Genomic DNA, 66,797 nt, shown 5'->3' with positions numbered 1-66,797 from the left:
CCACAGGTTTTTATGTTACAAAAAATTGCATATCAGTTTGATATCATTCTAAGAATTAGCATATAAAAAGAAAATCAAATTTATCCCCTGGAAACACAGGCACCTGACGTTACTGTCTTATTGTTCTTTTAATAAAAAAAAATATATACACATACCTAATAATAAACAAGGTATCCATCGAAATCCGCCATCTTGGATTTTCGAAGTAGGTCATCACTTGTATTTTCGTCTGAAACTCCGTCAAATAAATTCCCTGCAACCATATTCTTTCTGTGGCCAGTCTTTCGAGGTCTAAACTTTCGGACACTGCAGCCAGAAAGGCGCATCACACTTGCAAATATTGAAAATCCCTCGTCAAACTCAACCTACTGCTTCAGCATTCCCAGAAATCGCCAAAGGGGGGCCGGAAGTTTACATACGACTTGAAATTCTTAGGGAAAGCCCTTTTTATGATTGGTCAATATATTTGTACGATTTATTTTTAAAAATAACCGGCGAAAGTTAGTACTTATTCCAAAAAACAATAATTCAGACAATAATACAACGTAATATACATGTAAGAACATTCATTTTATTTCTCTCAAAATAATTTCGATATAGCTTGATCAAAGCGATTATATTTTGTAAATGTCGAAGATCGGCCTGATCATGCTAGCTGATCAATAAACATTTTCGAGACAAATTGAGTCGGTTGTAAGTCCCTACTAGCTTACATGCACTAAATATAATTAATAACACTGTCATTATTGATGCCCTGATTGAGCGCTATCCGTGGAGAAGATTGACTTTATTTAAAGTATGTACGCACGTGTGTGAGAAGGGGGGGGGGGGGGTCCACACTAAAATTATCCCAGGGAGTGTTGAGATCTGCAATTTTATTTATTGCAATAAAGTAGTGGCATGACGACATTTTTATTTTTTTCTTGGTGACAGATTACACATAAACATGTTGCATAGGCTTATATTTGATTTCATTACATATCCTTTTATCAGTTGATCCCTCTCCTTTTTCAATTAAGCATATGGTTTGCAGTCTATTGTTTTTTGAAAACGATTCAATTAACTCTAGATGATTTGTTGTTGATTTTTTTTTCAAGCACCCCCCCCCTCCTCTTTTATTCAAGATTGTTTCGAACGCAACGACCTGTATAGATTAATACAGTATATTTTACAGGTATAGTTATAAGAAGTGTTTTATTTTTCCCATTTTGCATTTTTTTCATTTCTATTATCGAAATATTTATTAAAATTTCAAAGTAATTATAACACACCGCTTTAGATCCACCACAAAACTGACAAATACGGAATTCCCATTAGCATATTCCCATACGAAAATGTGTAGTTGACCGTCAACTAGCCGTCAACTAACCGTCAACTAGTCGTCAACTGATAATGCAAAAACAGTTGACCACTCGGAGTTGAATGCTTTTCTGAAAAGCGATCAACTGATTTGCATAAAACGGCCAGCTGACCATTAGTTGAATGCTAATACTTTGAAATTTCATGTAGAACCAGAGTTGACCACTAGTTGAACACTCCGACTTGTTAGAAAATTTTTCCCACGCTACATTTATGTTGGGTTCAAAATTACATTACCATAGATCGGGTTTGTTATACCATAACCAAGATTTGAATCAGTACATGTGTGTTTTCTGTAGAAGATGGGAAATTTGATTTGAAACATTATTGTCTTCGTGATGATTCCGCGTGTGAAATATCTCATGTACTATTGTAAGTATATAAAATTTTAAGATTTGTTTTACTAAGCTTGTTATTTTTAAATAGATAATAGGAATACAAAAAACTCTAGCCAGTATAGGTCCATTAACTCCCTATTTTTGTGTACTTTTTTAAATATTGAAAGAATTCTGAAAACTTGTCATGCATCAAGTGTTTTGTTGTGTTTCTTGTTGTGTTGGTAAAAAATATACCGTTGCTTTAGACTTATTCTATATATTATACATGTAACCTTTTCTGCCCAGAAAATGAAGAAGGCATATGTAACAACTTATGAGAGTGTGCTAGCTCAATTCATTTATAATGCATTTAGATTTACAAGTACATTTATGTCAAATCAGAAACTCTATTGGTTTGACTTTTCATATTTTCAAGAACACTGTTTGTCTTAGATTTCAAATCTCCCTCCATTTTTTTCAAATATTTAATGAAAGCAACCTACGTGCACTGACTAATGGAGTATTCAACTAGCGGTCAACTGCAAAAGAAATAGAGGAGTAATCAACTAGCGGTCAACTGTAAAGGAAATAGTGGAGTATTCAACTAGCGGTCAACTGCAATGGAAATAGAGGAGTAATCAACTAGCGGTCAACTGCAAAGAAAATAGTGGAGTATTCAACTAGCGGTCAACTGTAAAGGAAATAGTGGAGTATTCAACTAACGGTCAACTGCAAAGAATATATAGGAGCATTCAACAGTTGTCCACTCTATGCAAATGAGTTGACCGCTCCCTCATTTGCATGGCAAAAATTCAACTAATGGTCAATTGACGGTCAGTTGACCGTCAACTAGTAGTCAACTGAATACTCCGATTGAATTCTAATAGTATTTTTTCATATATGGGTTGATGTAAACCTCCGGCCCCCCTTTGGCGATTTCTCGGAATGTTGAAGCAGTAGGTCGAGTTTGACGAGGGATTTTCAATATTTGCAAGTGTGATGCGCCTTTCTGGCTGCAGTGTCCGTAAGTTTAGACCTCGAAAGACTGGCCACAGAAAGAATATGGTTGCAGGGAATTTATTTGACGGAGTTTCAGACGAAAATACAAGTGATGACCTACTTCGAAAATCCAAGATGGCGGATTTCGATGGATACCTTGTTTATTATTAGGTATGTGTATATTTTTTTTTTATTAAAAGAAAAATAAGTAACGTCAGGTGCCTGTGCCTGGAAAGTGAAATATTACTGAACTAGTGGTATTGTGAGCAATGAGCTCACTAAATGGTACCCTGCCTCCCATATGAATATAATGGGAGTGTCCATATTTGTTGTGGGAAACGCAAATTATGTGCAAGATCAACACAATGGCAATATGTAATAACGATTCCGTAAAAGTTTCATCAAATTTCATTGAGTGGTGTGAGAGGAGTTGCGGATAACAGATGGGTACCCCGAAACGTAACAGACAGACGGACGGATAGACAGATGGGCGTACAGCTAGATAGACCAACGGACATACCGATTAGGCCAAAAGAAAATATACTCTTGTTTCCTGTCCCCTGACCAAAAAAATTAGGGTAGGTAGGTAGGGAAAACATTTTATTTTGAGAAAAAATTTTATATTGAAAACTCAATGGATGCACAACATATTTCATGTAATAACAAGAAAATGATATGTTTGCAGTTTACAGAGCAAGTTTGGTAATGAAGATTTATAAAGTAAAGGTATCCTGTACACTTGTGATGTATTAGTTCTGTAATAATTGTAAATATTGTTGGTTGACTTTAAAATTTTAGGAAAATAGTCACCCCAAAAATGAAAATGTAATAAAAACTTTTAGGGTCGGAGGGTAAAATGTAGGGTAGGTCGGGTGACAGGAAACAAGAGTATTTTTTATTTTGGTCTTACTACATGTATATACCCTCCCGCTTTTCAAGCGGAGACATAAATATGGAAATATATGAATATTTATACCCCCCGCTTGCAAAGCAGGAGGGTACATAGTAATCGGTATGTCCGTCCGTCCGTCTGTCCGTCAGATAACAGATTCATCACAGTTTGTTATACCATTAATTGGCAGGAAAACATATCCAGGCAGTTACATGTATTTGTGCTTCGAAATGGGGTGAGATTAGATTCTAACACTGCAAGGTATCAATCAATTTTAAAAACAAAATAAGAAACAAGATATACTTGTAAAACACAGATGTCCCCATATAATCCTACATATCACTATGCTTCCATCCTATAATAATTCTACACACCGCTATGATCCTATCCTGATACATGTACTGTAGACGTACATTTTTCCACGGGGTCATAATTTCGCGGAAGCTCAACTTCTGTTAGTTTAATCACGGGTAGAAAATTACACGGATTTTCTAGGTTGTCACTATATGCCTAACATTTATATCAAGTATGCTTGGAAAAATTTCCGCGGATAATTTGTGACTGCGTACATAGTGTAAATTAATACCACTCGGAAAAAGTACTTCAACAGTATTCGTACACAGCACTATGTTTCTAGCCTGCTAATTCTACACATCGCTATGCCTTTATTCAGATAATCATAAACGTCGTATGCTCCTATCGTGATACATGTAACCGTACACATCACTATGCTTCTAAACTGATTATCCTACACATGGCTTTGCTTCTATTCAAATAATCCTACAAATCACCGTTTTTCTATCCTGATACATGTAATTGTACACATCACTATGCTTCTACCCGGATAATCCTACACATCGTTATGCTCCTATCCTGATAAATTAATCCTACACACCTCTATGCTCTTAACCTGATAATGTAATCGTACACATCACTACGCTCCTAACCTCCTAATCCTATCATGATAAATGTTATCGTACACATCGCTCTGCCCCTGCGCTAAAACATGTATTCATAAAACCCCATGCTTCTACCCTGATTAATTTTACACATTACTTTACTGCTATCCAAATAATCCCACACATCACCATGATTCTACTCTAATAATCCTACACATCGCTATGTTTCTACCCTGTAAATCTTACATATCGCTATGCGTTTACCCTGATAATTCTACATATCGCTATGTTTCTACCCTGATAATCCTAAATATTACTATACTTCTATCCTGATAATCCTACATATCGTTATGCTTTTAGCCTGATAATCCTACATATCGCTATGCTCCTACCTTGATAATCCTACATATCACTATGCTTCTACACTGATAATCCTACATATCGCTATGCTTCTACCCTGGTAATCCTACATATCGCTACGCTTCTACCCTGATAATCCTACACATCACTATTCTTCTACCTTGATAATCCTACATATCACTATGCTTCTACACTGATAATCCTACATATCGCTATGCTTCTACCCTGATAATCCTACATATCGCTATGCTTCTACTCTGATAATCCTACATATCACTTTGCTTCTATCCTGATAATCCTACATACCACTATGCTTCTACCCTCATAATCCTACATATCATTTTGCTTCTACCCTGATAATCCTATATATCACTTTGCTCCTACCTTGATAATCCTATACCGGTATATCGCTATGCTTCTACCCTAATAATCCTACATATCACTTTGCTTCTACCCTGATAATCCTACATATCGCTATACTTCTACCCTGATAATCCTACATATCGCTATGCTTCTACTCTGATAATCCTACATATAACTTTGCTTCTATCCTGATAATCCTACATACCACTATGCTTCTACCCTCATAATCCTACATATCATTTTGCTTCTACCCTGATAATCCTATATATCACTTTGCTCCTACCTTGATAATCCTATACCGGTATATCGCTATGCTTCTACCCTAATAATCCTACATATCGCTATACTTCTATCCTGATAATCCTACATATCACTATCATGCTTCTACCCTGATGATCCTACATATCGCTATGCTTCTACCCTGATAATCCTACATATCGCTATGCTTCTACCCTGATAATCCTACATATCACTATGCTTCTACCCTGATAATCCTACATATCGCTATGCTTCTACCCTGATAATCCTACATATTACTATACTTCTATCCTGATAATCCTACATATCACTATGCTTCTACCCTGATAATTGTACATATTACTATACTTCTATCCTGATAATCCTACATATCACTATGCTTCTACCCTGATAATCCTACATATTACTATACTTCTATCCTGATAATCCTACATATCACTATGCTTCTACCCTGATAATCCTACATATCACTATGCTTCTACCCTGATAATCCTACATATCGCTATGCTTCTACCCTGATAATCCTACATATTACTATACTTCTATCCTGATAATCCTACATATCACTATGCTTCTACCCTGATAATCCTACATATTACTATACTTCTATCCTGATAATCCTACATATCGCTATGCTTCTACCCTGATAATCCTACATATTACTATACTTCTATCCTGATAATCCTACATATCGCTATGCTTCTACCCTGATAATCCTACATATTACTATACTTCTATCCTGATAATCCTACATATCACTATGCTTCTACCCTGATAATCCTACATATCGCTATGCTTCTACTCTGATAATCCTACATATCACTTTGCTTCTATCCTGATAATCCTACATACCACTATGCTTCTACCCTCATAATCCTACATATCATTTTGCTTCTACCCTGATAATCCTATATATCACTTTGCTCCTACCTTGATAATCCTATACCGGTATATAGCTATGCTTCTACCCTAATAATCCTACATATCGCTATGCTTCTACCCTGATAATCCTACATATTACTATACTTCTATCCTGATAATCCTACATATCGCTATGCTTCTACCCTGATAATCCTACATATTACTATACTTCTATCCTGATAATCCTACATATCACTATGCTTCTACCCTGATAATCCTACATATCACTATGCTTCTACCCTGATAATCCTACATATCGCTATGCTTCTACCCTGATAATCCTACATATTACTATACTTCTATCCTGATAATCCTACATATCACTATGCTTCTACCCTGATAATCCTACATATTACTATACTTCTATCCTGATAATCCTACATATCGCTATGCTTCTACCCTGATAATCCTACATATTACTATACTTCTATCCTGATAATCCTACATATCGCTATGCTTCTACCCTGATAATCCTACATATTACTATACTTCTATCCTGATAATCCTACATATCGCTATGCTTCTACCCTGATAATCCTACATATTACTATACTTCTATCCTGATAATCCTACATATCACTATTCTTCTACACTGATAATCCTACATATCGCTATGCTTCTACCCTGATAATCCTAAATATCGCTATGCTCCTACCCTGATAATCCTACATATTACTATACTTCTATCCTGATAATCCTACATATTACTATACTTCTATCCTGATAATCCTACATATCGCTATGCTTCTACCCTGATAATCCTACACATCACTATGCTTCCATTCTGATGATACTACACATTACTATTCTTCTATCTTGAGCATATTTATGTCAAAGACTGTTTCATGACATGTTTACACATGTATTTTGTTTAATACATTAAGATATACAAAAAGACTACCTACAAAAAAGGCAGATTTTGCATTTATTTATGGTAGAAAAAATTCGTTTTATATGCAATTACCGATTTACGTATTTGAGATACACATATATTTAGCATTTTGAAGAATTTTGAACATTTGCAAAAATACCACATATTTGTAAACCTTTGCGTTATAGACAATCTACCTCACATTCATCCATAATGCTTCATAGATAACTTGAATGCTGCCACAAAAGAACATTGAAGATAAAAGATCGATATATATGTAGTTATCTCCACTTCACTTTCAATCCCAACATCATTTTCATATGTGTACTTGATTGTTTTTTTTAGTTCAGTTTTTCAGTAGTATTTATCTCGGTTTTATTTCACCATGCGTTACAAATTGCAATTGTATATTGTGTTCTTAATTACGGATAGATAACAAAATAGCATGATTTACGAAAGTAACCTTTTTAAAATTAATCATTATTCATGTTTCATTATAAGAGAATCCTGTAAATGAATTCCTGCAAGGAGTAAATTTTTTCCATCAATTTATTTCGGCATTTTAGTAAGCATTACCATTTTAAAGGAAAATGTTGCTATAGTAATTAGAGATTTAAAGATTTTTATCCAATAAAAATGCATATATAGAAGCAAATTTAATGTATCATACAAATCGTTGATGTCACTGTTTTAAATTGTTTCCCTTTGTGTCAAAAGAAACTTTTTTCCTATTGTTAACCTTTAATTTTACAAGCCGTGTTTCTGTAAATAAAACAACTTTTAACATTAACTATCTTTTATTTGTAATTATGGTGTTATTTTACATTTTTGTAGCAAATTATTATTGTTATCCTGTTAAATTTGCTGTTTACAGGTAAATCTTATTGATTTTTGTTTCCGACTATTTGGTATTGATGCACCTATATAGAGGAGGAGGCAGGGGTGGTTATGGAGTTTCCAGATTTAGTAAGGCAAGTCAAGCAAATCGTTCAAAAGTGGCCCGAATAAAAAAAAAATTTCGTCATTATTGCCATACTAAAACGGAAACTTCATTTTAAACTTATTATCTGCTGTTTTCAATGTTTTTCATATGTAAATATTTTCTTGTTTAAATGTTACATTTCAAAAGCTTATGTACATACATGTACAGTGAAACCTCTCAAAACAAGCTTTCCTCTAATTCGGCTGATTTTTAAGTCTCCAACAGATACCTAAAATTCTTTTACAAATAAATTCTCATTTTAAAGAAAGGCCAACCCTGAAAACTGGTTATTGGCCACTTCTATAATTACTACAAACAGTGAGAAACTTAGGTAATTTTACCAAAGTATATTGACCTCTTTTAATTTATATACAAGTATACTGTAACTAGGAAACACATTATACTGTAGATTCCTAATTATACGCGAGGAATTAATTTCCGCGTAATTTCGCCAGAAACGTCGCTCGCGAAAAAATATTTCTCGCTTTTATTTTTATGGTGCTGAGATCTATGTAAATTCTTTGATCAACCGCCCATTCGCGAATTATAATTCTCGCGATTTGACGTGAAAGACCCAGTTCGCGATAAAAAGTACTCGCGAAAAATAAGGAATTTACAGTACTTTCTTTAGCCAGAGGTATGCTAGGTATTTAACGAATGGTTATAGGGTAAAGTCTCACCCCCTTCCCTCGATTTTTAACTCCGGGGATAGTTGGATGCCCAAATTATATTTATGACACTTTTCTTTTATGTGTAGTATAGGGAAAAAACAGGAATACCCCAAAATAATCGTTCCATGCAAAAAAAAAAAAAAAAAAAAAAAAAAAAAAAAAATTAAGATGAGTATTACTGTGAAGTGACCTTAGACTTGAACATTAAAATATCTTCGCCCCCCCCCCCCCCCCCCAACCCGGTGGAAGATGTATAATATGTCAAAGTACAGTTTGGATACATGTAATTAATTGTACATCGTCGGATAGCCACGAGTGATCTCATCTTTTACTCATCATCCGGGTCATCCACGGGTATCCGACGCATTGTCCTTGGATGGAGGCATTATTTATGCTAGGGATTTGACTCCTAGGGGCAGGGTTGGGCTTCAATGAGAGGTCAAAGTTATACAAGGAATATATAGTAAAAGCTTCTTCTCAAGAAAGTCAATCCATATTTAGTCTTATTAGAACAGATCTATCGAACCATCTTCAAGTGGTGTAGATTCAAATATGTTCCAATCATGACCCCCGGGATAGGGTGAAGCCACAAGACGGGTTCAAAAATTATACAAAGGAAGGGTCCATATACAAATAAAAAATGGGTTAAAATATTTGGACCACCTCAATTCATACATAACTATTTTTTTAAAGATCATATTATTTAGATTAGTTTTAAGATCCTATATTTTCAGCTTTTCTTAGAACTGTACAGAGATCTTATTGGAGCCAGTGGAAAAGCCCAGCAGAAACATGAGAAATACAGTATATCAACAATGTCATGATTCATGAAGGTACATGTACATCTACGTGATCTTAAATTTTTAATGATATTTTATACAGTCGATTAATTATTTTGATTTTTTTTCCTTTTTAGAAGAATGACAATCAAATTAAAAAAATATTGAAAATGATGTTTCCCTCTCACATTTTATAATTTCCCAAGAAAAAAAAAATATTATAATGTTTTAATATGATATTTAATCTACATTTCTTGCTTTATTTTTGAAATGGAAAAAGTGAAGAAAAAAAACTGTAAGACTTAAAGTAACACTGTGTGAAAATAAACTTGTGCTGTAAGAAATATTCTCCAAACTTCTTCATATACAGTACACGTTAAAATGCAATTTAAATTTTTAAAACGAAAAAAATGTTACTGTAAGTGCTGTATAAAAGTATTATAGTGAATTAAAGTTTAGTGGAATAGGGAAACGTAGGGATGATCATTTTTTTAGATCCGTCATTATCACGTCACAATAACGATGGCGTAATAATAGTCATGACGTCACAATAATCTATCCCAAAAATCTCGCTGTTGGAAACAAGAATACACACTGAAAAACATCATGGGTATATTTCAGAGTTGCCTTGGCAAACATAACAGGGTAGGAGTGATGGGGAAGGAAGAAATGAAGGCGTATGAAAAGGTTCGTCAGACAATGATCACGGAGGATTTGACTGAGAGGAAGGGCGGTGTGGCCTTCGATCTAACTTTCCTCACTGCGGAATCAGCACTTAAGCTGCCGACCAGGCCTCCTAGCCGACTGACTACTGACAAAAAAGAGGATTTTGAAAAATGGAGAGGTAAGTTTAATTATTTAAATCCTTGAATAACGCACGGCGCTACATTTTCTACATGTAAATTCGTATTTACAGATTTCATTCTTTAAATTACCTTTTTGTTATTAAACTATAATTATGTGTTTTTTTTATTCATTTTAGAAAACCAAGAAAAGACACAGGTAGAAAAACAAGAGAGGGCCCGGCAGAAAAGAGAAGAGGCCATCGTGCAGAAGAAAATTGAAAGCGCCCACAAGGAAATGGAGCGGCTTGAAAAATACGTCAACATCAGTGATTAATTTTGAAGATGGACTTTCATAAATGAACTGGCATAAAATTTCCTCCAGGCAGAACATTTTATTTATATGGCCTGGCGAAAAATGGACTGGCATAAAATTCATCCAAAACTTATTATTTCTAAATTACAAATCATTTGGACCCAAGGAGGGGACACCCGAGCTCTTTTATCCCGCTGCTCTCTTTGGCTGTAAATTTTATATTTTCGTTTTTTAGACCTATCTTTAAAATTTTCCAGAATGTTGGCCTCATAAACAGACGAGACTAACATGGCTGACAAAATTTTACTATTCTAAATTCATCTTTGGCTTTTCCTTTCTGGTACCGAAGCAAGAGAGATAGATCGTGATGCCGAGTTACCAGACCAAAATTACTTCCAACTATTTCGAACATTTTGGCATTTCAGGGAACTCCGTTTTAACAGGGGTTCCCTGTCAAAACTTTTGAAATTGTAAATGAAACATCCATTTTGAGATGTCTTAAAGCTCCGTTGTCCTCTCCTTTCTGAATTTCTTTTTGGCACGGATAATTGAACTTCTATTAATAAAAATATTATTTGCCGCTGATCGAGTTGTTTTTCTTCATTCTATTAGTACACATTTTTAAACAAGACCCTTGGAATTCTGTACTGTAAAAATAAATTCATATTATTTTTTTTTCAAATTGTGCTGCATAGATATAAAATATATTTGGATAATATTTTTAACATTCATAATATTTTGATGGAAGAATTACACTTGCATTAATGAATTCGACCTTGATGAAATAAAGTCGACTGAATTTTAAAAAACATAAATGAAAGCAACCTCTAGCACATCTTATTATGTTTGTAAAGTTCACTGGTATTCATAGTAACAAATTAAAAAAATACAATATAAGACAAAAACGTACACAATTTCTACATTGAGTATATATTGAGTATATGTAACTATTCAGTGAATGGCAAGTTAGTTTGATCATTAAGTAGCATCTATGATGTTTTCTTGGCAGTCCTATTGTCTCTTTGTCTTAGCGTATATGCTCTGTAGTAAAAATTCCCGAATAGGATTATTAGAGAAATTGCGTAAAGAAAAACAGCAATGTTAAAACTCTGCGGAAAATCACAGTCTGTTATGAGGTTGTATCCAGTATGGACAACAAAGGCGAAAAACTGAATCTGGAAAAGAAAGAATATTGGTTAGAAATAGCGCACTGATTGATTGATTGTATATTGTTTAATGTCCCTCTCGAGAATTTTTCACTTATATGGGGACGCCACTGCTTGCCAGTGGAGAGATGTAAATTTTGCCCTCTACTGCACCTGGTATTTAGGGCCATTGAGCAGGGAGGGATCTTTTTCGTGCTGGTACCTACTGCGACAGGGGACCTCGATTTTACGGTCTCATCCGAAGGACCGGTCTCTACGTCCCACAGTGTGATTTGAACCCACGACATAAAATTCAACTCCGTACTTCGCGACTGTAGAGCAGACGCTTTAACCTCTACACCACGCGGGCATTAAATAACGCATTGAATAAATAAGACAAGAAAAAACGATTCTACAATTTAAGTGGGGGGATCATATGCATCTCTTGAGGGATATGGAGATGATCTATATACACCTACATGCGAGAAATGCTTCATTTAAAATTATAAACTGAGACTTTTAAGTTTTCTATTTCGGTAGATTTTCAGATTTCTCTTTCATACCTAATTCTAAATTTTTGCCAGTTTTGTTCCTTACTCACCAATTGGAGTCTAGTTAGATATCTCTTCCACCAGAGGTACTTCTGAACATTGGGTCCCAGTAGCGAGAGGGCGTAGTACGAATACATGAAGATATGGACGAATGAATTCAACATACCCGTAAAGAATGCTGAAAAATATTTTTTAAAAACATTTATTTAAAAAAAATATATGTACTCGTAACACTTGTTTTTTAAAACGATTTATTGTATTTCATTTAGACAGCAAAATACATGATTAAAAAATGTAATCGTCAAAGTTAAATAAGATGTTCTTTATCTCTTATGAAATATAAACTGCATGAAAAGTTAGATTTTCACATAGATTTAAAAAAATGAATTTGCTACCGTGGAACTCTATATCCAGCCACAATGCAACAAAGATTTTTGTATTTCATCGAATGGATAATAGTTGAAGTTTTGCCGCGAAAGTAAAAAAGAGGCCCAGGGGCCACAGCGCTCACCTGAGCACATCGGGCTTGAATTTACTCCCACCCCCCCTCCAGGCATTCATCATTTGAACAAACTAGAATCTACACTACCTGAGGATGATTCCATATATATATCACTAATCATAGCTTTGAAGTACTTGAAAAGAAGATTTTAAAAGGTTTCCATATATATCCCTATGTAAAACTTGGGTCGGCCATTTTGGCCCCACCCTAGCCCCAGGGGTCATGATTTGAACAAACTTGAATATGCACTACCTGAGGATGATTCCACATGAGTTTCATCTTTCCTGGCCCAGTGGTTCTTGAGAAGGATTTTTAAAGATTTTTTCTATATATTCCTATGTAAAACTTGGGTCGGCCATTTTGGCCCCACCCTTACCCCGGGGGTCATGATTTGAACAAACTTTAATCTACACTACTTGAGGATGATTCCACATGAGTTTCATCTTTCCTGGCCCAGTGGTTCTTAAGAAGAAGATTTTTTAAAGATTTTTCCTAAATATTCCTATATAAAACTTGGGTCGGCCATTTTGGCCCCACCCTTGCCCCGGGGGTCATGATTTGAACAAACTTGAATCTACACTACCTAGGGATGATTCCACATGAGTTTCATCTTTCCTGGCCCAGTGGTTCTGGAGAAGAAGATTTTTAAAGATTTTTCCTATGTATTCCTATGTAAAACTTGGGTCGGCCATTTTGGCCCCACCCTTGCCCCGGGGGTCATGATTTGAACAAACTTGAATCTACACTACCTGAGGATGCTTCCATATGAGTTTCATCTTTCCTGGCTCAGTGGATCTGGAGAAGAAGATTTTTAAAGATTTTTCCTATGTATTCCTATGTAAAACTTGGGTCGGCCATTTTGGCCCCACCCTTGCCCCGGGGGTCATGATTTGAACAAACTTGAATCTACACTACCTGAGGATGCTTCCACATGAGTTTCATCTTTCCTGGCCCAGCGGTTCTGGAGAAGAAGATTTTTTAAAAATGCCATTAATTTTTAACAAATTCATGATTATCTCCCCTTGGAAAAGGGCGTGGCCCTTGATTTGAACAAACTTGAATCCCCTTTACCCAAGGATACTTTGTGCCAAGTTTGGTTGAAATTGGCCCAGTGGTTCTTGAGAAGAAGATGAAAATGTGAAAAGTTTACGCCGACGACGACAACGACGACGACAACGACAACAACAGACGACGGACAAATTTTGATCAGAAAAGCTCACTTGAGCCTTCGGCTCAGGTGAGCTAAAAAGTCAAAATAATGCGTCTCTAAAAGATTACAGACATGTGACTTACATTGACCACCTGCAACGTATTTTACACCAAACCACCAGTTAAATATCATACTGCTGTGATGGTACACGTGCAAAAAGGTCACCTGGTCAAACTTTTTGCGCATTATGAAAAACACCTAAAAAGGAATTCGACATTTCATATTTAATGCATGTATCTTTGATATTTCTTATAAAATACACATTACTAATATATATATTTACATTTCCAATGTCTTTGTCCGAGATAAAATTACCAATTGTAAATGTAATTGATTTCCTCATGAATGTTTTGGCGCGGTTCCAAAAAAACCACGTGCAGGGCGGGACAAAAACCTAGAGAGAAGCAGGCTTGGAGCCCGTGGATTGGCGGAATCAAAGCATGTAAATATAAGGAATACTGCTGTTTTTCGAATTCATGAAGATGATCAAAAATTGGCTTGTGTGATAATTTTATGCATAAACGCCTTCGGCGTTTATGCAAATTATCACACAAGCCAATCCATTGATCACTTCATGAATTCGAAAAATAAGACAGTTATTCCTTAAATCATCTCAGAAAAAAATTGCTCAAAAATTATTTTTTTTCAATTTGCTCTAAATTTTATAATTTCTTTTGGGGGTATTATAAATTATAATAGCTCAAAAAATTATCAGTACTAGTATTTTAAAATTTGCGAACATCTGGATACGAATGAGAAAAAGTAACAAATTATTACATACTGTATCAAGCAATTCAATCACTTTGGAAAAGAAGAACCACCAGCAAACATTGGCCATCTACAAGAATAAAGAATGAATATGTTCATAGTCTAACATTTTATAAAATATTTCACCCATGAAAAAATTGGTGGTAATAATTTTTACCGGGTGTTTTTTTTTTCTTCACTAAAGTTTTTGACTCTTGTGTTACGAGACAATAAATAGACAAATGGACAAACTGATGACACTCTTTGAATAGAACCTTTTTTGTGGTAAGTTAACGGTAAATGTATACCATCAAATTACTTTGATAATTGATTCAATATTTGTAAATGTCTTGCCATAGAAAATATTTTTTTTCTAGAGACCATGTTGTGAAAACTAAGTTGTAGATCATAGCTGTTAATTTTTACGTGTGAAAATATCTTTATGTTTGAAAAATTATAAAATGATGCCAAGGTCTTAAAACTATGTAAACATGTACATACTCTCATAGCTAGAGGACTCTCTGAATAGTCAACAGGCTGACATAAATAACTGTAGTTAGATCTGAGAGAGGTGATCAGAAACTGAAACATAATGAAAAAATTATTTTATTCGAAAATCTTAAATTGCCTTCATTCAAATTGTAAACACCTACTTTCTTAAACAAAAATGACAAAGTTAGCCCCTCTAAATATCGGTCAATATTCTGAATTACCTTTCATTGATTTTCATACTTAAAACAGTTGTAAATACCAAATATAGGCCATTGTATTTTACTTAAAAAAAATAAAATGTTTAAAGTAATCCGTACCTCCTTAAACATGTACACTGATAGAATCACTAGAGCTACATTATAAGGAAACAAGAGGTATTTGATGTTGAAAGGGTTTCTGCCCGCCATGATACGAGGACCAGCTACTACAACCGCAATGTACGCCACAAAAAACATGATGACTGGTATAGGGGTCGCCATTAATACCCAGTTTTCAACTCTCTTATCTGTAAAATCCATGCAAAACAGATCAAGATACATGCATACGTTTTGGAGTGAAATTCAGTGAATTCAAATTTGGAAAGTTCAATTAAAGTACAGTACTACATTATCCAAATTTTTTTTTTAGTAAAATGTAAATGTTAGATATTATACTCTTCTATTAATGTGCATATATAATAGCAACAACATATTTATCGTATATAGATTTTTTTGAAAATTTAAACATTATATACAGTGTATATATTTTCACTCTAAAGACCTACAACTCTTATTTGTTTTAAAAAACAAAATAATTGATTAAAATTTTGTTCTTACCTCCCCTTGACAAGGTGTCATAGTAGAACTCTTTCGCAGAATCAAAATGCCCCATTTTTCACCTGTAAAATTCTATTTAAAAAACAAAACAAAACAAAACATGATGCATTAAACAAAGAAGAAGTTTGATCCGTCGAAGTTTTGTTGATAATTAAAATGGCATGAACTTTAATCCAAAATGTGTTTCCGTACATAGAGCAATTTTACTGTTAAACTGTTCATAATTTTGGTCTGACATTTTTTATATGAAACAAGAAGCTTCACAATTGAGTTTTACAATAGAATTTTAAAAAATATTTTTAAAATCATTTTAAAAGTAATATCCATTACCGGGATTAGAAATTATGAAGAATAAATCGCTACTAACTGAACTTCAGCATCTTTGCATTTACCATGTCGGTTCCGAATTTATAATTGAATCACAAACTCAAACATAGATAATTCTATAACTGATAGCATATTTTCACTGTCAGTATTTATGTTCTTTCATATAAAGTATAACAAGAATAAAGTTTACCTGCAATCACAGTTTTAAATGACCTTTAACCGAATTCAGCATTGCTTTATCTAGTACGGAAAGCTGTAACGATCAAAATTTAAGTAAACATATCTATTTATATCCATGGCCTTTGTTTCGCGAGATAATCGTCTTAAAATTTACTTTTATCAGAAAATCTTTTACCCAGAAAGGTTGAGAGGACAATTTTAATTGTTTACAACATGAAAATGACACTAATCGTAATACTAGTATTCGTGGAAAAGCAAGAATTGTGAACCTGTTTTTACGCACTTTTTTTCCGCGGATGCTGCTTCACGCACTCATGATCCTTTCGTCGCGTGTTCGAATCCCACTGTGGGACGTGGAGACAGGTGCTTCGGATGAGACCGTATAAATCGGGGTCCCGTGTCGCAGTAGGTGCTGGCATGAAAAAGATACCTACCTGCTCAATGGCCGTAAGTGTCGAATACATGACAAAATTTGCAGCTCTCCTCTGGCAAATGGTGGCGTCTCCATTTAAATGAAAAAATCTCAAGAGGGACGTTAAGCAACATTAAATCAATCAATTAAACAATTCACACACTTTGAAGAGTTAATACTTTATGCCTTAAAGCGGTCGCCAGACCCCTACCTCTGAAAAAATAAAATTCACCTGCAATCCGAATTCCTGGACCCATCCTAAACATTTCCACAAAACATCAAATTATCACTAGTTTATCGCAAGGAAAATCAGGACTGGCATTTTTCGATTTTGAGCCCTTGTATACAGTACACAAAGGTTATCTGATCGATAATTTGTCAACACGAGCGTTTGTCATCCGCTTTGTGATAAGGTACCAGGTAATTTTGAAATATTTTTATCACATGTATTGGTGTCTTCGATACAGAAATGACACACCATGAAATGGTGGACATTTATAGCCGTTCTTGCTATAGGTAGGTAAAACTTTGGTTAAAATATCTGGATATATCTGTTTGATATTGATATCCATTATCTAATTCTGTAAAATTTGATTTCGAAAAAAAATCTATCAGAATGTTTTTGCATTCACACGACCCAAAATGTATATGTTTTGAGGATACTGTTTTACATGACTGTACATACGTGTATATAACACTATACAGTGTACATGTAGCTTTCATACGATACGATTTTCCGAAAGCAAATGTTATTTATAATCAGTTCGAATACATTAAAAATGCCTGAATAAACAAAGGTGTTCAGATATAGTTCCGCGTTCATGTATCAAAAAGCATTCTTTAGCAGTGGAAGACAATATATATATAGGGTTTAATACATCTTTTTCAGGATTCAAAAAATTTGTTCTAATATGTTAAACAACCAGGCAATACTTTGTTGAATGATACATGCATGTCATACTCAGCATTTATTGTATGTGCAGCATCTCATAATCATAACAATACAATATGTAAACATCAACCTTATGCACAAAAATTGTATACAAACAAGTGCATGATTGTTATCATTTCTGTGTATCTCCGATAAGATTCACTAATGATTTGTATATGAATATACCTATAAATAATATAAAATTGATGTAAAGGGAACATACATTCATTCACAAAGTAGTTTACTAGCGCAAAGAGCTAGGATATTCCTTGCAATATATGGGTCACTTATATTGACAATATGTACATTGCGTAAATGCATGTTTGTTTTTGTTTTATCTCTTATATGTACAGAACCCTACCAAATAGTTTTCCGGCTTAATTTTTCTTTTGCAGCCAATGCCAGAGGAGGTCGTGGCGGATCTAGAGGGGGGCGTTATGGGGGTGGTTCCTACAGAAGCAGTAGAGGTTATAGATCCGCTTTCAGGGGTAACCGTATCTCCGGCTCCCGTAGTATTCGGACCGCCCTGCTGCTTGGAACTGTGTACGGAGCTGCTCGGTACCGCATGAGAGCCAGTTATACTGAACATGGCACGTGTAAGTGCATTTTGTCTTCTAGAACTTAATTTTGTTTATATGAAGTGATATCAGATAATATTTCCATTGCTATTTGTTTTCTTTGTGATAACCTTGAAAGTTTGGTGAGTTGATTTCTTGATCATTCTACTGGAATGTAAATTTCGCCAATCAATAGGTCAGGAGCTAAGGTGGCTTAATTTGCTTCGTCCTTTATGCAAATTAACCCATGTTTCTCACTATCGCTGATGCACTGGCATACACTACTCACTAGACAGTGATGACAAACCATTTTACATTCATCTGTGTCGACATGGATCGTTGATTTTCTTTAAATTCTAGCTTGTACACTTTCATAGTAATATTCTTGTTTAGCAATTATCCAAGAACTTTAATGTTTTTAAAATTTAAAAAAATCAAAATCTTTTTTTCCTTTAGTTTTTTTTATATTTTACTTTACAGTGCCCAAAGTTTGCTACAACGACAAGTATGACAAGAGCCCTAATGGCAGCGTATCATACAAGGGCCGGTTTTTCTGCCCACTGGACGATACTATGTCTGATGATTACAAATACTGTTGTGGTGAGGAGGGACTTCAATACTGCTGTCCTTTCTGGACTGTGTACGTTTAAAGTCGGACATTGAAAAAATTCAATCAGTTATGTAGCTGCAGATCTGTAGCTCGCTTGCCTGAAAAAAATTGGAGACTATCATGCGGTCTGTCAATATATTTTTAATTTCTCGGAGTGCTACACTCCTGCAGCTAGCAAATAGGATGTTTATGTTCTCAAGAAATGTTTGTTGTAAAAGTTAAGCGTATTGATAAAGTGAATATTAATCTGGATACCAAAAGCAATATTTTCAAGGTTTTGAAACTGATTTTGATCGAGAATCTTATATACATGTATAATGGAAATTATATCACAATTTTTTTTTAAACTTAATATAATTCATTATACTAACAACAGGGGGACAATTGTTGGATTGGTGATTGGGATCATTGTCGCTACTGTGTTGCTGTTTGTTGGCGTATTTTGTGTGGTTAAACGTATAAAGACATCCAGACCAAGGAGGCATACGGCCACAGCAGAGAGGCCAAGTAAGTCAAGATAGACACCTGTAAAGTGCATGTACATATAGATGCATTATTTTATCATATTAATTTTAAACGCATGCCATTGCACAAGTATGCTTTGCAAAGTAACATTTGATAGTGTAACTCAGTTAATTTCTGTTAAGCAATGTAATTTTTTGAATCACTTTCATTAGAAAGAAATTACATGTAGCATTTACCAAAAAGATAATTATAACAATCATTTTATTATAATTTTCATTTTCTTTCTAGAATTTTCAGACATATACACTACTAGCACTCATGATAGTCCTCCACCGTCGTACGAAATGGCAACAGCAGACAAAAAACCGCCATCACCCTTTCTTTCTTGAGAAGTTGATTGCCCTATAGAGAAATCACTCACCCCCATACCGGACCAAGAATTCAGAACTGAATATGCTGGACATGCCGTAATTATATAATATCGTCAGAGTCAAATGAATTTAAAAAGCAATACTACTATTTCAATGACGTCCACTGTTTATCATTCATTAATTATCACATTCTCCCTTCGATGCATTCAAAACGACTTTCTTGGACCTGTATGCCGGTGTTGTTGTTGTTTTCTATGAATGTTTCGAATTAATTAAGTGTAGCATAAAGAAGCAATTCAATTCGACGTCAGGAAAATACTTTTTCTGCCAAAATTATTTGTGAATTGTGTTGTGAAGAACTTTAACATGTGTATTAAATACTAATTAGACCGATTAAGTTATAAGGAATACCTTCTAAAGTTGAGGGTGGTTTACAATAATTATTACATTATGAATGCATTAAAGCAGACATTTTACAGTAGAACTTCGGTATCTCGAAAATCGATATCTCGAACATATTGAATACCGGTATGTCGATATGAGCTAGTAAGCCCTGACATTTTTTTCTAAACCAAATTTAATTTCGATACTAGCTAGTATCCGAATCCTCGGATGGCTCGATTTTTTTTTCTATTCACATCAAGTTTGGCTCAATGTTCATTGATGACGTACTATTTCTTTTATTGCGAGACTGTTTTCTAAGAAAGCTACATGTATTGTAAATTTATATGTAAAGAAAACTTTAAAAGGTAAGATACATGATATATATTATTCTTACCTCGAAGGAAGTTGTTTTGTGTTGATTTGCTTGTTGTTGTAAACTGTATATATGAACAAACGTCTTTAACAAAAGCAACAGTTACTTTCTAGATCTGTTTTAATCATAAGTCACACAAGATCATTGAGATTTTTAATTATTTACTTCAAACTTGTGTTCTCCTCTTTGAAATGCATATATTTCTTATTTAAAATTGTTTTTGAAATACTTCGTGAAAAAATATATGTAAATTTTTTCGGTTCATATTCTTTATACTAGTATTAAAATTTCAAAAAATAAATATACTACACAACTGTTTTTATTTAAGGAGGCTGGGGGTCAACAAATAAACAACCAGATTTAACTTATTTTTTTTAAAATACGTATCTTAAGCTACCAACTATCATTTGGCAAAGAAAAAATTCATACATTTTAGTTTTAAAATTTGACCATTTTTGTATATCTTTATACGGAGCTCTTCTTCTAAAGGAGATCGAAATAGTCTGAAAATGGCTGCAACTCCCAAGCCCCTTTGAATAACACTGTACAAAATAGGTTATAATAGTACGACACTTAACTTGGGACACGACATAGTCCAGAATTTTTACTACCATTTCTAATTATAATATCAAAAATATTTTTATATCACTTGGTGTGATTTCTTAGAAGTATTCCAGGGTCTCCCATGGGGGAATGGTGGGATTTTCAGTCCCACCAACTATCCGACCATTTTCCCATGGGAGAAAAAAAAGTCAGATGGGATATTTTCTCCTAGGGGAATTTATCTCCCAAATATTTATTCAAATGGGATAAATCCCACGGATATTGCCACTGAATTATTTTTTCCAATACATTGTTATATTTGGAACAATTCTATATATAATGATGAGAGATTTGTTACTGTCATAATTTTTGGGGCATATTCCATGTTTCACAATGTTTAGGAGAAATTGTTTGATTGTAAATATCCGTGGGATTTATCCCATTTGAGCAAATTTGTGGGAGAAAAAATCCCCTGGGAGAAAATATCCCATCTGACATTTTTTCTCCCATGGGAGAATGGTGGGATAGTTAGTGGGATTGAAAATCCCACCATTTTCCTCTGGAATTCTGAATTTTAGGACTTCATATCTTTAGAAGTGGATGTGTGTGCGAGTTCAACATAAGACCCTGGAATACTGCTAAGAAATTCCACCATGTGATATAAAAATATTTTGGATATCATAATCAGAAATGGTAGTAAAAAGTCTGGACTATGTCGTGTCCAGAGTTAAATGTCGTACTGTTATTATTTGTAATTTCATTTGGTTATTAGGACGACGAAACGATTGGAAAAATGCATATTACGTCATTTCCACATGTTATATACTGTATAACATTGAAATAAGCGGGTAAAATTCGACACGGACGTCTGAGAAAGACCGAGTGGAAATCACTGTAACCTCAACTTAGACCTGTCAGTACCCTGGCTCTTTAGAAATTGCTCTGATACTCGGAACATACTGTTGAATATTAAATTAGTTAAGGGAATCTGTCGTCACCCACCAAGGATTTGAACTGTAAACGGCCACACAAGCTTCAATAACAAGCAGAAAACCCATTAATTTGCTCACTTTCTGAACTTCTTTACTACAAAGTTACTTTTCCTTTACATTCGGTGTAAAACTAACCCCACTTAGATTCCCGTCGGAATTCCAATAGGTCATGGGATCAAAATATGTCTAAATAAACCTATCCAAACTTAGAATGTTGAATATCTTTTGTGAAAAATGTAAACCTGTGCTCTAGAAATTTTATCAAGAACAAGATCAAGCACAAAAGAAAACACTGTTTTGCCCATCCGACTTTTGCCTTTGTTTTAACAAACCTGTTAGAGAATAAGGAAGTTTTTCTAAAGGTTAACAGAATCATTTTGGGTGGGGGGATTTCAGGGTTAAAATTTGGTATTTCCCCCACTCAGTTTTGTATTTACCTCTACTCTGTGAAAATTATATCTTCAAATTGCGTAATAAATCGAATATTCTCGTTTTTTCTTTCTTTTACGATCCCTGTACTCTCCGCAACAGGAACTAACAGTCTATTTACATGTAAATGACGCCGTCACGGTTGCCTTAACGTTTTTCAAAGTATTGACCAGTCAGGCGGATCCGGGTTAAATAGTAGGGCAGTTGACAGACAACTGCAAGGTAAATAAATGGGTGTGTGAGCGACAGTAGATTAGCTGTGATTTTGAAATAACCAGGATACCTATATCATCAGAGTGTTTGCAATCACAGAAAATACAACATACCAAACATGAAATGGTGGTCTTTTATAATCGTCCTCGCCATAGGTAAGTAGGAATTGTGATTTTATAAGTGAGAAACGATCAGCAGATTTCCAGATTTCCTTTCGTTGCTAACTACATGTAGCTTAACACATGATAAAACAAAACACAGTCTGAGAATGTATATATCCTGTCCAGCAAATGGTGTAGCGAAGAATTTCAAGTATAAGTTCTGTTCAAAATATGTGTGACGAGAAAGAAAATCGCGAATTGATCGATTCTGTTTTACATATGAAAAATTACGCAACGCAGAAAAAGGATTACTAAAGCTTGTTTATCAATGACGAAGATTATTAATTTATTTACTTATAGGCAACTAGGTGCATGAGCATTTCAATTAATACATGTACATAGTAATTTTGTAAAATCTTCAGCATCCTTCGGTTTCTAGCTTTTCAATGAATTTAACATGAGACAACTTACTGCTGAGTTCTTGTCAGAAAAAAAGTAAATTAAATTGATTATTTGCAGTTTTCTCTCCGGTTTACCTGGAATCAATAATATATTCACCGAAGCATGAATTGAGAGATGCTCGGTACTAATCGAACCTGCCAAAGATGAGAACAGGAAGTGAAGGAATTGCTTAATTTTTCTAATACTGTATAGATCAGTGAATGATATACATGTATGTTACAATCATGATTATAGAATAATCATGAATATGCATTTCATCGTAATTTCAATGTGCGAGCAATTAAAAGTTTTCTTAACAATGTATATATATATACACAATCCTGATTCGTGGATAAAATTCATACATACTAATATTCTTGAATTTCTCTCAGTTTTGCCATATACCGAACTTAAAGTGATAGTTAAAATATTTCAGTTTTTCTGGAATCCACACAGTAAAACCCTCTTTTAGATGCAGGAAGTTTCCTGATCACATTAGTGCATGACAAGACCGACGTATCAAAACTTTTAAATGAGTTTCCTGGTCTCAAATAATGCTGCATCTACTTAAAAGCTACAGGTGTCTCTACCTCTTTACAAAAGTAATTCATATAATGGAGATGAAAGAAAAATTGTGCATACATTGTCACATTGTATTTTTGTCCCCCGCTTGAAAAGTGGGGGATATTAATTTGGGTTTGTCCGTCTGTCCGTCCGTCCGTCCGTCTTTCTGTCTGTCTGTAACGCTTTCGTTTCCACACGATATCTCGAGAACCCTTTGAGCTTTTGCAATGAAATTTAGCATAGCAACTCCCTATGGACTAAAGAAGACCCCTATTGATTTTGAGGTCAAAAGGTCAAGGTCATAAATAAGCAAATTCTGTTTGTTAAAACACTTTCGTTTCCACACGATATCTCTAGAACCATTTGTGCTATTGCAATGAAATTTTTGTCCCCCGCTTGAAAAGTGGGGGATATTAATTTGGGTTTGTCCGTCCGTCCGTCCGTCCAACCGTCTGTCCGTCCGTCCGTCCGTCTTTCTGTCTGTCTGTAACGCTTTCGTTTCCACACGATATCTCGAGAACTCTTTGAGCTTTTGCAATGAAATTTAGCATAGCAACTCCCTATGGACTAAAGAAGACCCCTATTGATTTTGAGGTCAAAAGGTCAAAGGCCAAGGTCATAAATAAGCAAATTTTGTCTGTTAAAACACTTTCGTTTCCACACGATATCTCGAGAACCATTTGAGCTATTGCAATGAAATTTTATATAACAACTCCCTGTAGCCTAATGAAGATCCCTATTGATTTTGAGGTCAAAAGGTCAAAGTTCAAGGTCGTAAATTTATACATTCTGTCTGTGTGTAATACTATCATTTCCGGGCGATATTTCAAGAAGATTTTGAGCTTATGCAATGTAATTTTATACCAAAACTCCCTAGGACGTCTCTCGCCCCTCTCAAAGTGCCCCGCCCCGTTTGTTTTATTAGTATTTATAGTATTACATGTCGCTATTTTTAGCGCAGGGGCATGAGGAGAGTTATTACATATAAAACAGGTTCTCGGCGGACTTTATGTTCTTATTACATCTATTAGAACTGTTTAATAAAGGCTAAATAAATCAAACACCATGGATTGTGTAAAATTTTGAGAATACCGAACATGAAAATATGAATATATACATGTATGTGACTTCAATTCTGCATATACTTCACAGCGCTTAAAGCGATTCCGTGGTCTAGTGGATATGTCTCTCGCTTCAAATGTGAGAGGTCACGGGATCGAATCTTGGTCGAACCATTCTTTTTTTTTTTTTTTTTTTTTTTTTTTTTTTTTTTTTTTAAATACTTTTTTTTTTTTTACTAAATGATAGTATTAAGCATGTGAAATGAAAAATTTATGAGGTTATAAAATCATCATTACAGTGTGATAAACATTCCATATAAAAAAATCTTCTATACACATAATAAAGAATATGCATATTGACATACATGTATTTTATTTGCTTCAGTATACAATGAAGCGCATTGAAGTGGTAAAATTTTCTGTTTGGAAGGAACGTTTTGAGCTATCTTTAGACACGCCCATTTCTTTAGAAAAGAAATATCGGTCAAATGATTCAATCGAATACCTGTAGAATAGGTATTTTATAAATATAACATCCAATGAAACTGACGGTTAACATAAACACCGAGTAAGCACGTGTTCGACTGATACATGTGCTATGCTATCTCCAGTAAACATGATAAAATCATAATTATGTACCAATTCGTTTCAATGCGTGTTTTACACAAGTGGGAACTCTATAGATTGCTCTTTCTTGTTTAAAAATCTTCATTTTAAGTTGTTAGTCGCGGGAAGTGTAGTGTCCTAAAAGATTACGACGAATATTCCTTTCTCGTTTCTAAAGAAATGGGCGTGTCGTTATGTTATAACTGACGTTCAAAACATGACTCGGAACGTTTCGTCAAAATGGAAAATTTTACCACTTCAATGCGCTTCATTGTACATGTATACATTTAATAATTCTACAAATTCAGTCAGGGGGAGCCGACTTTTTCCCTAAGCGGGGGACACGAATTCCCTGAATTAACTTGTACATAACAACTCCCTGTGGCCTAATGAAGACCCCTATTGATTTTGAGGTCAAAAGGTCAAAGTTCAAGGTCGTAAATTTATACATTCTGTCTGTGTGTAACACTATCATTTCCGGGCGATATTTCAAGAAGATTTTGAGCTTATGCAATAATGTTATACCAAAACTCCCTAGGACGTCTCTCGCCCCTCTCAAAGTGCCCCGCACCGTTTGTTTTATTAGTATTTATAGTATTACATGTCGCTATTTTTAGCGCAGGGGCATGAGGAGAGTTATTGCGTATAAAACAGGTTCTCGGCGGACTTTATGTTCTTATTACATCTATTAGAACTGTTTAATAAAGGCTAAATAAATCAAACACCATGGATTGTGTAAAATTTTGAGAATACCGAACATGAATATACACATGTGTGTGACTTTAGTTCAGCATATACTTGACACCGGCTAAAGCGACCATGGTCTAGTGGTTATATCACTCGCTTCACATGCGGGAGGTCCCGGGATCGAATCTCGGTCGAATCTGTCTTTTTTTTTCTTTTTTTTTCTTTTAAATACTTTTTTTTTATTAAATGATAGTATTCAGCATGTGAAATGAAAAATTTATGAGGTTATAAAATCATCATTACAGTGTGATAAATATTCCATATAAAAAGAATCTTCTATACACATAATACAGAATAAGCAATCAAATCTTTATATGCATATTGACATACATGTATTTTATTTGCTTCAGTATACATGTATACATTTAATAATTCTACAAATTCAGTCAGGGGGATCCGACTTTTTCCCTAAGCGGGGACTTCCGGTTTGCTTATGGCGAGGTGAGCACGTTTATTTGGATCTTCGAATACATCCATAGTGTTTACTGTATGAGGTGAACCAGGGAAATATTTATGCTTCCAGTGGAAGACTATTTGTATATACTTTGACTTTGTTTGCTGTTTGTATATATTTTTGAATTATCAAAAGGTGTAAATAACGTTCAAAAAGTAGGGATGGCTGCCACGTCAAGTGGTCGCCATCTTGGCGGATCTACAAATTTGTTTTCAGGCAGAAAATACTGCCGAGAGAATACATTGTTTGTAAATGTGAAGGACAACTCTTCAGTTAAACCCGAAGAAATTATCAAGTACATTCATTCTCATTGTGGAGTAGGTAGTTTGTTGGCTTGTGTGCCAAAATCAGGAAATTTATACGAAATAACATTGGATGGGAAAGCCCCCTTGCAGTACCTCTTAGAGGGGATAAAAATAGGACAAAATACGTTCGATTGTCACGAGGTAGTTCCTAGTTCACTGGTTGTAAGTTTCATGCACTTGCCGGCTTATATCGATGACAGTGAAATTGAAATGACACTACGATCATTGGGAGTTGAACTTTTATCCCCAATTAACAGAAGGTTTTATCCTGGAACAACAATAGCTGACGGCACAAGATATGCAAAAGTGAAATTGCCTGAAAACATGAGCTCACTTCCATATACAATGAAATTTCAGAAAGACTATTATAGATGCTTACATAACGGACAAATCAAAGTGTGCTCTTTATGTTTTTCAAGTGAACATTTGTTCAGATCATGCCCCAAATTTACATGTTTTAGGTGCAAGAGTCAAGGACATTATGCTAGGACATGTAAATCCGTCCGCTGTGAGGAATGTGGAGAATGGGAGCACAGATGTTCGTGCCAGATGAGTGAACACAGTGAAAGGGAATCGGACAGAGATGACAATAGTGAATTGGGAATGGACGAAGAGGTGACAAACGAGGACGATACAAACGTAAACATTGATGACGATCCAAGGGCCAAGGAAGGGGAACAGGAAATTCCGGGAGAGCAAGTTGAAGGACGCATTCGAGAAAACGAGAAAGATGAAGCAAAAGGAGCAGAGAATAATGTTCAAGGTGAAACCGAAACTGACGAGAAAATCAACAAAGACAATCCTGAAAAAGACACATTACAAATTACTGATAGTGACATGCGCGAATGTGATCAAGAGAAGTCTAGTTCAGAGTCTGATCCCGAGTCAGAAGTAACCATCACCGACAAGAAAAAGAGGAAAAGAGAGGAAAGTTAAAGAGCAAAGCAAAAAAGAACAAATAAAATGATGCGAATAAATATTACATTACTCATATCAACAATGGTTTTCATTACCTCTTGGAACTGCAACGGATTGTGCAATATTGATAAAATGAAAATGGTTTTTAGTTTATTTGAAGATAGAAAATATGATATTGTGGCATTACAAGAAACTCATTGGAAGAATGATTTTATAGAAAATTATAAACATTTGTGGAACGGTGAAATATATTATAATAGTGTAGATATGTCATCCAAAGGGGTTGCATTTTTGATAAGAAATAATATAAAAACAAGCATTGAATGTATAAAGGGACTAGATGGTAGATTTTTACATATTACTTACAAGGAAAATGATAATAGATATGATATTGTCAATATTTATGCTCCAAATGAAATGAAAGAGAGAGCCTTATTTTTTGAGAAGGTTACAAGTGCTGTGCCACATTCTTCAGGTTTAATAATGTTGGGAGATTTTAATAATACTTTAGCTGAAATAGACAGATGTAGTAAAACGTTACATAGATATGACCAGAGTTATAGAGCATGATAGGAATGATGAGTGAGCATGATCTGGTCGATATTTGGAGAAGAAGAAATGAAAGAATAAAACTTTTTTCTAGAAAGATAATTAGAGAAGGAATGCTTGTACAAAGTAGAATTGATTTTATTATGGTTTCAAAACTGTTATGCACATATGTGAGAAATATTTTTTATGTAGAAACAACAATGAGCGATCACACTATGGTTGTCATGAATTTTAACTCAGATGTATCTGAAAGAGGACCAGGTGTTTGGATTCATAATAATTTGCTTTTAAGTGATGAATATTACAGAAATAAGATCCAAGAATTAATTGAAAGAGAAAAATCCTGTATATTATTTGAACAGTCGGTATTAGTCTGGTGGGATAATTTAAAATATAAAATTAAAAAATTATCACAAAGTTATAGTCAGAATAGAGCTAGAGAAAGGAATAGAGAACATTATAGAATTCAAAATAGTATACAAAGAATGTCACAATGTTTTGCTGATGGTATTAATATAGATATTGAAAAATACGAAAAACTTAAAACAGAACTTAATGAATATGAAAATGAAAGATGTAAAGGTGCTATATTAAGGTCTAAGGCACAATGGGCAAACGAGTCTGACAGGTGCACGAAATATTTTTTGAATTTAGAGAAGAGCAGACAAGAGGCAAACACAATAAAAGAATTGGTAAGTGATTCGGGAGAAGTAAAGAAAGATTTAGATTCTGTTTTAGATATGCAATACAATTTCTATTCTAAGTTATATTCATGTGTGAAAATTGAATGTGAAAGTAAAAATAAATTGTTGTCATTAGTTAAAACAACACTTGATGAAAATGACATGGAAATGTGTGATAGAGACATTGATGTCAGTGAAATAGAACAAGCTATAAAAGAAATGGCCAACAATAAAAGTCCTGGCCCTGACGGTTTAACGGTTGAATTTTATAGAACATTTTTACCTCAGTTGAAAAACATATTGTATAAACTTTTTAGAGAAATAGAGAGAAAGGAAACTTTATCACATTCTATGAAAATGGGTGTTATTACATTAATATATAAGAAAAAGGGTGATAAAAGATTGTTAAAAAATTGGAGACCAATTAGCTTATTGAATGTAGATTACAAAATAATAGCAAGAATAATGTCTAATAGACTCAAACTTGTGTTACTAAATATTGTTTCTGAGGGTCAAACATGTTGTATAATTGGTAAAGACATTGCAGACTCTTTAGCTAGTATAAGAGATGTTATAGAAATGTCTGAAATGGATGAAATTGAAGGTTATATTTTAAAAATTGATCAAGAAAAAGCTTTTGACAGAGTCAGTCACGAATATTTATTAGATGTTTTAAAAGTATTTGGTTTTGGAGAAAGCTTTAGAAAATGGGTAAGAATATTTTACACAGATATTCATAGCAGTGTTAAAAGCAATGGCCATCTAACAAAATACTTTCCAGTCAAAAACTCAGTAAGACAAGGTTGTCCAATATCTGCTTTGTTGTATGTACTATGTGCAGAACCTCTTAGTTGTGCAATTAAATGTAATAGCTTTATAAAAGGTATACACATTCCATTGTCTGATAAACCTGCATTAATTTTTCAACATGCTGATGATACAACAATGTCTGTTTGTGATAAGAAATCTATTTTTGAAATATTGAAAATTTTTGATTTGTATGGAAGGGCATCTGGTGCAAAAATTAATGTACAAAAGTCTGAAATCATGTGTTTAGGGACTGGAAAACTTTTAGAAGATGATAAAAAATTATTTGAAATTACAGAAACGAATGTTATGAAGATTTTAGGTGTTTATTTTGGTAGAAACAAATCAGAATGTGAAAATTTGAATTGGAGAAACAAAGTACAAAACATTAAGCAAATCCTAAATTTATGGAGACAGAGAATGTTAACAATTCAAGGAAGAGTTACTGTCATAAATACATTACTTATGTCTAAATTATGGTATTTATTATCTGTGATATCTATTCCATTTTGGGCTAGAGATACCATTCAGAAAGAATGCATCAATTTTTTATGGAATTATGGTGCACATTTAGTGTCATATAAAACAGCAATTGGAGAAAAGCAAAACGGTGGTTTAAAAATAGACGATATTTATTTGAAAATGCTTTCTTTTAGACTTAAATTTTTAGCAAAGTATATGTGTTCTACTAAACAACATGTATGGAAAGATATATTTACTTATTTTTTAACAAAAATCTGTGATTTAAAAGGAGGAGATGAAATATTTCTTTTACGATTGAGTCAAAGAGAATTACGATTTTTACCATCTTTTTATTCTGAAATGTTTAGTGCATGGTATGCTTTGAGGGATAATATTGATTATGATGAAAATATAAATGATGTGTTTAATTACTGTTTATTTTTAAATCCAAAAATTGTTAATCAAAATAAAACACTGATGTGGAAGCACTTTATCAATGCTGGTATTACACATATTAGAGACATTTCCTATGAAGTAATACCTGGATTTTTACCTGCATCTTTCATTGTTGAAATGATACATGAGTATAATTCAGAGATTAATGCAAAAATAATTCAAAATGACTACTCAATTTTATTGTCTATTATTCCAGATGAGTGGAAAGGTGTTATTCAAAATAATGTTTACATTAAGAATGTGTTTTTGACAAATTTTTCGCTTAGAGTGCAAAATCAAAAATATGTATTTTCCTCATGTACTGTTAAAATATTTTATGAGATATTAATACAAAAATTGTTTCAACCTCCAGTGTCAAATGAGTATTGGAAAGAGAAATTGAAATTAAAGGATACAGTAAAACTTGATAATAGATGGATTGTATTGAAAGAAAGGTGTATACCTCCTGATATTATTGAACTTGATTTTAAAATTTTTCATAATGGAATTTTTACGTATGAAAAACTGTTTAAAATTGGTAAAACAGATTCCAATAGATGTCCACTATGTAATATAGAATGTGAAGATTTAATGCACATGTTTGTAAAATGCAAAGACATACAAGATTTTAAAAACAATTTTATGATATATCATTTAGAGTCGTTGTTGAAGGACTGTGAAGATAATATATATAACACATTAGCCATTGAGGAACTTATGTTAACAACATTTCCTAGCAGTATTAAGAATGTTAATACTTTTTTTGTCAATTTTTTCATATCGATTTGTAGATTTACTATCTATAGAAGGAGACACGTGTTTTTAAAAAGCAATCAAAAATTAGAATTGATAAGGTTTTGCAAATATTTAATAAGGCATTACATTTATTATAATTATTATCAGCTATGTATAGTAGAAAACAACAAAAAGATGTTTTGTAAGAAATTTTTGAGGAAAAATCCTATTTTGAAAGAAACAGAAGGAACCTTGTTATTCATTTTTTAATTTGTTAACGATGTATTGATAACATATAGTGGATATTGACTGTGATATAATATGTATTGTACTATTTGTTTGATTGATCAATAAAAGAGAAAAAAAAAAATATCACTCGCTTCACATGCGGGAGGTCCCGGGATCGAATCTCGGTCGAATCTGTTTTTTTTTTCTTTTTTTTTCTTTTAAATACTTTTTTTTTTATTACTAAAAGATAGTATTCAGCATGTGAAATGAAAAATTTATGAGGTTATAAAATCATCATTACAGTGTGATAAATATTCCATATAAAAAGAATCTTCTATACACATAATACAGAATAAGCAATCAAATCTTTATATGCATATTGACATACATGTATTTTATTTGCTTCAGTATACATGTATACATTTAATAATTCTACAAATTCAGTCAGGGGGATCCGACTTTTTCCCTAAGCGGGGGACACGAATTCTCTGAATTAGCTTGTTACCTATAGCTCTACAGTTAAACATGTTTATAACGAACAGATTTATAATGAAATAATGTTTGAGATGGCTATTTCTTTAAGAACAATGTACACAGAAAGGCTGATTAGCTTATCTTACGGAGATAGCAATTCATGACCCTGGTATTTATGATTGAAACTAGGTCAAATTCCAAAGGTTAAGGTCATAGTTGAGTTTAAATGTTTATTTTTGCAGGCCTTAAAAAGAGCGACTTGATACACATGCATGCATGCATGCATGCTGTTAGTTACATTAATTTCTTAATTCAAAGCAACAACGCAAACAATATTGTGTCAAAGCATTTTTTGCTCATAAATTTCTTCTTAATTTCAAACCACAAAGGTGTATGGTCTTTGTACACAAAGATTGACTAACATTTGAAGTCATATGTTCAATATAACAAAATTTCACTCATTAATTAAGAGAACAGACTTGTTTCACACTCAATATGTCACCTTAAATTGTTTTTGTTATGTCCAACTCTGACCGAAGAACTTAGGGTTGGTTATTAGTGGGGATTTTCCCCCGAAGATGAAAAAAATCTATAAAATATAGGTTGATATAATAACGTATTTGTTGAAATGTGATCCCATTGATACATGTATACTTGTACACATATATACGACGAAAAAAATAATCAGTATCAATAAACTCTCATAGGGGCGTAGTCTCTTTTATAATACCGATTTTTACTGTCTGTTTTTGAAATAAATTAAAAATCCAACATTTTCCTATGTTTTAGATAGAGACTTTTTTGAAGGATACAAAAAATTTTGAATCGGTTGATTTTCTTTTAGTAAGCTGGGTGGGGTAAACTTTTTAAAAAATTTTTGTTACTTCGTTTACAAGTTGATCATTCTCCAATTCAGTTTGAAGTACATAACAAGCAAATTCAATGAATTATGGTCCCCCGCTATCGATGTCTTTGTGGGTGAGATGTTATTTATGACATATTGTGTCTAATATGAACACCCTATCATATATCATTTATTTAGAAATTATCATTGAAGTTGATTTTTTTAAGGTCAATCGTGAAGGTCAAGGTCAAGGGGTAAGAAATCATAGTATGCTCGGAATTATCTTGTCACAGGTAATGCACATGTCATATATGAAAGCCCTATCTCTTCTCAATATAAGGAAAAAGATGTGTTTGCGAAACACTGATGACCCCGAATGGCAACATAACGAAGATTAATTTTTTTTAAAAATACAAATTAAATATATTATTACCCAAAGTAGGGTTTTTCTCACAAGAAATACGATTGTAAAATACAAAATCCCTAGCACCACCTGTTCAAAAGTTATAGTTGAGGATAAATTTTTGAAAGGTAGGTCAAACTCCAAGGTGAAAGGGTCTGATTTGTTGGTTTCTTAAGAAAGGTCTTGTCACAAGTAATACATATATGAAGGTTGAAAACCCTAACCCTAACCGTTATAAAGTTATGGCCAAAGTTAAGGTTTTTTAAAAGTAGGTCAACTCCAAGGTCAAGATCAAAGGGTCAAAGTTGTTGATATCCAATGAAAGGTCTTCTTACAAGGATTACATATGTGAAGTATGAAAGCCCTAGGCCCTTACCGTTCAAAAGTTATGACCAAGGTTAAAGTTTTTTCATAAGTACGTAAATCTCCAAGGTCAAGGTCAGAAGGTCAAAGTTGTTGGTATCCAATGAAAGGTCTTGCCAAGGTCTTGCCACAAAGAATACATATGTGAAATATAAAAGTCCTAGTATCTACCGTTCAAAAGTTGTGACCAAAGTTAAAGTTTTTAAAAAGTAGTTAAAAATCCAAGGTCAAGGTCAAAGGGTAAAAGTCCTTGGTATCCAATGAAAGGTCTTCTCACAAGAATTACATGTGTGAAGTACGAAAGCCTTAGCCCTTACCGCTCAAAAGTTCTGGTCAAGGTTAAAGTTTTTTCATAAGTACGTATATCTCCAAAGTCAAGGTCAAAAGGTCAAGGTTGTTGGTATCCAATGAAAGGTCTTGTCAGAAAGAATACATCTATGAAATATGAAAGTCCTAGTACCTACCATTCAAAAGTTATGGCCAAATTAAAAGTTTGGGATTTTTGTGTAAAAGTGGGTCAAACTCCAAGGTCAAGGTCAAAAGGTCAAATTTGGTGGTACCAACAGAAAGGTCTTGTCACAAGGAATACACATGTGAAATATGAAAGTCATAGCTCCACTAAATTTAAAGTTATGGGCAAGGTTAATGTTTTTGTGACGGACAGACTGACGGACAGACGGACAGACGAATGAGATTTAATGTCCCCTCGCTTTCGCGAAAGTGGGGGACAAAAAGTGGGGGACAATAATTCACTGTCTGACATCATTAAGCTTATATAAAACAAGCAAGAGCATCGCAAAAGAGAATATTTATTCATCAAGGCAAAACTAAACATTGATCCCGATGCAAATTATGTCCCTTCTGTTACGCACAAATGGGCAAACTCACCCATACACACAATCGCATTGCTACATGTACATCCCCTCCAGCTCCAATGCGAGGAAATAAATAACAAGGGCACTGAAAAGCGGAACATCCCCTCGGAAAAAGATCTTATCTTTAAATAAATGCAGCATCATAAATATCGATTTCGATGCAAATTACCTCAATCATTTACGCAAGTTTTGAATGACAAAGTACATGTAACTCAATCAACCACACACACCCATCGCGCTCCCTTTAACTCTTTGCTACATAACTCTTTATATAAACTATATGTAATTTGAAAATTTGCCATCAATGTACATTTTATAGAAAACTGCCTAGGCTCAGAAACATGTTTTTTCTAACAAGATATTCGGAATAAGACTAAAGTATTGCTGACTCAGCGTTAAGCAATAATTATTAAACACTATTTAATCTATTTTTTTAATTGAATTGTTATGCACCTGGATCGAAAGATCCGAGGCGTATATTGTTTTTGCCCTGTCTGTCTGTCTGTTTGTCTGTTTATCTGTTTGTCTGCAAACTTTAACCTTCGCCATAACTTTCGAACCATGAGAGATACATGTAGAGACTTCATATTTGGAATGCATACTCCACTAATTAAGCTCTTTCAAATGACACCAAGGTCAATGACCTTGTGGCCTTGACTGTGACCTATATGCTAATTTTTTTTTTCTGCAAACTTTAACCTTCACCATAACTTTTGAACGAAGAAAGATAGAGACTTAATATTTGGCATGTATACTCCACTAATTAAGCCCTTTCACATGACACCAAGGTCAATGACCTTGTGACCTTGACTGTGTCCTATATGCTAAAAATAGCTTTTTCGAACCTTCACCATAACTTTTAAACCATGAGAGATACAAACCTCATTTTTGATATGCATACTTCACTAATCAAGTTCATTCAAATGACACCAAGATCAATGACCTTATGACCTTGACTGTTATCTATAAGCTAAAAATATGTTTTTTTAACTTTGTTGTCGCCGGGCGCATAGTGTTTCACAAACACATCTTGTTTTTATATTGTGAAATATACTATTTTATTTTACCAGTAATTTCCCTGACGAGTGCGAGAGGAGGACGTGGTGGTGGAGCCAGGGGCGGATATAGAGGGGGCAGAAGCTCATACAGAGGTTCCTCCTCTAGAAGTTACCGCTCTGCCTTTAGCGGTAACCGTCTCTCCAGCTCCAGTAGTATTCGGTCCGCCCTGTTGTTAGGAACCGTGTATGGAGCTTCCAGGTACCGCATGAGAGCCAGATATCGATCTGAAGGCACATGTAAGTACACGTATATTCTTTATGAAAAATTCTTTGACTTTAATTGGTCTGGGTACGCATGTTTGAACTGATTTACCCATGATATAAAAACAGAATGAACAGTTGGCATTATGCTTGATGTTGGACTTGATCTTGATTCCAAAATGATATACTTTATCAAATATACTTATATGTAGGTGTACCTTCGTACATGTGCGTGTCTATAATTTATATGAAGTATACCTGTTGCTTTCAAAAATAACGTAAAATTTTTCTCTCGTGCAGTACCAGAGATATGTTACAATGACAGCTATAACATGAGTACCAATGGCTCCGTGTCGTACCAGGGTCGGTTTGTCTGTCCGTTGGAGGAAAGCATGTCTGAGGACTACCGATATTGCTGCGGCGAGGAGGGAAAACAATATTGCTGTACTTTCTGGGACAAGTAAGTTTTGTTAAAAATGTTCACTTTTGGTTGTTCCATTTCTAGAAAATAAAACGCATTCATTTCATGATATTATACAATCGCGTAGTTTTCAAAACTTTTGTCTTATACTGATTTACTTCGACTAAGTAACTGATATTCATATAATGATGATGCTTAATTAAAATAAATTTCCTTTGACGTAATTTGTCAGGGATTCGTTTTACAAAATAACTTATGACTAATACCCCATTCATACGACATGATTTGCATACCTCAGTATATTTTACACATAAGTAAATTTACTCCCATGTGCAATTTTTGTCGTATGAACTGATTTACTCGTATGCAAATTCTGCACAGTTGAGTAAATTTACACCTGGTCAGGACTAGGTGCAAATTAACTTTTGCATACACTTTGTAGCAAATTATTCGTTCATGTATGGAACGCCAACACTGCCTTATAGCATACAACTATGCATTTATTATGTCAATTTATCATTACGTGATGTGAACATATCTTTACGTTATGTCAATCCTTTATGAGATTATGTAAAAATATCTTTACATCATGTCAATGCTGCATTACATGAAGTAAATACATCCTTTCATTATGTCAGCACTTCATAACTTGAAGTCGAAAATTCATTATGTGAAGCGATAATGTGTTTACATTGTGTTAAAACTTTATTACGTGAAATGAATGTTTCTTTACATCATTTCATTTCTTTAATATGAGAGGTCAAAACTGCATTACGTCTAGTGAATTGTGTTTTATAATTAAACTTATCATTACATGAAGTCAAAAATCCATTCCTTTTCGAGAGTGTATATTTTTATTATATCAAAGCATTATTACATGATATGGGTTTATCTTTATCTTACGGCGAGAGTATCATGATGTGAGGTGAACACATCTTACCTTTATGTCAGTGCTTTATTACGTGGTGTAAAAAGTGTATGACATTATGTGAACATATCTTTATATTATATCAACACTTTATCACATTATGTCAAAACTCAATTCCGTGATGTGGATATATGATTACGTTATGTCAACTCTTTCTTCTGTGATCTTAAATATCTTTATATTGTGTTAACTCTTTATCATGTTGATTCCAAAAGTGCATTACCTGATGTAAAAATACATTTACATTATCTCAAAGCTGTATATCTGGTATAAAATGAATGTTGACGACCGTGTTTTTATGACTGGTAAGAGGGGGGGGGGGGGGGGCTGATTGATTCGGAAGAATTAGAGGCACAAAATATCAACCCCCCTCTTTTCCCAAACATAACTTTACAATAGAAAATGTAATGTTCATTGAAAGTACAGCCCCCACCCCCACTTTTTGTCCACTGAGGGTAATGTAGTATATCTGACAAAAAAATTAGGACTGATCGAAGTTGGACCCCCCTCCCCGAAATATGATTTTCGGGCTTGGAGTAGACAATTTTTTTCTTTGGCTTCTCAAGTTTTTTTTTCGGGCGAATATTTTTTTTTCTGGCTAACCCCCCCCCCCCCCCTCCTTTCGAAAAAGATGATACGTCACGCACTGGAATTAGTAATTTTTTCAACTATTCCAGGGCCAGAATTCTATTACAAAAAATCTCCCAATCCCTCATCTAAATCAATTGAATATGCCTTAGTAAGCATGCATGAACACACATCAGTAGCGGATATGAGAATCTTGAACAAAAAAAAATTGTCCAAGCCTGAAGGGGGACGGTTTATGGTTGGAGACCAAGGGGGAAAGCAGAGAAGCTCTCAGGCTTTATAGTTTTATAAAAAAAGTTTTCAACTTAATTCAGCTAAACTTAATGTGAAACTAATGCAATGTCCTACAAAGTAAAACCAATAAATTTATAAATTTTTTTGTACATGTAGATTTTGGTCACTAAAGATGGTAGGGCGGGATTTCCCCCTCCCCCCAACCCACCAGTGCACGTGTGTTATACGATGTGTTTACACTTTAAAAAAAAAAAAAGGAAAGTTCAAGACTGATAAAAAAAAATTATGACAATGTTCTTAGTAAGATCAGAAGTTTAAGACTTTTATCCAAAAAAAAAAAACAAAAAAAAAAACCAAACAAATAAACAAACAACAATTCAAAATAAAAAGAAGAAAAAATTGCTGACGACTCATAATATTTGATTTATTTAATTATCAGATTAAAGTAAACGCCATTGAATTTCGACGTGACTTTAATTCACAGTTGCAGTGTTAAGGCTTTGCACGTTTCAAGATTGTCAATCCTTTGTCGCTTAAAATTTTTATTTAAAGATGCCATTCCCAAATCGCTGAGATTTCTTCTACGGCAATTTTCTCTCCCGCCAATTTTAGTGCTCTCGGAACGCGGAAAATACAATCGGAATTCCTCGGATGACTCGTACCTCGCACATAACGTTTGAATGGAGCGTAGCGGAGTCAGCCGAGGATTGCCGATTGCGGAAAATACGGTATGCTCATAGAAAGGCCGAGGATACCCGTGTTCGCATAACGTAATATTGAATCGACATAATGTAGTAGTGTGAGTTAATATCATAAAGAATTGACATAATGTAATGATAGGTTAACACAATGTAATTGTTGTTTAATTAAATGTCATGAACAGTAAACATAACGAAATGCAAGAATGTGTAAATGTCATAAAGTGTTGACATAATGTAAAGGAAGGTTTACACGATGCAATAGTAGTGTGGGATAATATCATAAAGAATCGACACAATATAATGGAAGGTTGACACAATGCAGTAGTAGTGTGGGTTAATGTCATAAAGAGTTGACATAATATAATGGAAGGATGACACAACGCAATAGTAGTGTGAGTAAATGTCATAAAGAGTTGACATAATATAATGGAAGGTTGACTTGACGCGTCGGTTGACAATGGTTTTCCTTGGGGTGTCAATTTCAAATGTTACCCTCCAAAACAGGCACCATTTATTTTATTATACTGAATGTCTTATTGATTAAGGACGTCAGCAAAAAAAAAAAAAAAAAAAAAAAACGTCGATCGTCTTTACGTTCATGTATAGAAAGCTTTCACTCTCACTGGTTCACTAATCTCCTTACTGTTTGTTTGATACTCGAATTAGAGTCGTTTATCATATAAAATTTTGTTATTTCTGGCTAGCAAGCATATTTTCTACACTCGCAAGCATGTATCGTCTGTCGTTTGTTGTTTTCAAGTAAGCGATATCGGACGCAAGCTTTTATTGACGTCAAGTTAATTCCGGTTCTTTCAAACGCGCAACTGACGTTTTGAGAATTCTACGGTGAACCGTACGCGCATAATTTCCACGCATGTGGCATTACCGTTGTGTTACCCGTTGTCACGTGTGTTGCTAAGGCTCAGGGTAATCGAACGGATTGTTAACTGCGTCTAAACCAATCAGATTTTAGCATTTAACATGAAAGTATAATAAAATAAAATAATAGTAGGAGTAAATGTCATAAAGAGTTGACATAATGAAACCGAACGTTGACACAATGTAATAGTAGTGTGAGTAACTGTCATATGGAGTTGACATTATGTATAGGAAAGTTCACACAATGCAATAGTAGTGTGAGCAAATGTCATAAAGAGTTGACATAATGTAAAGGAAAGTTCACACAATGCTATAGTAGTATGATTTAATATCATGTAGAGTTGACATAATGTAATAGAAGGTTAACACAATGTAATAGTTGTGTGAGTAACTGTCATATGGAGTTGACATAATGTATTTGAAGGTTGACGCAGTGCAATTGTTGTGTTCTGCTATAAGGCAGTGACGGCGTTCCATATTCATGTGTGTAAATTTTCTCGTATGAACACGCAGCAGATTTACTTATGTATGTATTTTTGTTTTGTTTATTGCATAAATCTCCATTTTAAGGTCATACGCAATGTAGTTTGAACTTTATTGGGTTCTTCCCTGGAGTTAGGGTTCCACTAAATGAAGGACCCGTGTGCAATACTTTTAATGTCTATATATGGATTTGTACACCTCTTCTAAAACAATTTTTGATGAAAAAAAAAAATCTGTAATTTATGTTTTGTAATTTTTGTGCATTTTTCTTTGAATAATGCAAAAATTTTCACAATTTGATATCTTTTCAAAACCCCTGGTAACGCATGCTGATTTTTTGTCTAAGAACATGTAATGGTATTGTAAGTTTAAATTTAGAATATCTTGAAAAATTTTCAGTATGTGAGGTACGTTGCGTATGTCCTTAAGTGTTGTTGCGTTTATGTATGCATTGGCGCGTAAAATATCAGTTGGTAAACATGGTGGCTAGAAGGTAAAACTCTAAACAAGGAGCCATTATCTCCTCCGAGATAAATTTTCGAATTTGCCAAAACGAGGGCGTCTTGCACCCTTTCTGGCAAATCTATGTTTATGTCTCTAAAGATATAGCTGTGGTCGCAAACAAGTGCCCTGTAGGTTCAATAAGTAGTGTCCTTACTATACAAGTTGTCTGCTTTGGAATGCTCCGGAGCTATGATAGGAACATACATTCCATCAATTGCTCGGGCCCAATAACCGTTTAGCTCTTGATGACTTTCTTCTACCTTTCTCTTTCTAATTCAGGCAAGCTACTCACATATCACATACATGTATAAGTTATAATGTTACAGGAATTCAATAAACTCGTTGAAAGTAAGCATTCGTAAGTATCCTCCTTGGCATCTGATCCCAGCATGAATGTAACAGGGGTTCTTGTTAATTTCCTATTCAAGTATTTGTATTGTCAAAAGCCTTTAGAGTTGGATCACTGTTAGTTTTCTTCATCTTTTTCATTCTCCTTAAAAATACATAATTACATGGCTGGCGTTTTTCATATTAATTGTTAGTGGATCGGATATTCATGTACACTGAACTGACGACGGATTTTTTCGTTATTTCCCGATCATGACAATGAGCATACGGCGGGTGTGAGCGGTCGCAGGAGGTGTTCACTCATCCATGGTACCTGATCCCATCTCTGATGTTTTGGAGGTCCGTGTTTGTATTGTTTTATGGACTTTGATATTGAATACTGTTCGTTATCTCCATATTTTTCATGTATCATATTTAAGCAGATATTTTATAATGGCCTCACACACTTGATGTACTGTAGATTTCCCAACACCAAAAAGATTCAAATCGTCCTATTTCTGCTAAAGACGTCAATCAGTAGATGGCAACAGTCACCTTTTTCTTTGCACCTAACGGGTCTTTTACAGTCTTTAGGACCGAGGTCAAAATATTTTCCAACATTAAACAACAATTTTAATAAATTTTCCTTCTTCGTGTGTAATTTCTTAAACCATTCTTCGCTTTGTCCTTAAAGTCATTAAGTTCCTTTTCTTTCGTACCATGAAATTAGTGGATCGGATTTCCACCCTAGTCTTTAAGGAACATTCTAAAGTTAGTCTTTTACCCAAACAGTAAGAAATACACTTTTTCTAAAAAAAAATTCATAATTCTGAGTGAATCTGTCCATTCCTTATTTTACATGAAAATACATGTACGAGGATTTACTAACAGTACATAAATCTCGTCTGAACGCATAGCAAATTAACTTTTACTTACGTGTGTAGATTTACTTATACGTAAATTTGCACATATAAGCAAATTTTCGTCGTATGAATGGGGTATAAGATTAAAATGTATGTCTGCAAATAATTTTCTGTTTTATACCAATTTGAATTGAAGTATATGGAGATAACGAACAGTATTCAAGCTAAAAAAAGAAGTCCATCTAAAATGTAAAATAGGAGAAGAGCAAACACGGTCCTCCAAAACATCAGAGATGGGATCAGGTGTCATGGAGGAGTGAGCATCCCCTGCCAACCGGTCACATTCGCCGTGTGATTTGAATCTTTTCGAGCTAAATATTGGAAAGTATTTTAATGCTAACAATCTTTGACAGATTTTACAATTAACTAAAAATATAAGGTCTTAGTCGTACATTCCTTTGTAAAACGGGAGCAAGAGCTAGATCGAAGGATGCCAAACAAGGCATTTGCGAAAGAATCAGACTGTACTTTAAATATGCATACCTTCATAGAGTAATACTTATAAATTCTTACAAGTAGCGTTGGCAAATCGGAAGATTTTTTTAACCGGTTACTCGCTCAATCTTCCGATCGAGTACCCGGTTACTCGGATGATTTATTCATATCTATCATTTATCTCAACCTTTACATCATCGGTAGTAATAAAACACAAATATATAAACCATTCCACATGCAGACGTGTTTATAACTAACATAAACGAAGAGAATTAAAACTATAGGGTCACTTCCAGCATTCTTAAATTGTACGTTTTAATCAGTTGTCTTTTCTGTGTTTCAGACCTGGTCACATAGTCGGGGTAGTATTCGGAGTTCTTGCAGCAGCCGCTGCGCTCTTCATTTGTGTATTTTGTGTCATAAAATACATGAAGTCCAAGAACAGCAGGAGACCAAGTAAGAGTATAAAATTTTCTTATTAACTTGTACTAACTGCCATATAATTATTCGACCCTACCTTCTTTATTATATGCTGTTAAGACCATGCATAACATGTACATGTACAAAAAGATAACTCATTTGCTCATTGGTGTGAAACACTAACACATACAAGAACATCGATTTAGCATTTATTATACTCTGTTAATTTTTCTAAAATAATAACCTATATGAAGCCTTTACATGACATTACTATTTTTTTAACTTAGGTGCCTACAAATCCAATGGACATGAAAATCCTCCATCATATGCCCCTCCCAGTTACGAGATGGCGAATTCAAACCAGAAATCCCCATACCCAGTCGATAACGCAGGATATTCCCATGGGGGAGACTTCAATGGTTACACACAGCCTACACCGTATTCCCCAAGCAATGGGACACAACCTACACCTTACCCCCAAACCAATGGGACACAACCCACACCTTACCCCCCAACCAGTGGCTACCCTCCCTATCCTACAGCTGACAATACGTGGGGCGAAAAGAAATACTGATTTCTACTTTTAGATCTTTTTTTAAAGACTTTTTTGTTGTAAGAAAACCAATTTCTGTTTAATCATTCCCTCAATCCATGACATTCTTCCTTTATGGTGTAAGTTTTATGTTTTATACAAACATCATTTATTTTTATGTAAAAACTGTACAACTGCCAAAGACTGTGTATTACAGTGTTTCCATTACATTTCTCCAGTTACAATTCCATTACCTTTATAGATTTTGATTCTTTGAACATGATTCTAGCACAAACATCTTAGGTTCAGATGAAAATGAAGTCATATTAGTCTATAACCTTCTAATGTCTTAAAACATTTGCTTGTGAGTAAGTGTATGTAATTATAAATGTACCAGTGTATACAAATGTCAATAATGATTACACATGGGAGAGGACTCTTTTTAATATTTTTTTCAATGTGCGTCTTTTAATGATATTACTTGTCATTATATTTCCAGATCTGCATACATAACCATCATTTTAGTTTAATTTTAAACAGATTAGAATCTCATATTTTTAAGCAACGATCATTTTTTTTTTGCATGTATCGTATGTAGATATACAACTGTATGTTTACTTCATGTGCCATTTTTAGGAGAATTTATATAGTTTTAATTTGCAAAATTTGAATGAGAGTAACAGATCAAAATAATTTACTTGCCGAGATAAACTGATCATAATAATTAATGCATGTAATCTTTTAATAATCTCAGATACATTATCTGTTGTTGAAACTGTGATATTGTTACTAATGTATTCATGTATTAAAACCAAGTGCTTAATAAAAAAAATTTAAATGAAGAAATATGTTTTTCGTGATCTAAATGACAAAAAAATAAGACAGCGGAAAAGGAATTCAATAAAAAAAAGAATTAAAAGTTAAAAAAAGGCAGGGCAAGAAACTTGTTGGAACCGCAAGGAAAACCATTGTCTCATGCCAAGGTCCGGAGGCGGCAACAGTTCAAGAAGGATACATTTGGTTGTGGTTTGCGACGATGAAAGACAACAATCTTAGTAATTGTAAACATGAGACCCATTACCACATTGCTAACTTGTACATATTAGCAATCATTATCTTAACGACAAATGTAATAATAGTACGTACATTTTTTATGTAAATAGGCCTAGACATAATGGAATCCCCTTCTCGATATCAAAAATGTCTATATTTATGCCCCCCCCCCCTTCCAAGAAGGGAGCTCGAGGGCTTATTGCTTTGCTGCTGTCGGTCCAACATCACTAAATACGTTCATTGTCATTGCAGAGGTTACACATATAGAAATGAAATTCAATAAACAGATTTATCATAAGAATATCTAGATCGTTTTATTTTAGGTACGATAAGGCCATTTGGGTTGTGCCCCTTGGACTTAAGAAAAATTCAATAATTTGCAGTTTCCGTTCATTTTCTTTGCAGAGATGGCTTCTATTGAAATGAAATTTGGTATGGAGAATTACCATAAAAATATCTAGGTCAAGTTCTGTTGTGGATATGATCGAGCAATTTTGGAAAGAATTATGCCCCTTGGACTTAGAAAAATTTGCAGTGGTTGCTTCTATTGAAATTGAGTTTGGTATCCCGATTTATAATAAGAATATCTAGGTCAAGTTCTGCTTTGGAAATGATCGAGCCATTTTGGACAGAGTTACGCTCCTTGGACTTAGAAAAATTCCAATTATTTGCAGTTTCCGTTCATTTTCTTTGCAGAGTTTGTACATATTGAAATGAAATTTTGATGTACCGATTTATCATAAGAATATCTAACTCCAGTTCTGTTTTGGGTACGATCGGGCTATTTTGGACAGTCATGCCCCATGGACTTAGAAAAAGTCCAATCATTTGAGGGAGGGGAGCATAAGAATTTTACAAACACTGAAACATCTTGTTTCAATTTTTTTTCGAATTAAGATTTTTCTAAGGAAAAAATAAATTCCATAAAATTTTCACAGCAGAGGTTGGATTAGGTGTCTACGAAGAGAAAACATCCCTGTTGAACTCTTTAAATAAAAATTTATTGAAACCAATGCATAGGTATTTGTTGAATAGCTTTCGGGTTGTTTTGAAAAGATTGCTACAAGTATTGTTGATTAGACATTTTTATAAACATTAAAGGTTTTTTGCATCAGATTTAGAAAAAAAGACGAAAGAGACCTGTCAACCTCGACAGTTTAAATCAGCGACTTTCTAAAAATAAGTATTAAATTTATTCATGAACGTAAGAAAATTCAAAAGCATTCTCCATTGTTTTCTTTTATTTATTAATAAATAAATACATCTAATAATTTGATACGTCTAAGTACACAAGCGTTAACTGCTTTTGCTGCTCTTTTTGGAGTATTCTTTGACATAAAAGTTGGAGAATAGTCCAATTAATGTAAATGCGTAAATAAAAACAGCGTAATTAAAACCCTGTGGAAAATTGCATTCTGTCAGCATGTTGTAGCCGGTGTGAACGACGACCAATACAAACTGCGTCTGAAAAAGAAATGTAAAGGTTTTCAACAAGGTAACGTTTGAATGATTTCCTAATATTTTCATAGGAAAAATTTAAATTCTGAGTTACGTTGATTAGATAAAAATAACAGACACAATGGCCAAAGGGCTCCCACGAGCCACCTACAACGTAACCTTTCTAACATTGTAGATAAAAGAAACAAGTCAAGTCAACAAAGTATCAATTAATGAATTTCAACTACTAGTACTAGTACTGTATTTTGAAGCTTAAAGTCAAAACCCCAGTTTATTATTTGTGTTTAAATTCCCTCTATAATGGCAAAATTTCTGCCTCAATGATTATGTTCTGAATAAACCAAAATCGTCTGTTACAGCATTATGACTTTTTGTAGCCTTTTTACTAAAAGAACAAATTTAAAAGACTGAAAGAACAAATTTAAAAGAACAAGGACGCATTAGACTGGCATTCGGGAGGAATTTAGCAAATTTTCCTTGATCTGTCGTAACAAATTAAATGTTGAAAACTAAACAAACAAAACACTTTGAAAATCAACTTGCTTCACTTGATTGAATTAATTACAAGAATTTCAAAGAAAAACCCATGCACACGTGAATTATATCAGAAGGAAGCGCTATGCTGTATTTGCTCTAAATTTTGTGACAGGATACTTTTATCTCCATAATTATATCTCATTAATTCAATCTCAATGTTTTAAAAATTAAGCATTCAAAATTATTGTTAATGTGTTTATTCTTTTGACTCATTTATATTGATTTGGGGTTTATAAACTAACGCACCAACTGCATCTTTGTGATGTATTTCTTCCACCATAGATATCGCTGAACTTCCGGTCCCAGGGCCGCGAGCCCGTAATACATGTACATCCATACATGTACAAAACAGTTGATCATTGCTAGGAAAAAAGCTACAAAAAAAGACAGCCTTCAATTAAAAAAAAAGTAACAAATGTTACATAATAGCCTTTAGTATAGGCTAGAAAACAAAATGTTATGTTTTATTAAATATTATAGCAAAATTATTGAATTATAACACACTATACATGTATGTTTATGTTATCTGATAATAAATCACATACATATAAAGATTTTCTGTACATATGAATCTTAAACAGAAAACATCATAAATGACCTTCATAGAACCTTGAAACAAAATCAAGGAGAATACATGTATTACTTGATCTTTTACCATCCAGAAACGTAAGATATCTGAAGAAATTAAATTCCCTTTATTTAAATTCTAATCAAGACGAATAGAATCCGTCCATTAATTATGATATTTGATATACATGCATGTATGTATCATTATGTATTACTTACACTGTCCTCCCGCAATGAATTTGACCCCTAACCACCAGTTCAATAACATTGTGCTATGGTGATACACGTGTAGGAATGTTATCTGATTGTTCTTCTTGCGTAATATAAAGAAAACCTGTAAAAAATTATATATACGGAATTTGAAATAATTTAGATGTACATGAACAGCTGTCCCACATGGGTGGGTGTAGCTATTTTTTTACGGTATGTTTATTGAAGAAAAAATAATATATAGGCCTAATAACTCAGTAAGAAATAATACCCAATGAAAGACCTAATGAAAAGCATGCATTATATATGCAACAATAAGATAATATGGAGGTATATGTATAAATATTGCATATAAACTTACTGTATCTAGTAGTTCTATAATTTTGGAAAAGAAATACCACCAACATACACTGGCCATCTGTGAAAAATACCAAATACAAATTGAAAAACACTCCGTCAACGAAAAGATTATGTAGTGACTTCTACTATATACTAGTACTTTTAATGAAACAGTATAAGTAAAAAAAAGTGGAAAAAAAGTGAAACCTGAGTATTTTAAAAATAAACTAAATTTTATAACACGTAAAATTAAAGTACATGAATCACGCTGTACATTTTGGTTATCATTTTGTAAATTTTGCATTTACACCCCCCTAGTAAATTAAAAATTTACAACATGATAGAAGGAATACTTACTCTCAACGCTAAAGGATCATCCGAGTAATCCACTGGCTGACATTTCAGGCTATAGGACGACTTAATGGCACTAACTAGAAACTGGAAATATAAAGATTCATAATGTTTATGTATTATATAAGTTCCTAGCATTAAGATGAATATATAAAAATGCAATATTAAATACTACAGTACAAGAAAAGGGTTGCTAAATGAAATTTCTTCGCTTTGACTTCAATTTCTTTCTTTTTACTTAAGTTTATAATTAATATGGTTTATGGAATACACTTTGAGACTATGAAAAGAATTATGTGTAATGTACAAAAAGCAGATTTTTTTTTCAAAATATGCACGTGATTGGTTGAAAGTCTTGGATTTCTGACGCCAACAATGTCTACATTTACATGTACAGACTTCCCCACAATGTCAAGGTCACAAAACCTTGACATTCTCAGGATGATGTACAGAGTGTCTCTTTCGAGGGTAAATACAAGTCTGATTACAGGCTATACAAGACGTGCCATCAATAGAAGAAATGAAGCATAATAAAACTTAGTCTACATAATAAAATTACCTTACAGGTTCAGAGATCCATATCTAAAGCCGTAATAAAGAGTTAAATCACCCTACTTGAAGACAACCTCATTAAAGTTATATTAACGAAAAACAAAATGACCCCCTTTCATAATTTTTTTTGTTTATTTCTGAAGACGAGGGAGGGATTGGGTTGAGAATTTAATCAAATGACCTACCTCTTCAAACATGTACAGAGATAATCCAACCAAGGCTAAGTTGTAGATGACCAACCATCCTTGAAGTTGAAGTGGTTTATACTGCTCCATCCAGCGGGGACCCTGTTTGACCAGAAGTAGGTATAGGACGAATATTGTCAGGATGGGTACGGGGGATTCCATCAGGAGCCATTTCTCTACCCTCTTGTCTGCAGGTGATAATACACCCGTGATGGAGAAATTGTATGTAAAATTTCATGTACAATGTATGTACCATCATCGCTAGCCAAGGGTTTCCGAAATCTACTCTAAAAGAGTAGAGTTGATCGGAAACCCTTGTACAAGAGTAGAGTAGATCAGAAATCTTTGTACAAGAGCAGAGAAGATCGGAAACCCTTGACTAGCGAAGATGAATATGTTTAAGACCTCCCAAACCATTGGTTCATTTGAATATTTAATGTTTTGATATCGCTTTCTATATTTTACATGTATAAACTATTAAACACAAAATGATAAATGATAGAATTTTGTAATAACATTCCTTAATTTTTTTCCCCTATAGTACTTGTGGACTGGGGTGTTCTCGCGCAAGGGGAAAGATTGTCTAAATTAAAGACGACATGTATCAGCTTCAGACATGTTTCTGCAGAAGTCACAAGTCTTGTAATTGATTTTTTTTAAGTTAATAGATTTTCCTTTTAACTGATAAGAGACAATTAAACCCTGGTTTTCATTTGTATTCAGCATTCCAAAGATTTAAGCAAATCAAACAATCGTAAGAACGTTTTACTCATTTTAAGATATGGAGTTTATTTTATCTTGACAATTGTTTACATGATTTATTGACTGTTTGGACAAAATGTGTAAATATTATCATTTGGAATAAAGCTTTTGAGAAAAGGCACTTAAATCACTAACTTTTAAAAAGCGATATCCCTTTGCACTTCGCAAAAATTGAAAGGAAATTTAAAAAGAACTGCATTATTTGCAATTTGATAACAAAATCATGCAAGTCATTGTGTTTTCACATTCAAGCTTTTATTCTATGTATACATGCAAAATGAAATGGAAAAGTACGTTTTGTCTGTATTTTATCAATTAACGGAATCATCTATATGATAAAGTCATATGAGTTTTGCTGCAGCAGGCATTCTATATTAACCAAGGTGTCTTAAAATAGGTAAATATTAAATTTATACTTAGAGATTTCTGTAGCAATGACTAAATAAAATCAGAAAAAATATGCCTGTATAAATTAAATACATTGATATCAACAACGTTTAGCAATTAAAACAGAACATCAACAGATCAAGATACTAATTTTCTTACCTCCTTTAGAAAGGAAAACCTCATACAGTCTTTTCAATTCCTCCACGGTTAACATTGTTAAATCCACCCCAACGGGTTATCTACAGAATATATAAGTACTATCACTGCCGCTACACTTGTATAGTTTTTCTTTACAAATCAAATACGGGTCAACAAGCTATAGAGTAGCCGGTGTCCATTGTAGTAATCACCGCGTGTTACCCGGATATGTGCTGGGCTGATATGGGTCAAAGTTTTCACTGCAATGTCAAGCATATATTACTACTGCAAAAGCTTACGTAAGGCTGAAAGGGCGCATTTTAACTTTGTTGTTAACGACAGACACGTGCGTTTAAAGTTCCACCCGTGATCCACCTATACCTCGTAACCCAATTTGTACTTTTGTCAGCTGTTTGTTATAAAACCGGACAGCGTCACCTCAGATTTCAAGATCTCGGCCCATTCAACAAAATTCCTTCCGTGGCGGATCATTGAATTTTTATAAGAAGTGGAGGGCTAAATGATGAAAATGTTCTGCAGGTATTTCAAATAAAGGATGACGTAAACAGTTTTAAATACCCCCATGAGATTTACCTAAATGTGGAAGGAATAAGTCTTTAGCGAAATTTAGATTATAATTCCCAAGGCAAAATTTATGAATCTTGACTTGAAGTACCTGTAGTATACGTACATGTATATAGTGCTAACATCGATAATGGCTTAGTATTCTAATTGCAGAGACGCGGTCAGTTAAGTCATTTTATATGAATGGCTGGACCCTCATGGCGGAAAATGAGTACTAGTATATAGGTTATCAAATTGTACCTTTATAAAATAACCAAAGGCCTGTTAGATGGAAAAATTCAATATGTTTTAACATAAATTGTATTTATGATACAAAAATATAAGTAAGGTGGTCTTACCTGACCAATATATTCTTGTCACTTGAAAACACGGGTAAGAAAATCAATATCTTGATACTTTCACCGGTTATATACCAGTATATGGAAAAAATATATATAGTTACATTGATATTCATCTGTTAGATACAGCAGCATATCCTCATTTTGACCGAAGAATATTTTTCAGCAGATTAATTGCAGTGTTTAAGCAGTGACTGATACATCAATGTATTGGTGCTTTCGCACCAATCATGAACTATGAACCAGACATTTCTCTCGGAAGCTTGATAATATACTAGAAAAAGTTCTGTTTTATTTGAAAGAAATATTTTTCACTAATGTTTGAAGAAGTGCAAGATATTGTAAAGAAAGAGAGAACATCATCAGCACCAGGTCCCAACGTTATCCCCTATAACGTCTATAAGAGATGACCAAAGATTCTTAGACACTTATGGAAGCTATTAAGAGTGGTATGGAGGAAACGGAAGATTACATCTTGTTGGGAGAAAGCTGAGGAGTGTTTTGTACCAACATTTAGATATATCGACGACGTATTGTCAATTAACAATTTCAATTCCTACGTCGATTCCTACGTCGATACGATACATCCTGGTGCTTGAGATAAAAGATACCACAGAGTCTGACACATCTGTTTCATACAGTCTGGATATTTTACTTGAAAAAGACGTTAGTCGTAATCTAACAACCAAGCTATATGATAAAAGTGATGACTAACTTTCTATCAAAACTTCCCTTACTTATGCAGCAATATACGTTCATCACCTGCATACGGAGTGTATATATCTCAGTTGATTTGATATTTAAGAGCATGCTCTACGTATGAACAATTTCTAAAACGAGGTGAATTATTAACAAGCAAGTTGATAAAACAAGAATATCAACAGTCTCGTTTAAAGTCATCATTTCGTAAATTCTATGGTCGATACAATGACCTTGTCAGCAAATACAATTTACCATTGAGACAAATGCTGACTGATGTTTTTCATACTAATTGTTAGTCCATTATTTATACAGTGAATTGACCACGGATTTTCCGTCATTCCCCGATCATGACAAGGAGCACACGGCGGGTGGGACCGGTCAGCAGGGGATGCTCACTCCTCCATGGCACCTGATCCCACCTCTGATGTTTCGGAGGTCCGTGTTAGCTCTGCTCATATTTTGTATTGTTTTATGGACTTTGATATTGAAAACTGTTCGCTATCTTCCATATCCTTCTTGTACCACAGGAGGAGAAATCAGTTGCAAACAATCTCATTGCTAAATGTAGAGGGGTCAATCTTCTCCGTCCTGGCGAGGAGGTTGACAGCTTACATGTCCAAAAATCAGTATGTGGATATATAAGTACAGAATGGAGGTGTACATCGTACCTGAGTTCTCTGGATGTATTGAACATACTAGCGTCTGTCATCATAACACAAGTAAATCATGAAGCAAAAATCAGCAAGAAAGAGCTCATAGTGGTTTGGTTAGATTAAGCAAATGCATACAGAACGATCCCACATCCACTCATAGAAGAGACCCTGAACACAACCATATACATGTACCAGAACACTTTCGGATGACGAAAGTTACTTCAGTGGATACACCTACGCTTCACAACTGCCATCTAAACATCTTGGCAGAAACTGCAGAAGAGAAATGTGACAGGTTGTACCATCTCAGTGATTCTATTTGTAATGGATATGAATATGACCATCAAGGCCAGAGAGAGAGAGAGAGAGAGAGAGAGAGAGAGAGAGAGAGAGAGAGAGAGAGAGAAACCAGAGGTCCCAAGACATCAAGCAACATCAGGCAACCACCAAACAGAGGAATCATGGATGATCTTACAATAACAACTGATACCCTTAAATAAGCAAGATGGATACTAAAGACTTTAGAAGAAACACTGAAACAGCATCATGGGCAAGAATGACCTTTAAACCTAAGAAGTCAAGATCCTTAATTATAAGGAAAGGGAAAGTTACACAGAAATTGGAGCTTACAATCCAGGGGGAGAATATTTAACCTATCATAGGAAACCCTATAAAGTGCTAATAGGCAAATGGTTTGACGAAACACTTGGATATAAAGCCAACATTCAAAAAATAGAATAACAAGTAAGAGAAGGGTTGATTAATTAATTGTATGTTGTTTAACATCCCTCTCGAAAATTTTTACTCTTATAGAGACGCCACCACTTGCCCGTGGAGAGTTACAAATTACGGTGATTGAACAGGGAAGGATCTTTTTCGTGCCAGCACCTGCTGCGACACGGGACCTCGGTTTATACGGTCTCATCCTAAGTACCGGTATCCACGTCCCACAGTGGGATTCGAACCCGCGACTTAAGGTCGGTAAGGATCAACCCCTTACTTCGCGACTTTAAAGCAGATGCTTTAACCACTGCGCCAAGCGGGCGACGAGAAGGAATGAGGAACATAGACAAAACACAATTGTGTACGATATGCTACCAACACCAGCCAATCTCCAGTGATTGGATTTCATACAAACACCAACGTGCCTTTTTTGTGGAAGAAGATGCACTCTACAGCACATTCTATCCTCCTGTCATGTGACATCATCACAGGAAAGATACAAATGACGTAATAATCAGGTTCTAAAAAGATGACAGACACGATAGCTAAAGAGCAGAATGAAAGCAAACAGAAAACAGTGTTCAAATTAAATTAAGTAAGATCTTATTGGATTTTATTTAAATCAATTTTCTTTATATACAATACTAGTATTGTTCTTTTTCATATGAATCTGAATTAACAATCCAGCAATTATGACAAATGACATGTTGACAGAGTTAAGTATTGATTTTTTCTCTCTTTGAAATCAAATGACCAGTTAGCATTTGCCAAAAATATACTGCACTGTTCTGCAAAAAAAAAAAAAAATACATCTTGTAATGCCTGGCAAGTTATCTAATCAAAATAAACTTAGTTAATAAATATACAGTATGAGTGTTCTCTTTCGTACAAATCTCAGCTTACAGTCTCCAGCATTTATGTTTGAGGACTCTTTCGACAAAGTTACGTACTGATAATTTTTTATCGAACGACTAATTTGGAAAAGCGAAAAACATTCTGAAGAAATGAACAATCCGCTTTGACTGGTGAGTAATTTTATTTTTATTTGCAAGCATATTAATGCTTCTTATCTGAATGAGAATTTACCTACCCTTATATTGCACTGCACTGCAATGTTATGTCAAGCAAACATCCATAAGTCCAATTTTGTTTTACATAATTCTTTTTTTATTGAAAATGAAGTTGAAACAAAAACATTTTTAGTATTTATTTTCTTTTAAAAAAAAGGGGGGGTTTCAGACAGGATGCTTTTAAATAAAGATATCAGTGCAGTGCTGCGTAGCATCTCAATGTAATTGCTTGACGTACTGTCTACTTAAAACACATTTGGTCTATCATTATGAAGTTTAACATTAAAATCAATAAGGTTTTTTTCTGCTTGACTGACTGACGAGTGAACAATTTGAGACTCGATCAAATGCGCTTCTCAGTACTGCATGCTTATAGCCAGCAAGCGGTACTTGTTTAATGAGAAAAACTCACTCTACAAGTAAGACCAGTCTTAGCATGTGTGAGTGACTCTCTAGTCTTATATAGTATACAAGCTTGTAATTCGTTAGTTTTGCCTAAACATTTGCATAATCGTTGTGTCTACGTTGTTCAAAGGGGCATAATTTGATTATCGAACATTGTAAGAAACTTACATTATGCAAATTTTGGAACATATTTTTAGCTGCAAGAGTAAATTGAATATAAAGGGTGACTTTGGAGGGTGGATGGTGGGGAATGTTTCTAAACCCTTAACTAGTTTTGCTTGTTGAAATATTTCACTGCAATACATTGTACTGCCTAGCCAATCAAATTAAACTTAATCAATTTGTTGTCATTGAATTAAAAATATCATTAAAAACTTTTTTATTTCATTTAGTGTATTGAAAAAAAGTAAAAACAAACAAACAAACTGGATGAACTATTTTATTCACATTTAACTAATGACTGTTCTCTTTCATATAAATCTCAATTAACAATCCAAAAACTTTCTGTCGAAGAGCTTTTTCGACAAAGTTACGCATTAATAATTTTTAATCGAAGGACTAGTTATTGTATGCGCAAAACATCCTGAAGAACTGATCAATCCTCTTTGACTGATAGATGTTTTATTTCTATTTGTGAGAGAATTAATATATCTTATCTATTTAAAGATAATAAGATTGTAAGAATTTGACTTTAATGCAATGCATTTACAGTGCAAACTTTAAATGTTTCTTAATTTGTGTTTTGAAATAAAAGTTGGAAGGGATTTTTTTTGTTCAAAACATACACAGATCTGCTTTGTAAAAGAAGGTGAAACAGCGAAGAAGACAGAAGAGAAGACCTCCGGAATACTTAACCAGGCAGACGATTGGAAGCTGGCTGTAGATCTAGGTCAGAAACTGTCATTCCCAGAGATAATTCCAACTAATCTCAGGACTGATATGGTCCTGTGATCATCAAGAGCAAAGAAGATCAATATCATAGAACTGACAGTTCCCTGGGAAGAAAGATGCGATGAAGCCCATGAAAAGTAGAAGGCAAAATATGACCCATAGTTAGCAGAATGTAGGGAGAAAGAATGGCAGACTTGGAACTATCAAGTAGAGGCTGAATGTAGATACATCCCAGCACAGTCAGTTTGGAGGGCGTTCTCATGACTAGGGGTGATAGGGAGACGCAGGAGAAGAGCAGTCCATAAGATGGCCCAAGTAGCAGAAAGACATCATGCTGGGTTTGGATAAAGAGGAGTTTTTCTTTTTTGCTTTGGATATTTACGTGTGGGTCATCTTTGTAACTCCAGTTTTTTTAGATCCTATTTGCAGCAGGATATATGTAAAACTTTCCCCGATTCCTCATTTAGAGAAACGTGTGAACACAGAAGCTGTCTCTAACAACAAGAGTTATCTCTCTTTTGTTACTTGTTGCTCCACATTGGTAAAAAAGGAAATGTATCTTACAAAATTACTTTAATTTTTCATAAAATATGTACAAACAAAAAATAAATAAAATGAGTCAAAACATCAACGGAACAAGACAAAATGTCCGACGCTGACAAACTAAAATGAACGTACACTCATAAAAAATAAGTAAATACCCTGGTATGATTTAATTAACGTATAACATATTAAATTTTGTATCAATGCGTAAACATCTTTCACAGAAAGGTTTTTTTTCTTAATTATTTTTTCTGTGGTGTTATTAACAGAAGAAGTCATCATCCACAACTCTCAGAAACAGAAAATTGTCTAAGACAAAATACTAGTGTGCAAACCGAACTTTGAAAAAGAAAACCGAAAATTGAACCTCTTTTTTAGAGCATGCGGGTGATCAATATACACTTAGGAACAAAAGTAAAATAAAAACTGGTAAAATTTAATACTGGTTATATTACCCATAGAAAAATAAATCATGAAAAAAACGTATGCACCATTTTTTATGAAAAACAATTATACCAGAATGTATCACATCTGGTAGCAGTTTCTTGCATCGATGGTTAAGGAGACCGATTACTAGTATTTCGTTTCCAAATCAGCTTTTCTTTTTCTTGTACGCCTGTATATAAAAGTTCATAAAGAGGCTGAAGAAAATCACGGACTGAATAACGCTGGACAGTGAAAATAACCGCGGGAATCCACAGTCACCAAAACAGAAGTTATAGAGGGCATGGGAACTAGTCAACACAAACTGAAACTAAAAACAGAAAGTTGTAAAATTTAGGGATAAAAAAAACAATACTCTCAAAAATTTTTGAAATTTATCTTTTCAAATAAATTGCATATAATGCATTCTGTAAAAACAAAGTGTTCTGTTTATATTATTTGTTTTCCGCAGATGCAAAGAAATGTCTTTACAAATCACTGTCAAAAGAATTCATTCCCCAATGCATGTACGAAATAGAAATTCCATTTTGCATACACATGATTAAGGATTTCGTCAATAGTCATCAATAACTTCTTTTCAATTTTCTCAGCATGCTTGAAATTGGCAGATTGATAAAAATCACAGAAAGAAGAAGGCCACAAAATTAATTTGATAAATAGCTTAGATCGTTTTACCAACTGTAACTTTGTCAGGTATTTCTTCCACCAAAGATATTTCTGCATGTGTGGCCCCATGGCTGCTAATCCATAATAGGCGTACATCCAGACGTGTACAAAGGAATTCAGTAGGGCAAGCATAAAAGCTGGTTTTGCAAAAGAATAGAAAAATCAATGGCATTAATATACATGTATGCATGTGCTGGAATACAGATTTTTTTTTTTTACATATTGTATTAAAATCTCTAAAATATATTAACGACTTTTTTATACAGGCGTCTCGAGCCTCAATAGCTTTTAGATGTCGTGTTTGAAATTAGTTTTTTTTTTTTACAATATATATTACACAGTTTGTCTTATTTAGACTGACATGTAGTTCCAGGTACATGTAGGGAAAAATAAATTTATTTTCAAAAAACCCAATTAAATAATTACATGTTTCCATATTTGTTTTAGAGAGATTTCAAATTGACCTACTTTGACCCCCTGGAACAAACTTGACGAACCACCAAGTGTGTAGCAGCATTATGGAATGATGATAGACATGTAGGAATGTTAACTGACTCTCCTTCTTCCGCACAAATGAAAAATTAACTGGAGAAAAAACAGAAATCATTATTATGTTCCCCAATAAGTTGGGGAACATATGTTTTTTTTGTTTCTTATTATTATTATTATTATTATTATTATTATTCCTGGGAAAATTTTGTCTTTTAGTGATCTTGTAAACTACACATCCGACTAAGGTAAAACCTTTTTAGGGTCACTAGGGATGTTATGTAGATTTGCCGAACGAAGGTCATTTTGCGCGCACGTGCTTGCAAGAGCGAGCACGTGCAACACGTTAAATGGCCAATATAAGGTATATTGACTTAACTTTTCTATTTTTTGATGAAATGCTTTGAAACTCATAATGTAAGGATATATTAGTAGTATAGACAAGATGACATGGTCTAAATAGCAAGATCTCACGCGCATGCACGTGCGCTTTGCTCTGATTGGCTGAAACTAAAGTCTCAATATCTTTCTTGTTTTTTGACGAAATCCTTTGAAATTTTCAACATAGCCATGCATTAATATCCTACAACATGATATATAGCAATTATCATGAAAACACGTGCAAGCACATGCGCTGCAATCTGATTGGCCTGAATTTCAAATAGCTATAACTCCCTTGGTTTTCAACAAAACAGGATGGGTTTTGGAACATAGATACATATAATGGACTTCTACAAGAGGGTATGGTCACCATGCACATGCATACATGTGCGTGTACTTGCACTGCAATCTGATTGGCTGAAACTTAAAACAGCTATAACTCCCTTGATTTTCAACCAAACAAGATGGGATTTGGAGCATAGATATATATAATGGACGTCTACAAGAAGGCATGATCTGCCTGCACATGCATGCATGCATGTGCGTGTACGTGCGCTGCAATCTGATTGGCTGAAACTTTAAATAGCTATAACTCCCTTGGTTTTCAACCAAATGGGGTGAGATTTAGAACATAGATAGATGTAATGGACTTCTACAAGAAGGTATGGTCACCATACTCATGTATGCACGTGCGTGCACGTGAAATGGGTAAAATAAAAAATACACTTGAATAATTTTTTTTTTCCATACTTTTGGATTAAATACTTTGATATTTAGCATATTAAAATATATAGATCGTGTAGACAATATGATATGGTCATTACGCACATGCATTAACATGTGTAAGTGTGCAATGATAAAATTTGAATGAACATAGTGCACTTTTTGGTAAACGTTGTTAAAGTCTCAAATGCATAGAGTTTGTCTTATTTAATTACGCTTACAGGGAATATGACTATAAAAGGGAGTTGGGGAGTGTTTGGGGAACATCTGTAACGGTCCCCGTTACAATTAGCACTAGTTATTATCTAACATTGAAAAGACCACTACCCAGCCCATGTGAAAAGCGTGGACGTAGAATTAATATTCAATAAGATGAATAATATACCGGTATATTTTCTAGTAAACAATGTAATATTAAAAACGTGTTCCGAGCAACAGACTTTTTAATGGAACGGTGATGTTAATTTCACTCACTGTGTCTAAAAGTTCGATGATCTTAGAAATAAAATACCAGTAGCAAGCATTCATCATCTGTGACCAAAAAAAAAAAAATGAATAAAAAAATAAGTAAAACAATCAAAGAAATACATTTTAAAAGACTGTTAAAAACATGTAAATATCTTTAGATATTATCTATATATAACTTTTTTCTAGCGTTTTAAATAAATGTACAAAATCATTATTTATGTTATTAGAGACTGAAACCTGAATACTTTTTTCATATTTTACACTCTGTGGGAGATGATCAATATTCGAACTATAGAAATCCCTCGTCTTTTTTCTTACCCTCACAGCTCGAGTATCGTCCGAGTAATCGACTGGCTGACACGCCAGGCTATACGAGGACTGGACGGCTGAGATCAGTATCTGTCAAAATAGACAAACAAACGGATCAGCACTTAATCTGAAATGTCGCTTCAATAGCATCTAGACATTAAATTATTATTTATATTTTGTTTGCACTGTTTTCAATTTAAAACTAATCTTAATGTTTTTTTTTCAAAGAAAGCAAGGGAAAGATGGAGGGAGAATGGAAGGGAGAAAAGGTTCAATGTGTTTTATGTGTTTTATTCCTGATAAACAAAATGTTTTTAAAGTCAATATTTATAATTCAATATAAGTGTCACGCAGACCTGTTACTTTTTAGTGCACATATTCTTATACCAGTATTTGACAAACTTTATAAAAACTCAATAAAATAAACACAAAGTTTACAAGCCGACAGCTGAGTAGAAATAGTGTGTACACATGTATATTGATTGGAAGAGCAAATGTTGATGGTAGGTACCATTCCCTAAAAATGTTGATGGTAGGTACCATTCCCTAAATATTTTTTTTAAAAATAGGAAAGTTTCCACTGAAGTTGTGAAAACAGTACATGTATATAGAAGGAAGAACCTGAAATATTGTTTTACAGATTCATATGTTACATTGATGAAAGAGCTATAAAGTCATAGCACTTAATCGTTGAATCTTCTTAAAAACGGATCTAACTACTGGTATAATATATGTAAACAAAATAAAAAAGAAATTAAAAAAAAAAAAAACCTTCCACGAATTAGTCATTACAAATAAACATTTATTAGTTCTTTATTCTTGAGGTGGATCGAGACACTTTCAATATTTAGAAAATCTCCCACAAAATTAGCGAAACAGCACGACGACATATTTCTTCTATTAAGTGCACATTCTTTATGTATTGAAAATCTGTATTGAAAATCTTATTTTGACTAATATATTTTTACCTCCAATGTTATATACACAGACAGCACCATAACGCTCAGATTGTATATGACCATTGGTCTCTGGACCTGAAGTTGTTTATGCTGCTCCATGACCTTTGGTCCTTGTTTGACCATCAGCAGATAGAGAGAGAAGACGGTCAGTATAGGTACAGGACTGTCCATAAACGGCCAACCTCGCATCCTCTCGTCTGAAGAGCAATAAAGAATAAATAAATATATTTAAGAAATAGAATGACGATGTACCGCGTTCTTTGGTAAAATCAGTTTACACAGATCTAGAAATGGATTCATTTCAGCAACGGTTTCGGGGCAACCTCCGAAAGAAATCTGACAGGTGGGTGTGAATAGGAAGTGGCGGATCTTTTCCCTACATGTAGTACATTTTTTTCAAAAGCTATAACTTGCCATCCCCTCCCTTTCCTCCCTCCCACATTTTATGGACTTGGGTTTTCCTTTTACAAAATGCTAGATATAGAAGTTACCCATCCCAGCGCTCTACGTAACTATACGGATTTGAATTTTCCGATCTAGCTTCTGCTGTTCTATAAGTATAATTTGTCTACCTGGCGTTACAGTACGTAGTGTACTTCCACTAAAGATGGGAGGGTGGGATTTCTGCCCCCCCCCCCCCAGTGCACGTGTGATATACATGTACGACGTGTTTATAAATAAATTTTCTAAAAAAAAAAAAAAAAAAAAAAAAAAAAAATGTGGGATAAAGACTGATAAAAGCTTTGGACAATGTTTTAGTAAGATTAGAAGGTTCATACTTTTATGAAAAGAAAATTCAAAATAAAAACTATTAAAAAATGCCGCATGAGACATTATATTTGATTTGCGATAATTACATGCATCAGATTAACATAATCTTACATAATCCCACTTTTATAAGTTTTAACTTGATATTTAATTAAGGAATAATAAGGTCTTGTGAATGTCATATTGAAAAGCACAAAAAAAAAAAAGAATGAATGAAAGGTATAACTTAATGAAGGAGTATAATCCGTCTTATGATTGCTACGCATAAATCATATACATGTAATAGTAATCATACTTTATCAAACCATATTCACTCAACACAATAAAGAGTTGAGATAGTCTTAGATATGCTAACAGGAGGCTTAGCATTTTTCACACAATGTAAAGATACAATGGCATAAAACGATTTGCCAAAAAAGTAAGGGCAGATTCACATCATGAAATTGATTCACGTCGTTATGTAGCATATTCGATATTGATGACATAATGTAGTAAAGAATTGACCACATGTGACAATTTTTTCACATCATGTAATTAAAATCTGACATCATATTATAGCGACTTGACATTATTGAATTAAAGATAAATTCACATTATGTAATGAACTACTTAGACCAAATAGTAGAGAGTGCACATAATGTAATAATGAGTTGAAAATGAATACATGTATATCTTTACATCACGTAAAAATCTTTTGAAAAAATGTCATAATGAACTGATATAATGCTATGAAAGATTGACGCAAAATAATTGAAGTATGAGTAAATGTCGTAAAAAGTTAACATAATGTCACAGGCCTTTTGATCGCCAAGAAAAAAAAAATGAGGTGTTGAAAAAAAAAAATATTTTTTTTTTTTACACACATTTTTTTTTTCAAGCGATCCAAAAGCCTGTGCATAATGTAATACAAAGTTGACACAATGCAATACAGTGTGAGTAAATGTCACAAAGTTTTGCCATCATGTAATAGAAGGTTGCAGCACATTCCCCGCAATGCAATTGCAGTGTTCTGCTACATCTACATGTATAAATCAGTGATGGCGTTCCATATACTTGTATGCAAGTTATGATAAAAGTTGTATAACAATTGTCTCTGTTACTAAGAGATCAAAATGTCTTAATTTGATTTTGCTTTTAAATCATAGCTTTTCAGTCTAAAATTGCCGTTCAGTCTTGAAATATAATCTTGTCTCCATTCGTACCATTCCGTGGTATAAGACAAGGAAATGTTCAAGGACAATAAACAAATATTGATCCTGGTTTGAAATTGAATCCTTTGTCCGATAAAAATAAAATTAAAGGTCAAGGATGGGGTGATTTGCTATTCAATATTTTTATAAGATAAGAGGAAAATTTATAAACAAATTATACAGTCACCAGATTTTCAATGAGAGAGAGAGAGAGAGATCAGTACGTTTTTTGTACATAGTTGACATAACTGTATCATTCATCAACCTAATAACTCAAACTGAACAAGTATTTGTTGTTTATTTACATCTTCTTTATGTGTCATTCTTTATATGAGTGTCTGCCTAGTGGTACATTCAATATGCAAAAATGACCTTGCAGTAAATGAAATCTGCTGACTGCAGGTTTAAAGAGCAGCTACCCAGCATGATTCTATGTAGGACTCAATATCGTCATTGAAAGCTATTGACTACATTTTTGTTCGAAAACAAACATTGAATGTTTACTGACGCAACAGGTAATATCAGAAGTGAATTGGAGTTAAAATATTTAAAATTTTAAAATGAGAGAGTAAAATGCATGTTTGGACAAATCTTTTTTCCAGAGAATATGTATAAAACTTGATATCTGCATCTCATGAAGTTACAATGTAAATTGAAGTACACTTCGCAAAGAAATTCAATTTGAGATTTATTCAAATCTGATATTTAAAAAAAAGTTGTTTTTTTTAAAGAGAAAGGACATAGTTAAATTTTGTTTACATATTTATTGATATTGTTGTATTTTATATTGATCAAGCAAACCTTCCATTGCCAATTAATGCGAGGACAAAAGGAAATGCAATTATAGTGGGAGGGGGTTACGAAATTGTAACTGGGGTAGTAGGGTAAACATCTAAATTAAATATTTTTCATGGATATGACGGCTCAGATTTCTTTCGTTGCAAAAGTTTATTCTTCATTTTGTTGGTGGGGAGGGGCAGTTATACAGTTATAGCTTCAAATCTATATTTTTACACTAAATCATTTATTTACATCTTTGCAGAATAATATCCTTTTCCTCTTCGCGGTGATTAAATGAATTCACTTACCCCCATTAGTGAAATAAGTCTCCATCAAAGTCATGTTTTCTCTGAGGGCCGTCATCCTCACTATCTATCAAACAGAGACACACACAAAAATATAAACATAAATATATACAGAAATATACATAGAGCGAATGAGAAACGTTACGTTATACCACACCAAGTATCTCATCAGTTACACTGCTTAATGTAAGGTTAATTACACGTACAGGAACTATATACTATACCTGAAGCAGTTTGCCGGTTAACACGTGGTCTTACCGTTATACCCGAGATATAAAAATATTTTTGGAGAGGTCTCAAATCCTTGAAATATTTGTCGAGTTTTGAAAGACAATCCACCCACACTAGCAATTTTTTTAACAAACACGTGTGCAAAAGAGTCAACAAAACATGTCCGTGTGTCACATCATATTTATTTCCCCCATAAGAATTAAATCATACATGCATTAACCAGAATATTGCGGTGCATTTAAAGTCCAGTAAAAGCAGGGAAAAAATTTAACTCATTGTCAAATTTCACTGGAGAAAATTATTAGAAAGATGAGATTGTATCCCATGTCACTGTACTTGAATTATTTAATTTAAATTACCTTGACGATTGGCGGGGGAGGGGGTGAATAAACATTCAGCATCGATAGTATATAGGTTAATAGGTGTGCACAGATAAATCAAAAATGGCACTTACCTACTCAGCTTTCGTTCACGTATCTGTGTCCTGATTTCGTTTCTGTTTACCTATCGAACTACGACTCAAGACTCATTCTTGCTGAACAACTCATTTTCATGTTTAATGTCGATTTGTCAATATCCCCAGCTCTTTGTGAATGACAGAAGAAGGAATACTCAGTGATCCGTCACGGTGTGCCTGATTTCAAGGCTATTTATCAAAAAAATTATATTTTACAAAATGAAGACATAACTTTATTTGTTAAGTCAAAGCGTTTTTTTCTTCATTTTGGTGAAATAGAATATGAAGTTGGGTTTTATGCTATCCGTCACAGCGTATACGTATACGTATACATGGATCGTAAATTTTTAGTATTAAGAAAAAACGAAGTTAATAAATTCTAATCGCTGTTACAAGTAAATATTCTGCACAAAAAAACCCAACCATTTTGTGTTATCAACCGCATGTTTATTTAGCTTCGAATACATCCACAGTCATGTTTGAAGTTACGGAATTAATTATCAACATTTAATTTTAAAAAATCATCTACACAGTAGGTTGAAAAAGTACCGCATTTTGAAACGAATTTGGTCAAGTAACAAAACAGGTACTAAATATTGTGCTTTCGACTTGACAAACTCTGCATCCTCCTTGAAAGATCAACTTTTTTCTGATGGATTTATCGTTTTTTTATTCAATCAGATAAAATTTGACTTGATGCATAAAATGCCTGGGACAATCATTGGCCCTTTTGATGGAAAAAGTTTGTAATTTTCTCAAGGTTGATTTACATTTGGTAAATTTATCACTGTTATACATATATTACATGGCTTCGAGGGCAGCATACCAGAATATTTGCCCCAAGTTGACAGGAAAGCCCTGGAGTGTGATGTCGCCCTCTGGCGACATCATCCGGAACACCTCGGGCCTTTCACAGAAAAACATTTCTGTGAAAGGCCCGAGGTGTTCCGGATGAGGGCGACATAACACTCCAGGGCTTTCTTGTCACCGAGGGGCAAATATTCTGGTATTGCTGCCCGAGAATTAAGCCATGTAATATATGCTACGAGTATAACATTTTAAAACATTGAAGCCAAATCGATCATCGAACTTATTTATTCCGAAATATCCCGTCCTGGTTCATGACATAATGTTTTCAGTATGCTGACACTTGTGTTGATAACCTTTGCTGTATTTAAGGAATTTTTCTCGATGAAATTATCTTATTCCTCCGAATTCAAATAAACAAATCGCAGACGTTGTCCCGACTTTTTAATTTTCACTCGGAGTTCCTCGGATGACTCGTACCTCGCACATAACCTCATACGTCAACGGTGATCTACCATCTTGCTGATTCAGTCATGTGATCTTATTTGAATTTCTCTCAAATGTCATACATTTCAAATCTGAGTTATTTTGTTGCACACTCAACAATTTGTTCTTGCTTTCAAAGCCTGTTAACATAAGGATGTTATCTAAACCTGTTTACTATAAAGAATTGATTAAATTAAGAAACATTTTCGAAGAACGTTATGCCGAGCGAAATATGAAATGAGTGATAAGGCAGTTTCCGGCGGAGAAATGTAAGGATCTGTTGCGTATTCCTCCACTAATCACATCCGAGGTTTGAATCGAGCGTAGCGGAGTCAGCCGAGGATTGCCGATTGTTTAATTTTCGGGGAATTGACGTTTGCTTAGCAACTGCCTCTGTGAATTTCGAACCCGACGTATTTAATATGCAAAATGATTGTACGCGCGGGAACATAACTGTGTTCGAGAGGGTAATATAACTGTTTCCGGTGAAATATAATTATATCCGGCGTGATTCGGCAGTTTTTAAGGGCATATGGATAAAAATATTATATTTGTGATATAATTGGAAAACTTTAAACATGTTATATAATAATATTATGCATTTTACTTATAGATTAATGTATACATGCAGCATAAATTTACCATGTAATAACGGTATATTTTTACAATCCTGAACTCAATAATATTAAGAAGTTACAGTGAACGATTTAACGAAGCTCTAAGCACTAACAGAAAGTGATTTTTGGACTTGAAGGAAAATGTAGCATATAAATGTGCGCATTTTGAGACTATCTAATTCATTTTAGGGTACCTACATGTACATGTACCTTAATTCTTCTGCGGGAAAAATGTTCAAGACAATGGACTATGCGTGAACAGAAACACTGTTATTTACTTACATTGGGAAAATTATTAGAAATAATGCATTTATTTACTAATTCTTAGTCTAATTTATTGTTATGCATATCTAGTTTATTACAAATTGAGTATTTAACTGCAGATAACCAGATTTCTATCTCACTTGTAAGGGCAGATCACTCTAACAGCATAAAACTATCCTACAATTAGAACTCTTGTTTACAGTGTTTAGAGGTTCCTTAAATTCATTGTGGACATTTTACTTGGAATTTTAACATAGTTACCTTTCTTTGTACAGTTAGCTGTTTAAAAGCATTAAT

The 66,797-nt window shown here is 33.9% G+C and overlaps 6 protein-coding genes across 8 annotated transcripts; 3 read left to right on the top strand and 3 right to left on the bottom strand.

Annotated features, from left to right (window-relative positions):
• The first annotated feature begins 10,120 nt into the window (after positions 1-10,120).
• On the top strand, positions 10,121-11,328 carry LOC134264234 (uncharacterized). The gene is made up of 2 exons (XM_062746535.1): positions 10,121-10,515; positions 10,654-11,328. The coding sequence occupies exons 1-2, from the start codon at positions 10,278-10,280 to the stop codon at positions 10,788-10,790; spliced, it is 375 nt and encodes a 124-aa protein (XP_062602519.1). The 5' UTR covers positions 10,121-10,277; the 3' UTR covers positions 10,791-11,328.
• Positions 11,329-11,568: 240 nt separating this feature from the next.
• LOC134264232 (elongation of very long chain fatty acids protein 4-like) lies at positions 11,569-16,305 on the bottom strand. The gene is made up of 7 exons (XM_062746531.1): positions 16,232-16,305; positions 15,734-15,921; positions 15,426-15,506; positions 14,959-15,015; positions 14,261-14,375; positions 12,516-12,643; positions 11,569-11,944 (listed from the first exon to the last, which is right to left on the bottom strand). Exons 1-7 carry the CDS (start codon positions 16,284-16,286, stop codon positions 11,759-11,761), a joined length of 810 nt encoding a protein of 269 aa, XP_062602515.1. The 5' UTR covers positions 16,287-16,305; the 3' UTR covers positions 11,569-11,758.
• A 1,324-nt stretch (positions 16,306-17,629) lies between these two features.
• LOC134264227 (uncharacterized) lies at positions 17,630-20,179 on the top strand. The gene is made up of 5 exons (XM_062746526.1): positions 17,630-17,666; positions 18,477-18,677; positions 19,119-19,278; positions 19,625-19,755; positions 20,002-20,179. Exons 1-5 carry the CDS (start codon positions 17,630-17,632, stop codon positions 20,100-20,102), a joined length of 630 nt encoding a protein of 209 aa, XP_062602510.1. The 3' UTR covers positions 20,103-20,179.
• Positions 20,180-23,028: 2,849 nt separating this feature from the next.
• Positions 23,029-43,854, top strand: LOC134264223 (uncharacterized). Of its 2 annotated transcripts, XM_062746522.1 has the most exons (6): positions 23,029-23,173; positions 36,144-36,368; positions 36,633-36,792; positions 43,099-43,211; positions 43,463-43,639; positions 43,673-43,854. In XM_062746522.1, exons 1-6 carry the CDS (start codon positions 23,137-23,139, stop codon positions 43,747-43,749), a joined length of 789 nt encoding a protein of 262 aa, XP_062602506.1. In that variant the 5' UTR covers positions 23,029-23,136; the 3' UTR covers positions 43,750-43,854. The 2 variants fall into 2 exon arrangements, with proteins under 2 accessions (XP_062602506.1, XP_062602503.1); XM_062746519.1 differs by having other exon boundaries at positions 43,463-43,852.
• Positions 43,855-46,028: 2,174 nt separating this feature from the next.
• Positions 46,029-50,703, bottom strand: LOC134264233 (elongation of very long chain fatty acids protein 4-like). 2 transcript variants are annotated; one of them, XM_062746534.1, is made up of 8 exons: positions 50,647-50,703; positions 50,268-50,347; positions 48,960-49,147; positions 48,229-48,309; positions 47,894-47,950; positions 47,542-47,656; positions 47,002-47,129; positions 46,029-46,224 (listed from the first exon to the last, which is right to left on the bottom strand). In XM_062746534.1, exons 2-8 carry the CDS (start codon positions 50,320-50,322, stop codon positions 46,057-46,059), a joined length of 792 nt encoding a protein of 263 aa, XP_062602518.1. In that variant the 5' UTR covers positions 50,323-50,347; positions 50,647-50,703; the 3' UTR covers positions 46,029-46,056. The 2 variants fall into 2 exon arrangements, with proteins under 2 accessions (XP_062602518.1, XP_062602517.1); XM_062746533.1 differs by having other exon boundaries at positions 50,268-50,693.
• Positions 50,704-56,211: 5,508 nt separating this feature from the next.
• LOC134264235 (elongation of very long chain fatty acids protein 4-like) lies at positions 56,212-63,877 on the bottom strand. The gene is made up of 8 exons (XM_062746536.1): positions 63,851-63,877; positions 63,642-63,701; positions 60,605-60,792; positions 59,646-59,726; positions 59,330-59,390; positions 57,735-57,851; positions 57,276-57,403; positions 56,212-56,910 (listed from the first exon to the last, which is right to left on the bottom strand). Coding segments are annotated over exons 1-8 (798 nt in total). The 5' UTR covers positions 63,852-63,877; the 3' UTR covers positions 56,212-56,748.
• Positions 63,878-66,797: the final 2,920 nt, after the last annotated feature.

The sequence above is a fragment of the Saccostrea cucullata genome, unplaced genomic scaffold (assembly GCF_032062105.1).
Source record: "Saccostrea cucullata isolate Sc308-1 unplaced genomic scaffold, CSIRO_AGI_Scuc_v1 ctg954, whole genome shotgun sequence".
NCBI lineage: Eukaryota > Metazoa > Mollusca > Bivalvia > Ostreida > Ostreidae > Saccostrea > Saccostrea cuccullata.
The sequence above is the reverse complement of the archived record's forward strand: the minus strand, read 5'-3'. Positions and strand labels throughout refer to the sequence as shown.

What these genes read in the sequence shown, in the direction of transcription:
- LOC134264234 (XM_062746535.1), top strand. Translation starts at nt 10,278, where the DNA reads ATGGGTATATTTCAGAGTTGCCTTGGCAAACATAACAGGGTAGGAGTG. An exon ending in GGATTTTGAAAAATGGAGAG is followed by an intron (nt 10,516 to 10,653) that starts GTAAGTTTAATT and finishes TATTCATTTTAG; the next exon opens with AAAACCAAGAAAAGACACAG.
- LOC134264232 (XM_062746531.1), bottom strand. Translation starts at nt 16,286, where the DNA reads ATGGGGCATTTTGATTCTGCGAAAGAGTTCTACTATGACACCTTGTCA. An exon ending in TGACACCTTGTCAAGGGGAG is followed by an intron (nt 15,922 to 16,231) that starts GTAAGAACAAAA and finishes TGGATTTTACAG; the next exon opens with ATAAGAGAGTTGAAAACTGG. An exon ending in ATCTAACTAGACTCCAATTG is followed by an intron (nt 11,945 to 12,515) that starts GTGAGTAAGGAA and finishes TTTCTTTTCCAG; the next exon opens with ATTCAGTTTTTCGCCTTTGT.
- LOC134264227 (XM_062746526.1), top strand. Translation starts at nt 17,630, where the DNA reads ATGAAATGGTGGACATTTATAGCCGTTCTTGCTATAG. An exon ending in TGCTGTCCTTTCTGGACTGT is followed by an intron (nt 19,279 to 19,624) that starts GTACGTTTAAAG and finishes TACTAACAACAG; the next exon opens with GGGGACAATTGTTGGATTGG. An exon ending in GGCCACAGCAGAGAGGCCAA is followed by an intron (nt 19,756 to 20,001) that starts GTAAGTCAAGAT and finishes TTTTCTTTCTAG; the next exon opens with AATTTTCAGACATATACACT.
- LOC134264223 (XM_062746519.1), top strand. Translation starts at nt 23,137, where the DNA reads ATGAAATGGTGGTCTTTTATAATCGTCCTCGCCATAG. An exon ending in TATAATCGTCCTCGCCATAG is followed by an intron (nt 23,174 to 36,143) that starts GTAAGTAGGAAT and finishes TTATTTTACCAG; the next exon opens with TAATTTCCCTGACGAGTGCG. An exon ending in ATATCGATCTGAAGGCACAT is followed by an intron (nt 36,369 to 36,632) that starts GTAAGTACACGT and finishes TCTCTCGTGCAG; the next exon opens with TACCAGAGATATGTTACAAT.
- LOC134264233 (XM_062746534.1), bottom strand. Translation starts at nt 50,322, where the DNA reads ATGTTAACCGTGGAGGAATTGAAAAGACTGTATGAGGTTTTCCTTTCT. An exon ending in GGTTTTCCTTTCTAAAGGAG is followed by an intron (nt 49,148 to 50,267) that starts GTAAGAAAATTA and finishes TATCACCTGCAG; the next exon opens with ACAAGAGGGTAGAGAAATGG. An exon ending in ATGATCCTTTAGCGTTGAGA is followed by an intron (nt 47,951 to 48,228) that starts GTAAGTATTCCT and finishes TATTTTTCACAG; the next exon opens with ATGGCCAGTGTATGTTGGTG.
- LOC134264235 (XM_062746536.1), bottom strand. An exon ending in GACTTATTTCACTAATGGGG is followed by an intron (nt 60,793 to 63,641) that starts GTAAGTGAATTC and finishes ATTGCTCTTCAG; the next exon opens with ACGAGAGGATGCGAGGTTGG. An exon ending in ACCTGACAAAGTTACAGTTG is followed by an intron (nt 56,911 to 57,275) that starts GTAAAACGATCT and finishes TTCTGTTTTTAG; the next exon opens with TTTCAGTTTGTGTTGACTAG.